The 72,089-nt window shown below is 40.0% G+C and overlaps 1 protein-coding gene, 1 non-coding gene and 1 pseudogene across 2 annotated transcripts; 1 reads left to right on the forward strand and 2 right to left on the reverse strand.

Moving 5' to 3' along the window:
- Positions 1-10,780: 10,780 nt before the first annotated feature.
- RHOU (ras homolog family member U) lies at positions 10,781-19,841 on the reverse strand. The gene is made up of 5 exons (XM_004384135.3): positions 19,827-19,841; positions 18,730-19,314; positions 18,346-18,667; positions 16,765-16,823; positions 10,781-11,755 (listed from the first exon to the last, which is right to left on the reverse strand). Exons 1-5 carry the CDS (start codon positions 19,839-19,841, stop codon positions 11,300-11,302), a joined length of 1,437 nt encoding a protein of 478 aa, XP_004384192.2. The 3' UTR covers positions 10,781-11,299.
- Positions 19,842-28,962: 9,121 nt separating this feature from the next.
- On the forward strand, positions 28,963-60,086 carry LOC101350085 (thyroid hormone receptor-associated protein 3 pseudogene; annotated as a pseudogene).
- Positions 53,599-53,741, reverse strand: LOC111821963 (small nucleolar RNA SNORA5). Its single transcript, XR_002825267.1, has one exon. It is a non-coding gene; the product is annotated as a small nucleolar RNA SNORA5 (small nucleolar RNA).
- Positions 60,087-72,089: the final 12,003 nt, after the last annotated feature.

Consider the following 72,089-nt stretch of genomic DNA (forward strand, 5'->3'; position numbering starts at 1 on the left):
TTGAGTCCACTGTTGCAGCTATTGTGTCAATTCATCTCACTGAAGGTTTTCCTCACTTTTGCTACCTTCTATTCACCAAACATGATGTCTTTTTCTAGTAATTGATCTTTCCTGATGACATGTCCAAAGTAAGCGAGTCAACATTTTGCCATTGTCACTTATAAGGAGAATTCTGGTTGCATTTCTTGTAAGACTATTTTGTCTGTTTTTCTGATGATTCTTGGTATATTTAATATTCTTTACCAACGCTACAGGTCAGATGCATCAATTCTTCTATCTTCATTTTTCATTGTCCAGCTTTCACATGTATATGAGGCAATTAAAAAACCATGGTTTGGGTCTGGTGCACCATAGTCATCAAAGTAACATCTTTATAAAACTTAAAAGAGGTCTTTTGCAGCACATTTACCCAATTCAATATATTGTTTGATTTCTTGACTGCTGCTTCCATTGGTGTTGATTGTTGACCCAAGTAGAAAGAAATCATCGAAAACTTCAATTTTTTCTCCATTTATCATGATGTTGTTTATTGGTCCAGTTGTGAGGATTTTCATTCTCTTCATGATCAGGTGTAATCCATACTGAAGACCTTCATCAGTAAGTGCTTCAAGTTGTCTTGAAGGGATGACTCCTCTACCAACACTTCTATGAGAAAATCTATAAATGTTTTACCTAAACAGTTAATTACCTAATTAATAATTAATCCCATTCTAACTTTGCTGTTTTGAAATAGAAACAGTTGGCTTTCAGCAGTACCTAATCAGTTTCATAAATGAGGGTAGGTGATTAAGATAAGAGAACCAGAGGAATGATCAGGAGATTTGGATCAATTAACTGTGTCACTGATGACATTGGTGACTGTCTAACTTTAAGTAGTTCACAGTGACACAGAGGTGAATCTTAAAAATTATTGCAGGTTGTTATAAAGCAATAACTACTCACATAACGGCCCTGCTGCCACCCCATCCCATAGGCCCTGAAATAAGGTGACAGAGCTTTCTGAAACATCACTTGCATCAATCACATTTTGTGTAGATAAATTATTAAGTGCATTGAAAATCTACTTAACAGTGACTGTGTCTGGTTTTAGATCATTAATGAGTAAATAACAGTTGTGCATATCCCCACTAGCTTTGTGGTATAGCCTGAGAATTCATTTCAGAATGAAAAAATTAGAGAACTGGGAGGATCCAGGAGAGAGAGGGACATGGAGGAAGAGAATCAGAATGGCAGTTTTGAGACTCTGGGTTATTTTACTTACTTTTTTGATGATTTTTCTGTATTTTTTTTAACCAATAAAACTTCTGATAAATAAATTAAATGAGTAATGCCAAACCAAGTATTTCAGTTGTTATTGTATGGTTGGTGATGTTGTAAATGTCACAGAATTCTAATTTCTTAGCGAATATTTCTTCAGGTACTTGAACAAATTCAAAATGAAATTTTGACCCAGCCATCTGGGTCTGGTATAGTCTAAACCCTTCACAAGTTGAAGTGAAAATGGTAGACAAGTTTTCAGATTTTCATGGTAAAATATCAATTTTGATATTAGCTCCTAAATCATACAACTCTCCCTTCCATCAGCCACATATAATCTTGGCATTTATCTTAAACTTAAACCTTGAATCAACTGTTATCCAGCATCTGTCAAGACATGATTGATGCAAGTGATATTTCAGAAAGCTTGGGTACTAACTTAGAATGTCTAAATTCTACTTTTCTACTTGTGTTTTAAATTTAAACACCATGAAGCAGTATGCTTGGATTACACCTCATTGTGGAAATGCTTTTCAGTAGTAACAATCAACATATGCTGAATTAATACTACACGTCTAGCCTTTTGATCAAAAATAAATACTTGAAACAGCCTATGGAAAATGTTTTACAAGATGTAAAATATTCATATCAGCATTTTTAGTGCATTTTCTCCTCAGTTTAAGCCTACCATAATTAGATGCCACTTTACTAATTTAACATAAAAAAGCACTGTCTTGGGAAAGGAAAATCAGGTAATTGGTATGATCAGTGCATTTTCTCCCTTTAGGGGACCTCCCTGAGATGTCAAATCATAATTAAAAAGTTGTTTGTGCTGTCTTAAAGAATAAGGAAAGATAGACAATTTGAATGTTTAATGATATCAAGATAAGGTAATCTGATTCATCTCCTCAGAATACAAATATGTTTGCTGATGGGACTAGAAATATTCAAAGTCCATTGACTTCTACCCCCAACATCCCTTACCTCACTAGCGATGACATAGGCAAGTCTATCCCTATTCATGTGGGCACTGCCAACATTTGCCCAGAGACTCTCTTTTTCTGTATTTCTATGCCTTACCCTTACCACTGCTAATTGCTGCATAGTCTTCTCTTGATATGGCCATCCACTCAGGTCAATTGTAATCAAATCCTGTTGGCCTTGTAGCCATTCTATCTCTTTAAGATGGCTTTGCCTAGCTCTACTCTGTGTTCACTGAATAATTTACCCTGGGGGTGAAGGGGACACCCTTAATTCCCTGATTTTCAAATTCTCAGAGACCATTTTCACCTTAGGCCTCAACTACCAATAACAGAAGGACACCATCATCTCTCATGCATGCATGCACACACACATACACACACACACACTTAGGACTGTCCTTTATTGGTTTTTGGCTTTGTTTTGCTCTAGCTAACTACGTGTGACAGAAAAAAAATAAGTTTTTCTCCATGCACAAAACGATGGAAAGAACAGGTCAAAGGAGAAGGAAGAGGCCATGTGCAATGGCTCCCAGTGGTGCCCTGAGAAGTAGAAGCAGTGGGAATGGAACCTTTCTAAGTTAGGTGGGCAGGGAAGGTTGAAATAAGTTGTAAGTGATGGCTATAGAAAAAGTACGTTCAATCTGAGAGAGAGACTATAAGAAGCACCAAAGTTTATTTGGGGAGTCAGGGAACACTTCTCAGAGAAGGTGACATTAACGCTGACCTGAAGTCGGAGTTTATTCTACCAACAGGTCAGAGGAAGGGCTTTCAGACTGAGGGACTAAAGTATACGAAAGCCCAGAGTGCAGGGTATATCTGGGAGAACTGTATTACTGGAGTGTAAACCGTGTACAACAGTGGTAGAACATTTGTTATGGATTGAATTGTGTCCCCCCAGAATGTGTGTTGTAAATCTTAACTCCTATACCTGTGGATGTAATCCCATTCAGGAATAGGGTTTTTTATTATATTAATGAGGCCATATCAGTGTAGAGTGTGTTTTAGGCCAATCACTTTTGAGATATAAAAGGAGCAGATTAGGCACAGAAGCAAAGAAGCGCACATGGGGGAAGATAGATGCCCGGCCACGTGAAGGTTTCCAAGGAATGAGAAACAGAAGCTGACAAGAGACAAGGACCTTCTCCCAGAGCTGAAAGAGAGCAAAAGCCTTCCCCTAGAGCCAGTGCCCCGAATTAGGACCTCTGGCCTCATAAACTGTGAGAAAATAAATTTCTGTTCATTAAAGCCACCCATTTGTATTTCTGTTATAACAGCACTAAGAAACTAAGACAAAGTTAGACAGGCAGTAACAACCAGACCAAGAGAATCCTTGCAGGCTTTGCAAAAGGAATTTGGACTTTATTCTACCAGCCAGTGGTTCCCTAACTACAGGTCAAAAACCCTGGGGAGCTATGGAGTTAGTGAAAGGAGATGGATGAATCTGCGGGAGCATCAAGCATAGTTTATAGAATAATGTCATACATACAAGTGCTCTTATTTTTTAATTATATGTAGAAGCTTTTGTGATTAACTTAATATAAACTGAAAGCATTATTGAACATAAACTGAAAATCATTTTTAGTTCATAAAACTATTATTAAGCATTATTTCAATCAATGTGAAAGTGCAATTACATATTGCTTATCATAAACTTTTACAAAAATAGTAAAAGAGTAGTTGTTATGTGGGTTCTGTAAAATTTGCAAGCTTTATAAAATAATTAGTAATCTTATAAGTAAAGTGACATGAAAAGATTTGCTAGTTTAAAAAAAAAAAAAATGACCTTGGCTGCAATGCAGAGGGTGGAGTGGAGAGGAGCCAGGCTGGCCAGACAGAAGGTAAAAGACGTGAGAAGGGCACAAGAGAGATGGAGTGTGCTTCAATCGTGCCATTGTGGTGGGAAGGGAGAAAAAGACGACGAGGAAGCCAAACCAGGAGGACATGGTAGTCAATAAGATGTGAGCAATGCAGGAAAGGGATACGGGCTGATGCCCAGGGTTCTGGGGTGGATAACTGGACAGCTGTGCTGATGCATAGTCCGCATTCCCTAAGAAGAAGAACTCAGGGGAACACACAAGGAAGGGCAAGCTCGTGGGGAAAGATAAGCTGAATTTTGGAAGATGAGTATGGTAGACAGAATAATGACCCCCAAAAATGTCCACGTCCTAATTCCCAGAACCTGTGAATATGTAGTTTATATGGCAAAGAGGAATTAATGTTGCAGATCTAATTTAGGTTGCTAGGGTTGCTATGAGTCGGAATTGACTCCACGGCAACGGGTTTAATAAGCTAACCACGACCAAAGCCAAAAATCAAACCCATTGCCATCGTCAATTCTGACTCACAGTGATGTTATAGGGCAGAGTAGAACTGCCTCATAGGGTTTCCAAGGCTGTAATCTTTATGGAAGCAGACTGCCACATCTTTCTCCCACAAGGCAGCTGGTGGGTTCCAACTGCCGACCTTCTGGTTAGCAGCCAAGCACTTAACTACTGCACCACCAGGGCTCTTATCTAACTGTGAGATGGCAATATTATCCTGGATTATCTTTGGGTGGGCCCCAAGTAATTACAAAACCAGTCAATTGTCGTTGAGTGTATTCTGACTCATGGCAACCCCACGTGTGCAGAATAGAACTGTGTTCTATATGGTTTTCAAGGCTGTGAACTTTTGGAAGCAGAGCTCCAGGACTTTCTTTGGAGGAGCCTCTGGGTAGGTTTGAACTGCCAACCTTTTGGTTAGTAGTCAAGCACTTAACTGACTGTGCCACCAAGAGATTCCTAATGTAATCACAAGGGTCCTTAATGTGGAAGACGGAGGCAGAAGAGTCAGTGTGAGAGTGATGTGATGTCAGAGAGACTCAATTAGCAATTGCTGGCTTCGAATAAGCCAAGGAGTGCAGGCAGCCTCCAGAAGCTGGAAAAGGCAAGGAAACAGATTCTCCTCTAGAGCTTCCAGAAAGGAACTGCTATGGATTGAACATGTCCCCCACACTATCCCCCGCTCTCCCCTCCAAAAACAAAAAATCCTGAAGTCCTAATCTCTGATAGCCGTGAACTTGTTTGGAAATAGGATCTTTGATGATGTTGTCAGTTAACATGAGGTCCATACCAGACTAGGGTGGATTCTAATCCCATCTGAGTGGCATCTTTACAAAAGAGAACAGACACAGAGGGACAGAGAGGAAAGAATCCATGTGACCCTGCAGCTGCAAGCCAGGCAATGCCTGGAGCTACCAGAATTTAGGAAAGAGGTATAGAACAAATCCTCCCGCAGGGCCCCAGAAGGAATCAACACAACTGACACCTTGTTCTTGGTCTCTCAGCCTCCAGAACTGTGAGACAATAAATGTATATTCTTTAAAGCCAGCCACTTGGCAGTATTGTTTCCAGCAGCCCTAGACAGCTAACACGAGAACACAGCTCTGCCAACACTTAACTTGATTTTAGGTCTCACCGGCATCCTTTCAGAACTCTGGTCTCCAGAATTATAAGATAGTAAGTTTGTGTTATTTTAAGTCATTAAATTTGTGGTAATTTGTTACAGGAGCAATCAGAAATTGATACAATAAGTTAAGTTTGAAATATATGTGGGCTATTCAGGAGGAGGTTACCAAAGAGAAATGGGATATTCTGCTCTGGAATATGTCCATTTTTAGAGACAAATGTCAGGTTTCCAACCATAGGCCTCTTTCATGGCAAATTGCATCTCTTCAAGACTTAGTTTTATTCTTTGAATTCACATCATACCAGACAACAGGAGACACTGTAGTCCAGTGATTTGGACATATAAACTGTGATCGTAAAAATGGTTTTAGATTCACAAAACCAAGAATGTGGTCATCTAGAGCAAGACCTTTTTGCATGAAAGGGATCAAGCAACAATCCAGCAGAGGGCTGGGAAGCGCAAGAGGTCCTTGAATCCACACAACTCCCACTGTGCTACTTTACCCACAGACCCTCTAAGCCACCTTTTGTACACTGAATTCAGACTTCAGTGCATCATCATCTGCTGTAAAAATTTTCAGTTGTCACAAGGTGGGGCTGCCTGCCCTCCAGCAGTGCCACCTTGTTAGCAGCAGCATCTTTGTTCCACAGAATCTGCCTGTGCAACTATGGGAGCCATTTATACTATTTTGTTCTTATTTTATAAAAACGAGTGGAAATAAAAAATGAGTGTGTTATTATCTGTAAAAGACACAAGCTTAATAAAATTTAATAGAGATGAAAATGGAAATCATCGGGGTCACTCATTGTCACAGCAGGATGGTCACTGGACTTGAGTTTATCCACTGTGCATCCTACTATGAAGAAAATTAACAAAAGTATTGAACATGTCTACTAATAATACCAATAACAGTTGACACTGAGCACTTATTATGGACAAGGCACTATGCTAGCACTTCATATTCATAACCCCATTTGTTCCTCACAACAATCTATTGGGGTAGGCATTATTATTATTCCCTTTACAGTTTATAAAGTTTAGATACAGAAAGTTTACGTAGATTAAGGAAGAGAGGTGAGGGGGCTAAAGTGCTTAAGGAATCACAAATAGAAAGTGGCAGAGCAGGGATTCAAAGCCAAGCAGTCCAACTCCAAAGCCCAGCACTCTACACCATCTCCCTCCCCATCGCCGCCATCACATCCCTGACATCATCTCCTACTACTCTCCCTGCGCCCCTCTGTCCCACCCATACTGGGACATCCCAGGCACTCCTGTGCCTCTGGGCCTTTTCTGTTCCCATTGGAAAAGTTTTCTTACAGATATTTCTCATTCCCTAATCTCCTTCAAGTCATGTAAACAAACATCTTAGTGAAGGATTCCCTGACTTCTTCAGGAGGAACCGAACATTCTATCCATGCATCGTGGGAAAACCTTAGACTGAGTGAGGAAAAACTCCCAAGTTCCTCTGGGGCTTGGGATCAGCTGGCCTCATGGAGACAGGTGCAGGACTGGCAGTAGAGCCTGCTGTAGGCTCCTTAGGACCTGTTTAGGATTCTGCAGTCGTTTCTGTTGCTTTCTGTGCAGTATTTATGTCAAGTGATCCTGAAGGTTCAGTGAATTTTCATGAAAGTTGTAGCCTGGCCTCCTTGGTGAGAATTAAGTGGATGGACCTACACTTCACTACATGACGGGAAGTGGAGTGTCTGCTCCCTCGAGACCGGAGGTGGCAGCAGGACTTCTGGCCCCCAGGTCACATTCCATGAGTCACTCCCGTAAAGGCTGCATCCTGCAGCGTGATGAGAAGGCTGACTGCTAGAACCTGCAGAATTCACACAGAGCACACTGGCAGCTCCTGGCCCCCTCCGTAGGTGGAAAACTATAAGCCATGGTGAATTTCAGCTATAAAGCTGGTGGTGGGGGTGGGGGTGTCACTGTGCCATTGTGACTGGGCTTCCTCTGACTTCTAATTCTTCTCATAGTTATTTATCCATCTTGAGAGTTCACCTTACAGGTGCACATGAATTCTCACATGGGACTCAACAATAGCCTGGTGAGAAAGGCGGTACTATTTACATGTGAGGAAACTGAGGCTCAGATCAAGTGACATCTCCATTTCATTACAACTCAAAGCCTGGACTTCTTGCTCCAAGAACAGTGTCCCTTTCAATACATTGGGACATCAATATACGGTCCATTACTAATGCATACTCAGGTGATTCTCAGCAGACCACAACCTCAGGATTCTCAAAATCCCATATTAAATAAGCTTTTAGTATGTGTTGGGGATGCATTCCCAACACACCTCTGGGTATGTGCTCATGATGCCTCTATACCAGTGGTGTTTCCAGATGTGGTTAGATTTTTACTCACTTCCAGGGAAATTCTTGGGTAGAAAAAGAAAAAGCAGGTTATATACATTGATGATAATTTATTTCATAGCACCTCATTCACAGCATTTTCAGTACAACATTCTGCTCAACATTATGTATACTTCAAAACACACACAACTTGGTAAGGCACCACAGGATACAAGAGCCTGGGAGGAGACCTTGCTCTCATTTTGGCTTGTGTAATACATGTGTAGTTTCTCTTAAGTAGGTCAAGAACACAGAACAGTATTATAAAATGTTCATCTATATAGACACGGTAAGAAGAGACAGCAAAACAGTTTCAGAGTATATCATATTTTTTAAATTACGACATTGGCCTACACTTTGGAAGTTAAGCTAAAGTAGCATTCTCTAAAGCACAACTCTTACAAAAATTCCCCTGCATACCAAGCTGCAAGTGTAATGATTTTTGAACTTTGAAGTGAATCAATTTGATAGTTAACTTAAACACATATTTTAAAAATGTTTTCAACCCAAATCCCTACTTTCACAAAGAACGGAAAGTGCAGGAAAATGCTAAGTATAACCACACTGTTCCTACTCTATAAAATGCAGCAACATATTTAAAACTGCTGTACTTAAACATCAACCCATTAGATTTTTAGCACTAACAGTCCAGATGGTATCAATTCTTCATTTTCTAAGTTTTTCAGTACAGCATCAGACACAACCTGCTATAAGATAACCTACTTAAGTGAAGCTTTCAGAACTGGATCACAAGGCTTTTCTTCACTAAATGCTTCACCCCAGTGCCCTTAAAGGCAGAGGATTCTGAAGGCCTACCCAAGGGCCTACAAAGTACAGCCCAATACTTACATAAAATTGCTTTCAAGTTTTGTGTTCTATCTTAAAAATTGGTTTGCATTGTACTCCATGATATTTGCTTTAATATAAAAATAATATTTAAAATTACTTACCAGTTAAATAACTCCCCACCCCAATTTCCCTCCCCTCACCATCTAGGAAGATGCACCACCTTTCTTTGTGGTCTCTATCTTTGCACATCAAGGCAGGTAAATCCCATGTGGAATGACTTTCCACAAACAGGTAAGCTAGGCATGGCAAGATTAAAATGCATTTAATTAGCTTTATTTTAAGCATTTCCACAAATCATTCAGGTTGTAACTAAATGTTTCGGAAAACAATGACAATCAATTTCAACGTATTGAAAAATAAACAGTCTGTGTATTTTAGTGATTTAAGATTAACCTTTGTTAAGCAAAGAAATTCTTTAATTTTACTTACTAACAGGAATAAAAGAGGCCGCAGCCTAAAGCATAATATGATCTTTTACTTTTTCTATAGAAAAACACAAACCGGATTTTTTTTTTAGATAAAAAACACAACAAAACGGCCCACAAAAAGATAAAACTCTTCTATCTACTGGCTTTGCAAAGATTTTCCTAAGCTGGTTAGTTATTGCATTGATTTTGATAAACCTGTTTAACCCACTGCAAGCTCAGCGTTACAACTCAATACATTTATACTATCTTTTGGTATGCCAGAAACATACCTATTACACGGTAAAAAGTATTCTCCTGATAAAGCCCTTTATTTCTCACAAAGATGAAGCTGTAGAAACTGCAACCCCAGAGGACACAATGTTTCACAAATAGGTGGTTTTCTTAGTGTCCTGCGTGAGGAAGTGGTAGAACTTGTGGGAGGTGGTCCCAGCACCCACCCTGCTTTTGGTCAGGCCACAGCGGATACAACCCTCCACGATCATTCAGAAAAGTCATCCGGGGATTTAATGCACTGTCTGACCAGGTTTTAAGATTATTTTATTTTTTGCTTTGTTTTTAGATGGTTAAAAATGTGTAAATCAAGATATGCTTAAAATTATATGTAGGGTAGAATAAAAAAGATGTCTGTTAAAAAGTTTTAACTTCCTCTGAAGCCAATCTTTCATAAAATCTGTTTTGTGTGGCCATGCTTTTTTTCCATTAACTTTTTAAAAGACTGAATATCAGCAGCAAATACAACCATCTATACATACGTATGTGTGAGTGTGTGTGGGTGTACACACTGAAGTACATTTTGGCTGACAATGATAGAAAGGTCCATCTTGTGTTCCATAAGCATTTGCTGTAGGCCTTTCAAGAATATTTACTTTCTTGCAGATGGCCCAGGTTAAGTACAAAACTTTAAAAAAACTCAGATAATGCTTCCTATTCCTCTAACGATCTAGGATTTAGGCAGTCTGGTGCACACACTACAGTACCTAGCAGAGAACACTCCAAACTAAACAATACTAAGAGCTACTGACGGACACCTGCTTTGCTCCACATGGCATTCTGGCTGTGTTTACACAGGGTAACACAACTGGTCTAAGAATAAAAAATCCCAATACAAGTTTCCTTTTTGGTCTAAACTGTGCCAGAGTCAGTAGGTTGCTTGTTGGTTGGTTGTTTTTAAATCTTAATCAACCAGGTTTGACAAAGACTAAATTAGTGAGTGTTTTGCAGACAGAGGTCTCCTTTTTCTCAGATTTTTGCTCTTGAAAAAATAAAATAAAATAAAGCATGGTTTACATGGAGTTTCAAAGCTAAGTTCTTACCATGGTTGACCTGTGTACTATAATGTACTATGCATTAAACCAAAAAAAAAAAACCAAACCCCTTGCCATCGAGTCAATTCCGACCCAGAGCAACCCTACAGGACAGAGAAGAACTGCCCCACAGGGTTCCCAAGGCTAAAATCTTTACTGGAGCAGACTGCCACATCTTTCTCCCACAAAGCAGCTAGGGGGTTCAAACTGCCAACCTTAATAGCTGAGTTAGTAGCTGAGTGCTTAACACTGCACCACCAAGGCTCCTTCACTACGCATTAAGTAGCCTTTAATGAAGGGAGGGTTAATCACAACATTCCCCCTTTTGTTCTTTTGTACATAATAATGTAGCAAAATTTCATTCCTCACATCCAGATTTGAGGTGTCTTTTTCATTTGAGATGTAAATTAATTCAGAGGTGTGAAATTCTAAATTTCCAGAGTTGTGAAAATTTCTTAACTTACTTCAAAAATATTTTGCATAAGTATCTCATCCCTAGCTCAAACAAACAACAAGAAAATCAAAGGCAAGAAAGAACACAGAAATTGTGAACTCCTCCTATAACACACGCATTCTCCACACAGGTTCTACACAGTAAAAGGAATTAGTTCAGCTAATATAGCTTCTAATATTGATTTCATCTGGAAATTGCTTTTCTGAGTTTCTTGCCAGCATTAGACAAAACAGCAATATTTCTTCCACCAGGACTTGGAGAGGTTTTTCATCTTATCTGGAGTCCTACTCTTCGACTTCTTTGGCTGTTGCTGAGTGTCTGAGTATTGAATGCCAGCAACAATGGCTGCGTCAAAGACTTCTTTGAGGTTCTTCTGAGTCAAGGCTGAACATTCTATGTAAGAGGAGGCTTTGATTCCTTCGGCACATAACTTTGCCGCCTCTTCAGGCACTGGCTTCTCTTTGCATTTGTCCAGCTCAATCAGGACTTTGACATCTTCTCTGAGATCTGACTGAGTCCCGACTAGGATGATGGGGGCTTTGGGGCAATGGCACCGGATCTCTGGTACCCACTTCTCACTCACATTCTGGAAGGATGAAGGGCTCACGACGCTGAAGCACAGCAGGAAGACGTCTGTGTTTGTGTAGCAGAGAGGCCTGAGCTTGTCGAACTCATCCTGCAACCAACGGAAGTATCCAGAAATTACTTTTCTAATCAATTTTTGTCAGCAAAAACAGCAGTCTTAACATTAGTCTTAAAAAGGTTCTGGCAGGTAACAAAAACCCAACTGATTATGGAAGCAAGAGACAATGTTTGTAAGACACAATCCTGCTATCTAAGTGGGGTCTATGCTCCCAATGCAGACATAACAGCTGTCTTCTTCAAGGGTCAGCTAGGACACTAAACCAAACTCAAACTCATTGCCATCAAGTTGATTCCAACTCATAGTGACCTTATAGGACAGAGTAGAACTGCCCCATAGCGTTTCCAAGGAGCAGCTGGTGGATTCCAACTGCCGACTTTTGGTTAGCAGCCAAGCTCTTAACCACTGCGCCACCAGGGCTCCATGCTATGTTGACATTTAATTTACATCAGGACCTACTTACAACGTATAGAAAAAGTACTTAAAGTAGATGAATTTTATAAATAAAAATTTAGCCTTCCACAGTAATCCAGATTTATTCTCTCCACTCTTGGTACTTAGCTACTCTTGTAAAATTTAGACCACATCTATACTAGTCTCCAAGACATCAGTGAATCCCGGTATATTACCACAGTTCCTTTCTTTAAGTCTCCAGCCCTATGATAGCTGTGAAGTATGAAGCATGCAAATAACCATCTCATCTACACTGTACACACACAGTACAGAGAATAATGTCAACCAGATGATCTGGCCAACCCAGAAATGGAGTTGATAGCCTTGGTTACATCAGACTTTCAGTGGCAACTGAGAGAATGTGTGCCTCTCTGTGCCACTTAAGACATTGTTTAGTGCATTCTCTTTCTTGTTTAATATACTTCTTTCTTCTTGCTTCATCTTCTTTTTCTGGTACATGTGTAATATTACTGATAATTTCCCAATGGCAAGAAAAAGTTAAACAGTATCCAAGTTTTTTGTTATTCAATTTGCATTACTTATAAATTAATATTTATATATGCATTATTCTCTGTCCATGGCTTTTTCTCTAGGTATGAAGAAAACCTGTATCTGTTTTATCTGAATGTACTTTCTTCATCTGAGACTCCATATTACAATTGTGGGGTAACAACCAACAAAATAAATATTAAAGTCTACCAGCCAAAATTACCAGAAATGAAGATGGCATTTCAGAATACTACAGCCATTTGCCAGTCTTCTAGAAGTGAAGGTAAAAAGAACAACTTAAGTTTCTTCGTGCCACTTTTGCACTGAAAGGATAAATATAGAAACTCAATCAGATAGACTATAACTCAGCTCTGAATATATTTTAATTAAATGTTCCCTCTGTTATCAGAGGATCTCAAAGTAAGAAGTACAAAAAAAAGAGATCAGCATTAAAGCAATTCCTCAGGTTGCTACACTTCACCACTGGAAGACCAGTCATCTTGGCTATGCCCTGGACTCTGGGATTGCAGTGCCAATAAAAAGAAAGGCAAGCACAAGAAAGCCTGGGTTTGTGACAGGGGTTTAGAAATCTGACTTTACCAGACCTCCTGAGAGTCTGTCTAAAGGGCTCAGGAAGCAGAACAGAAATTAAACACTGCTGCTCGAAGCCTCAGATATTTGCTAAAATAAATGCAATATACCTAAGCACAATGGGGCCAGCTGGAATGCACCACTCAGTGAACCGTGTTCTGGGGCCAAGTGATTTGCGTGTGCTTGCCAGGCCTGCGTCAATGAAAACTGTACAAGATTACGCTGGGTGGCTGGGTGCAGGTGGGCAGGGCACTGGAGAGACAGGCAGCTCAATAGTACACACCCTTCTGGTCAAGCAGCAACCTGATTTTTTTTTTCCCCTGAGTATAAAAATTTTTCCAAAAACCTCACAGGTCAGAAGGTTGAAGAATTTTCAGCTCCTGTTGGCAGCCTGCAGAGAACTACTCCCATTTCAACCATACTCCTTTGTCTTATGCCAAAGGTAGTTTCTTAAAGTTCTCAGTCTCCAGTCTATTTTCACTTGGGTAAAACTATGAGTCCAGTGCTAAAAACTCCTTTTAACATCTTATATACTCACATACCCTCGGTAACAAGAAAACTCAAAGGCACACGACTAATTACTAGTTACTGATTCAGGAAGTAGAACTATCCTCTTCTCTTTCACTTCATCCGCTTCAATGTGAAACCTGCCTTTTAGTCTGCCTTTATGGACTATCTGTGCTCAGTGAAGTGGAGGTAGTTAGAGTCACTTCATCAACTCTATGAGGTTATCAAGAGGATTGCCTAGAGCAGGGAAGACTTCCATTGGCTGGGTCAACACTAAGAAAATACTGCAGGTGTCAATTCAAGTCTGTTAAAAAGTAATTTATCTGGAGAGTAGAAAAGATTACCACCTTGGCCAGCTTAATAATAGTTAAAGCAAATGCTAATATATATTATGTAATATATATTTGTATATATTATAGCAGAAAAAAATAACTGATTTTATTTTACCATCTGTGTATTATCCCCCAGAAAAGTACTTTATCATAAATAGTTTTTGAAGTTGTTTTTCTACAAATTTTTACATGTTGGTCTTATTACATAATAGGTATATTTTACTAACCAGTACATCAGTTAAGAAATACAGTAAATCTCATAAAAACATTGCTGGGAGACCACAAGAATAATTTCCAATGAACTGAAGCTTAACAACCTAGCACCAAAATCTTTTTTTGTAAAATATTTACAAAAATATTATAAACTTTTTTGTAAAATATTTCTAAAATGATTTTCATGCCTCCCTGACTTTTAAACATACAGTACTAAGGATGACTGAGCTCTTCCTTGGTAACTCAGGATCATCTTTACAGTTTTTCTGGTAAAATCCTATTCCTCTTTCAAAACTCTGATGAGGCCTCTTTACCTCTGTGAATCCGCCCTTAGCCTCAGAGCTACTGCCTTCCTCTCTCTTTTGTATCCTTCACAAGCTTCTATTAACCTGATTGTCTTAACTCTAGCCTCAGTTTCAGGAAGGACAGGCCTATGACTTATCTTTGCATCCCCCAAAACCTAGTACTTCATTCTTCATCCATTCCACGAAACTTTATTAAGCCCCTACTGTGTGTGCACAGTGGTTAGGAGCTCGGCTGCTAACCAAAAGGTCGGCAGTTTGAATCCACCAGCCACTCCCTGGAAACTCTACTGGGCAGTTCTACTCTGTCCTATAGGGTTGCTATAAGTGGAATCGACTTGAAGGCAATGGGTTTTTTTTTTTTTTTTTTTTTTGATGTGCCAGATACTGAGCTGGGCTCTAGAAATCGAGCCCCCAACCTGAGGAAGCTGAGTACCTGAGGAAGCTGAGTACTGTGTGGAGAACCCACATCTGACAGGAGAATGTCCACAGGGCAGTGGGATGTGCTGAGCTGCCTGCTCCTCCCTAAAGGCCCGATAGCCATGCCTTTTGATTTCCTGAGTTTTTCTGTCTTCTGTCTTATTCTCAGGGTGTGAGCTGTCACTTCTTACTTTAGTGGGGATGCCTGTATTGAGTGAGGTATTACTCTGCCCACATTGTAATGGTCAGACAGCCTACCCGTAATAGGAAAAATTCCCCACTTTATTCAAAGTAATTAAGCTTTAATTATAAATACCAGTATGGCATTCAGAAAGATTAAATACTAGAAGAGACTGTGTTCTCTGATTTTTCTTTCCCTAAGCATTGGCATACAGATTGTTCTTACTTTTTCTTGCTTATGGTGAAGGGGAAGCTGAGGCGTTCCCATGGTTAGGGTAAGGGGAAGACAGATGAAGCTGGGGTACAACCGTTGTGGCCACCACCAAACTGGTGTTCAGCTGGGACCTCCAAGGCTGCCAAGGTTGTCTTACCTTTACATTAAAAAGAACACCTGTTCTCAGCTCCTAATTTACTGTCTCAGGTAAACCACTTGGCTGCCCTGTTTTGAGTAAGGGGCTTGGCGACCCTACAAAACCAACTTCTTAAACCCATATGGTCATATGCCAGCACCAGAAAGTGAAGTTACCTGTCTACAAAGTCCCCATTCCACTCTCCCTAACCCTAGCAAGTACTAGAGAGACACCTATCACTAAAACCTGCCACTTCAGGAAACTCAGGAGGCACACCTCACATCTTTGGGTTCGATGAGGCACAGGATAATGCCAATGACTTCAACATTTGTGCTAAGGGTGTTTTATGAGATGCTGAGCACCCTGGAATTTCCTCAGGGAACACCCCAAGGGGGAGTCACCCAGACCAGTCCCATATCTGTACCTTTCCTATCACTCCCTGATGGTCTCATCTAAGTGGCTAACCCTCACGAAAAAGAATAAATATTCACAATGATTTTGAAAGAATAAGTCCTAGTTTATTCTTTTTTTCAGCTTAGGACATATCCAACATCAAGAGACGGGGTGGTCTTCAGTGAGTAAAATCATAAATCAGGAAGGGAAAGACTAACACTTATTGACTTAACCAAAACCAAACCAAATCTGTTATCACTGAGTTGGTCCCGACTCATGGTGACCCTGCAGGACAGAGTAGAAATGCCCAATAGGGTGTCCAAGAAGCAGCTGGCAGATTCAACCTGCTGACCTTTTGGTTAGCACCTGAGCTCTTAACCACTGTACCACCGTTTTTTTTCTTGAGTAGATTTCTTAAGCATTTAGTTCATTGACCTTCAATAAAATTATTATAAGATATTTACCACTTATTTTCAGAAACAAGTACAAAGCATTACTGATAAATTTTGATAAAACCCAAAATTAAATGATATTAGAAGTTTCTGTAAGATAAGAGGTGTTCTTGGCCCTGCTTTCCCCCTTTCCTGCCCCCACAGAGTTGGGCCAGATCCTGTTTGATGAGTGAGTGCTAAGGTGCTCTGCTTCCTTCCCCCATCCTCTTTGAGGAGCTGCCAGCCAGGGTGAGTTTACTTCATGAAGCTTTAGAATGACCCAGTTATTGAAGAAATCATTTGGAAACTCATAAAAAGTTATTTGGAAACCTTTAAAAGGCTATTTCCTCTCCCAGCACTGAGCAGTAAAATGATACTGACCTGGCCAGCTGTGTCACAGAGCTGGAGCTGCACAGGCCGCCCATCCACAGACACCACAGCTTGAAAACAAGAACAAAATGACTGTCAGAAGGTGGCTTTTAACCCCTTTCAGAAAAGTAATACTTTCAGCTTGTCCTACCACTCTTGCTCTAAACCCTTCAACTCCTATTTTGGGTCCTTTAATGAATTAAAGACTTGCCTAAAACAAAGAAACCCGATCCAAGGCAAACATTTTTGTATACAAACCCTTCAGGGCTCCACAAGTCACGCCACTGAAACAGATGAGGCAGCAAATCACTGAACTCTTTGATGGCAACACCAGACGGGCCTTCGCTTTCCTTCCAGCCCAAGGAGATTTATTTTCCTGTCACACTTGTTTCAAAGGACCTAAAAACAACACTGGGGGTAAGTGGGAACTAACCTTGCCTTTTTAAATCAGTGCAAAACCTTGCAAATAATTCTGTTTTCCTTGGGAAACTTTCCCGAGTTCAGGGTTTATCATAAAATCCTAGCTTGTTTTGAGAACATGGGCAAACACAGGCTGTCCTCACTGTCCTGTTTATGAAGCAGGTTACTGCTTATCTCCCCATGCCAGTTCAAAGAGAGAATTAAAAAAAGAAAAGAAAGAACACCAGGGTGCTGGTATTTGATGAAGAGGAAAGGGGTCAGGCACTTCATTAGGGAGGACTTAGAGGTTTCTATTTGAATTAAGCAAACAGTTTTGTCTTAAAACAACTTTCTAGATTGTTCATAAGTGTTTATACTGGTCAGTAGGGAAAAAAGAAAATAAAAAGTAAAATACTATTTAGGCTGGGAAACTCACTAGCACAGTACAGCTTTATCGGGGCTGCCTTTGAGATGGAAAACATCATGGCCCATCATGCATTAGGAAGCCCCAAAGAGATCAGTGAAGTTTGTTTTTTTAAAAGGGGGCAAGAGAATGTTTCACACTAGCTTCTGTGGATTTTAACTTTTTTCTTAATATTCAAAAAGACCTAAAATATTAAAAATCAGGCTGTAATTAAAAGGATTCCTTTAGCTTAGTACTTACCAACGCATGTGACATTACATCCCATATATGAGAGCTTTAAGTAGCTTAAAGAGACACTGACAAGACTTGTTGTGTGCCATGGAGTCGATTCCAACTCACAGCGACCCAATAAGGACAAAGTAAAACTGCCCACAGGATTTCCTAGGCTGTAATTTTACAGGAGCAGATCTTCAGGTCTTTCCTCCTGTGGGTGAGTTGGAAAGGCTGACCTTTTGATTAGCAGCCTAGTGCTTAACCACTGAGCCACCAGGGCTCCTTCCCAATTCCCTAGACTCAGGAAATCTACTGAACCCTGAACTTCATCCATTTCCCAGCTAGAGCCTAGCACGGTGCCCTGCCAAAACCCTCAGAAACCCTCGAACATCGTCATGTCTTCCGGTCCACAGTCCCTTCATCCTCTCAAAAGCCCGGTTAACACCACTGTCGTGGGCAGCTGCTAATGTAACTCCCGGGGTGCCTCGAAGCCAAAGTGCTTGACAGCCCCGGAGCCTGCGCCGCGCCACCCCCACCCCGGCCGCCAGCTCCCTCACCCGAGAAGTTGTCGAAGGCGGTGGGGATGTACTCGGTGGGATAGCCGTTGGTGGTATAGCTCACCACCAGGCTCGTTTTCCCCACGGCGCCGTCTCCGACCAGCACGCACTTGATGCTGCGCCTCTCCGCGCCGCCTGCCAGACAGCGGGTCGCTAGCGCTGCGGTCCGGCCGCTGCGCACCCGGCGCGGGGGCACCGGCGGCACCTCGCAGCCGCAGCAGCCCGCCACCGGCTTGCTGATGTACTCTGGATTCCCCTGCTGCGGCGGCATCGGTCGCTTGCTCTCGAACGTGGAGGCGAAAGGGTTGGGGGGAAGCAGAGGCTGGGGGTGGGGGAACAGGAGGAACCCAGGGTCTCCGAGTGCCAACAGCTCTGTCCCTTCACCGCAGCGGCCGCCGAAAGCCCGGAGAGTCCTGGGATCCGGCTCGCACCCACGCTGCGAGCCGCGGAGAGAGAGGTGAGCCGGGACGGTCCGGCCAAAGGCTCCGTGTCCTCCTTCCTCCCGAACAGGCGTGCTGGCGAGCGCAGGGCATCCGCCGGGGACCCGGGAAGTACCCGCGGCCACTCTCTCCTCCGCCCGAAGGTTCGCGCGCTTGAAGACCAGGGCTCAGGGAGGCCAGGCTCTGTCATGGGCCGTGGGCTGTGGCCCTGGGATCTCCCAGAAAGCGGCGAGTCCAGACGCCGCGGCTCCGAGACAAAGGCGATACGGAGGAGGGTCACGGACAGCGCGCTCGGGCGGCAGCACCACCGGCTCCGCTCGTGCGGCGCAGAGAATTGAAGTCGAGGACCGAAGCCGAGCACCGTCTCTCCGGCCGGCTCCGCGGTGACACGACTCGTGGGGTGCAGACGGGGCGGGGGGAGAAAGAGGCGGCCCTGCAGGCGCGGCGGTGGCAGCGGCTCCCTCCTTGCGCCGGGGCCACAGCGCTCTCTGCCTGCGCGCCGCGCCCCTGCACCTCTTGCCCGAGCCCACTAGCAGCCGAGCGCGCCGAAGAAGACCTGAAAGCCGGCTCCCGGTGGGCGCGGCCCGCGCCCTGGGCGGCTTCCTCCGGGTCCAGAGCTGCCTGCGCTGATTGGCCAGGGCGGTTCTCCGCCCCTCGCCACTGCGCTGGTCGGGAAACGTGAGACACCGCCTTTTTTCTCTGCCGGCTCCGTCCTCCCTCGCCGGTTTCAGCTCTCAAGAGTCCTTCAACCACTTTCCCCAGCCCCCCGCGGGGACTGCCTCTGTCCCCCAACCCCCACCCTTCTGTCCGTCTCGGTTGGAAGCTGGGGTGTGAAGCTGCCTTCCGCTGCTGCTCACAGCTCTCCACCAAAGGGAGGGGCAATGAAGTGTCTTGGGGGCCTGTCGTCTGAATGAGACTGAATTAACACACTCAACTTTTTTTTTTTTTAAGTTTAGCTACAGGCCCACAGTGTGAGTTTTCTTCTAAAATATAACATTTTATAGCAAAAGAATGCCAGCTCTATTTTTAGAGCTGATTTACCTTTCTCTTTGGCATGCTATAAACCTTTACACTTTCATGATCCAGCAAATTTCTTTACAGCTCCAATTTCTTCATTTACTTAAATGTAATTTGGGGACATTAATAGTCCCTGAAAACAATATTACTTGTATCTTTGATTCCTTCCTCTGTGCCTGCCTCCCACAAGATAAATGTACCATACATTTTTTAGGGGACTGACATGAAATAGAACTGATCTGAATTCCTTTGTGTGGAAGGACACAAACCTGTAGTAGTATCACAAATAGCAAGTTTGTCTCTGTGTGAATTGTCTTTCAATTCTTCCTATAAAAACTATGTTAGTTACAAAATGGAAGAGATCAAAGAGTATGAAGCTAAAAAGCGTAGAAAAAAATAGTATTATAGAGGGGTGTGAGGCAGTAAATTTAAATATTATGTTTTCCTCCGAACTTTTTTGAAGTTTACGATGTTTGTCAGTCTTTTAAAATGTGTAATTTATTAGGATGCATTTCTCACTTTAATTATTCATTTTTGTACTAATTTTCCATTCATAATTTTTTTATTTCTTAACCCTTTCATGAATGATTTTATGCTTGTAATTTTTGGTGATACAATGTTTTTTCACTAATGGACTGCATGCTGAATCACAGAGTGTTAGTAATCTTTTATGTAATACGGTTTTTTATTAATATTGTGTGGTACACATATATACCGGTGAACCCTGGAGGTAAAATAGGTGGAATGCAGCAAGGAAACATTTTTTTTAATCAATTTTTTCCTTGTTGTTGAGTGAAACTTCTGAAAACATGGGGTAACACATAAAGGCACCCTACATCACTGCATAACTGCCCTGACAACTGATTGGCTGGCTGATCACATTAGATGTGGAGGATGATTACGTGGTTACGTAACTGCCAAACCACTGTGAATCATGGCCCAGCAAAGTGGACACACAACCTGACCCATCACAACAGAATAATAAAAATACCATACCTGGAAACCAATATGAGAATACATAAGGTGAGACATTGCATAATTGCAGCCTCCTGTAAAGCTAAAGCTCCAAAAGGAAGTGCTGTCGTGGGATCATTTCCACTGCAATAAATTATCTCTTATTACAAAACACGTACTTATAGCTCAGAAACCAGAAGATAGGTCCTTGGTGATTGCACTGCATGAAACATACATGTAGTACCTCAAGGACACTACAGTGTGTATTTCTCCTAAAAATAATTTTTTCACATGGATATTACCTAATTCCAAAAACAACTACCCAGTAACACAAAGAAAACTGTAAATATCCTTACAAGGCTTATCTCACTGTTCAGAATTCCAAACTACCCAGAAACGTAATTGGTACTTACTTGTTCCCCCGTACATCAAGCATGCTTGTTTACAGTGCATTTTCCTAAAAATAACTTATGCACTTGAATATTGCCTAATGCCGAAAACCACACCCTGCCAATAACACAAAGGAAACAATAAATGTACTTACAGGCCTTATCTCGCTGTACAAAGGGAAAAAGAGACAAGTCATTCACAGTCACTCCTCCCTGCTGCAGCACCTCCTGCAATAACCTCTCTGCACAATAGGGCACCATGAACTTCCTTCCGGGTTACACAGTTACAGAAGTCTCTGCTGCATACCAGCACATTATTAATAATGTCACAAAAGCATGCCTATAAACCTCAGAGAGAAAATATGAGGAGCCTCTGGATGGGTTCAAAACTTGGCTATGCCCCTACTTTTGGCCCTATGTCAGTTCTGGTATCCTGTAGCTTCTGACTCTTGCTCCGTCTTTGTTTATGCTTTTCCTTTTATGTAGAATATTGTCCCATACCCCGCTCAAAAATTTTGCCCCATTTTTCTAGACTCAGTCAACTCCCTCCAGCATTATCTGAAATACCTGGAACTAATTCTTCCCCTAGAAGCCCCTGGGTGTCAGAAAACCATTAAGCACTCAACTACTAGCCGAAAGGTTGGCAGTTTGAAACCACCCAGAGGCTCCTCGGAAGACAGGCCTGGAGATCTGTTCCTGAAAAGTCACAGCCTTGAAAGTCCTATGGAGCAGTTCTGCTCTGAACACATAGGGTCGCCATGAGTCCACTTGATGTTAACTAACAGCAGCAATTCCTCCCCTATTTATAAGAACCCTTTGCAGGCAACGGAGGAAACCAGATCCCATGTCCCATCCAAGTCCTAAAGTAGAGAGATGATTTGGGAGGGGCAGAGCACTAACCAAGACAGAGAAAGAAGATGCTGACTAGGGACATGCCTCTGAGGCTTGTGTCCCCAGATTATACTATATATATTTCTTTGGTTTATTTGTTTATTGTCTGTCTCCCCTTACAAATTCCATGAGGTGAGGGACTATTTTATTCATTACCATATCCCAGAACTTAGAATAGAGTGGGGCAAATAGTAGGTCCTCAATAAATATTTATTAAAGGACATGCCCACTGAGACGGAAAAAAAAGGAAAACAACAGGTGTTGGCAAGGATGTAGAGAAATAGGAATCCTCATCCATTACTGGTAGAATTGTAAAATGGTACAACCACTGTGGAAAACAGTCTGGAGGCTGCTCAAAAAGTTAAAAGTAGAATTACCATATGATCCAGCAATTTCACTTCTACCTATGCACCCAAAAGAATTGAATGCAGGAACACAAACAGGTACATGTACACCAATGTTCATTGCAGCACTATTCACAATAACTAAAAGATGGAAAGAACCAGCAGATGAATGGGTAAACAAAATGTGGTACATATATACAATGGAATATTATTCAGCCACAAAGAGAAATGAAGTCCTGATATGTGCTGCAACATGGCTGAGCCTTGAAAACATTATGCTGAGTGAAATAAGTCAGTCACAAAAGGACAATTATTGTATGATTTCACTTATATGAAATACCTAGAATAGGCAAGTGTATACAGACCTAAGGTTATTAGTGGTTACTAGGGGCAGGTAGAAAAGACGGGGGAAGGGATACTCATTGTTTCAGGAACACTGAGCTTCTGTTAAGGGTGATGAAAAAATTTGGAAAAGGATAATGGTGATGGTTGCACAATATGATGAACATAATTAATGTCACTCAATTGTACATGTGAAGAATGTCGAAATGGCAAATGTTTTGTTACATATATATTTAGTACAATAAAAAATATTTATAAGGAAGGAGTAAAACATTTACTATTTCCTCTTTCATGCTATTGTAAAATATTTTAGAATATGTGAATCAAATTTGGCTACTTCTTTTTTTTTTCCCATACAAAAATTTATACATACATTATTATGAGACTCTAATTGCTCTCCCTATACTGTGACAGCACGCTCCCCCTTTCCGCCCCATAATTCCCCATGTCCATTCAACCAGCTCTTAACCCTCTCTGCCTTCCCATCTCACCTCCAGACAGAAGCTGCCTGTTTAGTCTCTTGTATCTACTTGAGCTAAGAGGCACACTCCTGATGAGTATCAATCCCGGTCTGAAGAATTGGCCTCGGAAATTGTTTTAGTTCTGGGCTGATAGAAAATCCAGGGGCCATGCTTTCTGGGGTTCCTCCAGTCTCAGTCAGACCATTAAGTCTGGTCTTCTTACTAGAATTTGAGTTCTGCACCCTACCTTTCTCCTACTCCATCCGGGACTCTCTGTTGTGTTCCTTCCCTGTCAGGGCAGTCATTGGTGGTAGCCAGGCACCATCTAGCTCTTCTGATCTCAGGCTGATGAAGTCTCTGGTTTATGTGGCCCTTTTTGTCTCTTGGGCTACTACCTGCCTTGTGTCTTTGGTGTTCTTCATTCTCCTTTACTCCAGGTGGTTGGGACCAATTGAAGCATCTTAGATGGCCGCTTGCAAGATTTTAAGACCCCAGACACCACTCACCGAAGTAGGATGCAGAACATTTTCTTAATAAGCTTTGTTATGAAATTTGGCTACTTCTTGCAGTAATTAATATGAGACCATTTTTTGGCTCTCTTTTAAGACAGGAATGCATTATATTGTATGTACTCCTGTTTGTATTCGATCAGCACAGCGTAATGTTTTAACTGTGCCATGGGTCTAATAAATTTAGGAAACACTGGGCAATTGCTTGAACACAGAGTTTACATCCCTTCATGATCTGGTCCCTGGGTGGCCTTCAAGCCTCAGCTTTAAACATTTCCTTCCCCATCACCATTCATCTCATCTAGGCTTTTCAACATCCTACCCACTGACTTAACTGCAGCCAGACAAATTCATTATGCTCTCTCTTGTCCCTCCTCCACCTTGACAGAACTCAGTCAGGACTCTACAACCCGTTTGCTTCTTCTTCCTCTGATTTGATCCTAGTTGTCACACAGGTCTCAGTTTAGATGTTCCCTCCTCCAGGAAGTTTTCCCTGACCACTTACCTTGGGTTTTATATCCCTTTTATGTACCTGTACTCATCCCTATCATTGTTGTTATTGTTGTTAGGTTCCATCGAATCAGTTACCACTCATAGTGACCCTACGCACAACAGAAAGAAATACTGCCAGGTCCTGTGCCATCCTCACAATCATTGTTATGCTTGAACCCATTGTTGCAGCCACTGTGTCAGTTCGTCTTGTTGAGGGTCTTTCTCTTTTTCACTGACTCCTCTACTTTACCGAGCAGGATGTCCTTCTTCAGGGACTGATCCCCCCTGATAATATGTCTAAAGTATGTGAGACGTAGTCTCACCATCTTCACTTCTAAGGAGCATTCTGGTTGTACTTCTTCCAAGACAGATGTGCTCGTTCTTTTGGCAGTCCATGGTATATTCAATATTCTTTGCCAACACCACAATTCGAAAGCATCAATTCTTTAGTATTCCTTATTCATTGTTCAGCTTTTGCATGCATATGAGGCAATTGAAAACACCATGGCTTGGGTCAGGTGCACCTTAGTCCTTAAAGTGACATCTTGGCTTTTCAACACTTTAAACCGATCTTTTGCAGCAGATTTGCCCAATGCAATGCATCATTTGATTTCCTGACTGCTGCTTCCATGGGCATTGATTGTGGATCCAAGTAAAATGAAATCCTTGACAACTTCAATCTTTTCTACATTTATCATGATGTTGCTTAGTGGGCCAGTTGTGAGGATTTTTGTTTTCTTTATGTTGAGATGTAATCCTTACTGAAGGATCTTCATGAGTAAGTGCTTCAAGTCCTCTTAGATTTCAGAAAGCAAGTTTGGGTTATCTGCATAATGCAGGTTGTTAATGAGTCTTCCTCCAATCCTGATGCCCCATTCTTCTCCATGTAGTCCAGCTTCTCAGATTATTTGCTCAGCATACAGATTGAATAAGTATGGTGAAAAGATACAACCCTGATATACACCTTTCCTGACTTTAAACCACACAGTATCCCCTGGTTGTATTCAAACGATTGCCTCTTAATCTATGTACAGGTTCCTCATGAGCATGATTGAGTGTTCTGGAATTCCCATTCTTTGCAATGTTATCCATAGTTTGTTATGATCCTCACAAATGCCTTTGCATAGTCAATAAAATACAGGTAAACTTCTTTCTGGTATTATCTGCTTTCAGCCAGGATCATCTGACATCAGCTGTGATATCCCTACTTCCACGTCGTCTTCTGAATCCAGCTTGACTTTCTGGCAGTTCCCTGTTGATGTACTGCTGCAGCCACTTTTGAATAGTCTTCAGCAAAATTTTACTTGCTGAAAATTTTATGTGTTTATCACTTTATCATACCTTGGGGTCTTGTGTGTTGCTGTGATGCTGGAAGCTGTGCTATAGGTATTCAAATACTAGCAGTGTAACCCATGACGGACAGGTCTCAGATGAGCTTCCAGGCTAAGACAGACTAGGAAGAAGGACCTGGCTGTCTACTTCTGAAAAGAATTAACCAGTGAAAACCTTATGAATAGCAGTGGAACGTTGTCTGATATAGTGCCTGAAGATGATCCCCTCAGGTTGGTAGGCACTCAAAAGACAACTAGGGAAGAGCTGCCTCCTCAAAGTACAGTCGACTTTAATGATATGGATGGAGTCAAGCTTTTGGGACCTTCATTTGCTGATGTGGCATGACTCAAAATAAGAAGAAACAGCTGTAAACATCCATGAATAATCGGAACGTGGAATGTACGAAGTATGAATCTAGGAAAATTGGAAATCATCAAAAATGAAATGGAACGCATAAACAATGATATCCCAGGCATTACTGAGCTGAAATGGACTGGCGTCCGCCATTTTGAATCAGACAACCATATTGTGTACTATGCCAGGAATGACAACTTGAAGAAGAATGGCATTGCATTCATTATCAAAAAGAACATTTCAAGATCTATCCTGAAGTGCAACGCTGTCAGGGATAGGATACTATCCATATGCCTGCAAGGAAGACTAGTTAATATGACTATTATTCAAATTTACTCAGCAACCACTAAGGTCAAGAATGAAGAAATTGAAAATTTTACCAACTTGTGCAGTTTGAAATTGATAGAATATGCAATCAGGATGCATTGACAATTACTGGTGATTGGAATGTAAAAGTTGGAAGCAAAGGAGAAGGATTGGTAGTTGGAAAATATGGCCTTGTTGATAGAAATGATGCCAGAGATCACATGATAGAATTTTGCAAGATCAACAACTTCTTCATTGCAAATACCTTTTTCCAACAACATAAACAGCAACTATGCACATGGACCTCACCAGATGGAATACACAGGAATCAAATCAACTACATCTGAGGAAAGAGTCAATGGAAAAGCTCAATATCATCAGTCAGAACAAGGCCAGGGGCTGACTGTGAACAGACCATCAATTGCTCATATGCAAGTTCAAGTTGAAACTAAAGCAAATGAGAGCAAGTTCACGAGAGCCAAAGTACAACCTTGAGTATATCCCACCTGAATTTAGAGACCATCTCAAGAATAGATTTGACGCATTGAACACTAAAGACCAAAGACCAGGGAGTTGTAGAATGACATCAAGGACATCACACATGAAGAAAGCAAAAGGTCATTAAAAGACAGGAAAGAAAGAAAAGACCAAAATGGATGTCAGAAGAGACTCTGAAACTTGCTCTTTAATGTCAAGTAGCTAAAGCAGAAGGAAGAAATAATGAAGTAAAAGAGCTGAACAGAAGATTTCAAACGGTGGCTCGAGAAGACAAAGTAAAATATTAGAATGACATGTGCAAAGACCTGGAGGTAGAAAACCAAAAGGGAAGAACACACTCAGCATTTCTCAAGCTGAAAGAGCTGAAGAAACAATTCAAGCCTCGAGTTGCAATATTGAAGGATTCTATGGGGAAAATATTAAATAACACAAGAAGTATCAAAAGCAGATGGAAGGAATACACAGTCACTATAACAAAAAGAATTGGTCGATGTTCAACCATTTCAGGAGATAGCATATGATCAGGAACTGATGGTACTGAAGGATGAAGTCCAAGCTGCACTGAAGACATTGGCAAATAAACAAAGCTCCAGAAATTGGCAGAATATCAACTGAGATGTTTCAACAAATAGATGCAGTGCTGGAAGTGCTCATTCGTCTATGCCAAGAAATTTGGAAGACAGCCAACTGGAAGAGATCCACATTTATGCCTATTCCCAAGAAAGCTGATCCAATGGAATGCAGAAATTATCAAACAGTTTCATTAATATCACACGCAATATCATTAATATCCCTAGTATAGTACTTATCTGCCGAAACAACCTATTGACTTGTGCGACTCCTACACTTGATCATAATTTCCTAGAGGGCAGGTTCCCTTGCTTTGCTGAACTCTTTATCCCCAACACCGCACTAGCACATTTTCTAGGATGTTTTTTCCATAAAGTACTTTTATCTGTTCCACTAGAAAAGACTAATTTTCAAACTTACTAATTTCAGTGAATTTATAGTTTTTTACTAATATAGTAAAAAATTGTCCTAATAGGCTTTCTGCTGTGTACCTCTCACCTTTGTATCATTTGGCATACTCAAGAAATGTTGTTGTTGTGTGTTGTCAACTTGAGTCCTACTCATAGCTACCCTATAGGACAGAGTAGAACTGCTCTATAGAGTTTCCAAAGCTGTAATCTTTAAGGTAACAGATTGCCACATCTTTCTCCCATGGAGCAGCTGGTGGGTTTAAACCACCAACCTTTCATAATCAGCTAAGTGTTTAACCACTATGTTACCAGGGCTTCTTGTAATAAAGCTTAGGGCAGAGAGAAGAGTAAAGACATGGGGATTGCAACAGTAAACTTAAGTAAAAATTGTTCAGCTTTCACATGCATATGATGTGATTGAAAAGACCATGGTTTGGGTCAGATGTACTTTAGTGATCAAAATGACATCTTTGCTTTTTAAGATTTTAAAGAGATCTTTCGCAGCAGATTTTCCCAATGCACTATGTAATTTGATTTTTTGACTACTGCTTCCATGGGCATTGATCGTGGATCCAAGTGAAAGGAATTCCTTGACAATTTCAATATTTTCATGATGTTGTTTATTGTTCTAGTTGTAAGGATTTTTGTTTTCTTTATGTTGAGGTGTAATCCATACTGAAGGTTGTAATCTTTGATCTATATCAGTAAGTGCTTTATGTCCTCTTCACTTTTGGCAAGCAAGGTTGTGTCATTTGCATATCGCAGGTTGTCAGTAAGTCTTCCTGCAATCCTGATGTTGCATTCTTCTTCATATAGTCCAGTTTCTCAGATTATTTGCTCAGCATACAGATTGAATAAATGTAGTGACATGATACAACTCTGGACACACTTTTGCTGATTTTAAACCACGTGGTATTCCCTTGTTCTTTTCCAGTGAGTGCCTCTTGGTCTACATACAGGTTCTGCGTGAGCACAATTAAGTGAACTGTAATTCCCATTCTTCTCAGTGTTATCCATATCTTGTTGTGATCCACACAGTCCAATGCCTTTGCATAGTCCAGTGGCATCACTAGTTTTGGTGTCACCCAGTGCAATAACTCATAGTGTCACTCCCCTACTCCATTGGTGGGACCAGCTGGGAACCCACCCCTGGGGGGCAGAGTGGCCAGGCCCTGCCCCGCCCCTGTGCAGGGCCCAGCATTACTGGTGGCCTTGCCCTTTCTGGCCTGCCCCTCCTGCCCCCGCCCCCGCCCCCTGCAGCTCCTCCCCTCTCCCATTGACCAAGGCAAAGACCCTCCTCTCTGCCCAATGGTGGGCACTTCGGTAGGCAGCCTGCACCCTGACTGGCGTGTGAGGGGTGGTGGTAACACGCTACTGCACTGGGTGACAGATGACACCAACCCTAGTGACTGCACTGCCTTGGTGGCCCCTCCCACTGGCAACACCGACTCACCCACCACCACCACCTCCGCAGCTGCAGACCCTGAGGTCATTTTGGTGTCGCACCTCCCCAGTGATGCCACTGGCATAGTCAATAAAACAAAGATAACCATCTTTCTGGTATTCTCTGCTTTCCACCAAGATCCATCTGATATCAGCAATGATATTCCTCATTCTACGTCCTCTTCTGAATTCAGCTTGAGTTTCTGGCAGTTGTCCTGTACCTATCCCTGGTAGTCTAGTGACTAGGATTTGGTGATTTCACCTCCATGGCCTGGGTTTGATTCTGGTCAGGAAAACCTAGAAAGTTAATTTTTTAGTAGTTAATTTTTTGGTCATGCAAAATCCACTGCAGACCTAGTGGCTCTCCAAGGTAGCTCCTTTCCGAGTGGTTGCATCTTGTAGCTATGCCATCTGGGACATATGGTTTCCAGGAAAGAGAGGGTGGAGGGTCATGTACCAACTATTAAATGTTTCATCTTGGAAAAGATGTCTTACAGCTTATTGGCCAGAGAACATGTCACATGTCCCTATCTAATGGCAAGACAGATGGGAGACACTGAGGAAGCACATAAGTATTCACTGATCAGTAAATGTCTTTGCCATACCTTTCACACTATAATTGAATTCTTTCCCCTAGAGTAAAGTAGGAACACCAACAACAAAAATCTCTTAATTTTTCATTAATTATTTTGTAAGTATTGGATTTTCTGATGATTGAAGACAAAATACACCAAAACACAGATTAGGCAAGTTTTCCTTTAGGGAGGATTGTGTTGTAGGCCTCCAAACACATGACTTTCCCAATGATACCCCTAGATGTTAGTTAACCCGTGTGTCGAAGGAACCTTTGTCTCTGCACTGAGTGGCAAAAAAAGCTTTCTTAGTTTTAGGTAAACTGAAATTTATAGCATTTTTAGTACCATTTTAAGAGAAGAATGGGAAAGTTACGTGTGTCTTGGTGTTCAAATGTCACTCCCTGAGTGAGCATTGCAGAGCAAAACCCAACACAGGATCAGATGCTTGTTAGATGAATATGCTGTTGTCCTCTGATAAGAGTTCAGGGATGTTACCTACTCACCCCCATACCTCTCTATCCTTAAAATTTATACCCTCTATGTGCTAGGTTAACAGTACTGGGTGGTACAAGGGGTTTGTGATAGGCTGCTAACCTAAAGGTTGGTGGATCAAACCCACCATAGCTCCATGGAAGAAAGGCCTGGCAACCTGCTGCTGTAAAGATTACAATCAAAAAACCCTATGGAGCAATTCTTCTCTGTAACACATGGGGTCACCATGAGTCCCAATCAACTGTATGAGAATGAGTTTGGTTTTTGGCTTATGTGCCAGGCCAAGGTCTCAAATTATACAATTAGCAAATTATTCTTTTAATTTAAAAGTTTTGTTCTCTATAGAGATTTAAAAAAAAAAAAAAACTTTGAGTCAGGAATAAAGAATTTCCTTTCTTTGAAGAAAATGCTGCTGTATGGAAGTGAATTTATTTTCAGATATAATTTATTTTTATTGGGATAAGTACACATCTGGATTAAAAAGGTTAGTAAAGTCCTATCTTGAGCAAAAACTTAGAACTTTTGATTGAACATTGTAACTAAAGCCTATTTAAATTTTTAAATAGTATTTTAAAATTCAAACCTTTACAATAAGATAGTGTAAAGAAAGAAGACATTTTCAACAGACATTTGGAACTACAAAGGTATTTTATCCAGAATAGATAAAGAAATACTACAAGTTGATAAGAAAAAGACAGAAAATGCTGGAAAAAAATAAGCAAGACACTTGAATAAACAATTTACAGAAGTCTTCTAAATGACTAAACAACATGAAGAAATGTTCAACCTTATTACTATCAGGGAAATGAAATTAAAACCGCAATACATACTACTACATACCTACCAGAAAAAGTAAAATTAAAAAGACTCAAAATACCAAGTCTTAGCAAAGATTTAGAGCAACAGAAACCCTTACACATTGCTAACTAAAATGTAAATTGGTAGAACCAGTTTGGAAAAGCGTTTAGTATTATCTACCAATGTTAAAGAAACACACTCTTTCAATTATGTACTGCTGCATAACAAACTACCCCAAATCTTACTTGCCTAAAACAACAATACTTATTGTTTCTCATGATCCTGTGGTCAGTTGGGCAGTTTTTCAGCTGATCTCACCTGGGCTCATGCATATGGCTACGTTTGCCTGGTGGGTTCATTGGGGCTGAGCTTAGCCTGTATGGTGGAACACTGGGCCTCTCTTTCCGTGTGGTCTAGTATAGGCCTCACATGGAGATATGAAAGTGTTCTAAGATACCGAAAACACAAACTATAAGGATTCATAAGGCCCAGGCCCAGAAATCACATAGCATCCATTTCCCTACATTCTGACCAGTCAAAGCAAGTCATATGGCCAGCCATGATTCAAGGGAAGATGAAAAGACTCATCTTGAACCTTTCATGGATGAAATTTTTTTTGGAAGTTTTTGGTGATGCCATGTTTTTTCACTAATGGAATGGATGCTGAATCATTCTTCATTGGCAGTTTTTTATTATGTGAAAAAATGAGGTGCTAATTGCAAGCAGGCCATATCAGCACCATGTTCTATGAAGTACATCGCAAACATGGTACATATCAATACCACGGCCCAGGAATTGCATCACATTTCTGGTTACGTTTGAACCATAAAATATCTTACTCAACTTTCCAAAAATATCTTACTCAACTTTCCAAAAATACACACGAAATACTAAATAAACATTGCACTTGCTGCACATAATTGTTATCATTTTGATTTAGAGAGGGCCATATTGGTACCATGTTCTATGAAGCATGTCACACACGCAGTACATATCAGTACCATGGTCCAGAAAGTGCATCACAAATTGTTTTCACCCCAAAAATAACTCATTTACTTGAATACTTCCAAACGTTGGTAACCGTACCTTCCCAATAACACAAAGGAAATATAAACATACTTGCAAGTCTTAGCTCACTGTACAGAAGCCAAAAGACATTAAAGTTTCACACAATCACTGCTCCAGGAAGTATCCTCTCATACAAATAGTTCTCAACACTAAAATGTGGTACAGACCAACTTCCTTGTTTTTTAGGCAGTTGCACCAGTATCTGTCACAACACCAGAGCATACTAAAGTGGTTCAAATGCCTGCCAATACACTTCCAGGGGCAGAAAATGTGAGTGGTAGGTTTATCTACCTGTAACCATCATGAATTCAGGATCCATGGGATACTTGGTTGCCCACCCACTTTTTCTATCTCTCAGGTTTTTTGGGAAGCTGCTTTCCCAATAACAGTGCATAATGCCACAAGGTAGGGGTCTTTATGACTGCTTGAAACTGAAAAAATGGGTGTGTGCTGAAAATTACTGTTTCTGCAGGATATTGTATGAGGTGTGTGCATTTTTGGTAGGAAAAATAAAAAAACTTTTATATGGGAACCCGTATGTCCCAGCGGACATTGGTGGAACTCTGTGATTTTCAGGGTTTGGATTAGTGGGACAATGTATTGTCCTACTAATCTCTGAGGGTAGGCTTGTGGGAGGAAGCAAGAAAAAAAATTCATACTGTCTCCCAAAAATTCAGACACACTCAATGATTCAGCATGCTTCCATTAATGAAAACACATGGTATCAATAAAAAATTCATAGCAGAAAATAACAGGGTCTTAAAAGAGTTAATGGGAAAAGTGGAATTCACATTCAAGGACAGGAGGAATTGCTGACAATCAACTTGGCAGACAATCTACTTTATGCACCCCTTGAACCAGCAATTTACCTTCCTTAGGTATATACTTAGGTCCCTGAGTGGCACAGTTTGCGCTTGACCTGGTGGTGCAGTAGTTAAGAGCTCAGGCTGCTAACCAAAAGGTCAACAGTTCGAATCCACCAGGCACTCCTTGGAAACCCTTTGGGGAAGTTCTACTCTCTCCTAGAGGCTAGCTATGAGTTGGAACCAACTCGATGGCAATGTGTTTGGTTATTTGGTACTAACCAAAAGTTGGTGATTCAATTTCACTCAGACACTGAGCAAAAAAGAACTGGTGATTTACTTCTGAAAAATCAGCCATCGAAAACTCTATGGAGCATAGTTCTACTCTAACATACATGTGGTCACCAAAAGTTGAAATTGACTTGACAGCAATGGGTTTGGTTTTTTGGTTTAGGTATACACTCAACAGAAATGTGTGTACACATGGATTTCTATGCATGTAAACATGCATTTCTGTATGGGTATACATGCATTTTCTTCATGAATACATGCATGAAACAACAATTTTTTATAAAAGCTCAAAACTGTGAACTATATGAAGTGTCCAGAATAGTAAAATGGATGAGTTCTTTTTGGAATATATGTAGTACTATTCAGTCGAGACAATGAGTGAACAAGAGACACAAACAACAAGAATGAAACTCACCAACATAAAGAGGAGAGAAAGAAACTAAATGCAAAAAGAAGACATACTCAACAAGACCAGAAGTTGATTCTTTGAAAGGATCAACAAAATCAACAAGCGAATGGCCAGACTGACAAAAGAAAAGCAGGAGAGGGAGAAAATAACTCAAATAAGAAATGAGATAAGTGACATTATAACAGAACTGACTGAAATAAAAAGAATCATAACTGAATACTATGAAAAATTGTACTACAACAAATTTGAAAATGTAGAGGAAATGGACAAATTTCTAGAAACACACTGCCTACCTAAACTAACACAAAGTGAGGTAGAAAAACTGAACAGACCTATAACAAAAGAAGAGATTGAAGAGATGATTTTTAAAAAGCGCTGACCCAGATGGCTTCTCCAGAGATTTCTAACAAACATTCAGAGAAGAGGTCATATCAATACTATTCAAATTATTTCAGAGCATAGAAAAGGAAGGAATATTTCCAGATTCATTCTATGGAGCCAACATAACCCTGATACCAAAGCCAGGCAAAGACACCACAAAAAAGAAAATTAAAGACCAATATCTCCCATGAATATAGATGCAAAAATTCTCAACAAAACTATAGCCAATAGAATTCAGCATCATATAAAAAAAAAATTATACACCACAACCAAAGTGGGATTCATATCAAGTATCAAGGATGGTACAACATTAGAAAATCAATCAACGTAATCTACTACATAAATAGAACAAAAGAAAAGAATCATATCATCATCTCAGTCGATGCAGAAAAGGCATTTGATAAAGTCTGACACCCATTCCTGATAAAAACTCTCAGCAAAATAAGAATAGAAGAGAAATTCCTCAGCATAATAAAGGGCATTTATACAAAATGAATAGCCAACACTATTGTCAATGAGAGAGACTGAAAACATTCCCTCTGAGAACGGGAACCAGACTAGGATGCCCTTTATCACCACTCTTATTCAATATTGTACAGGAAGTCATAGCTAGAGCAATAAGGCAAGAAAAGGAAATAAAGTGCCTCCAGATTGGTAAGGAAGAAGTAAAACTATCCCTATTCATGGATTTTATGATTCTGTACACAGAAAACACCAAAGAGTCCACAAGAAAGCTACCAGAACTAATAGAAAGATTCAGAAAAATAATGGGATACAGGATTAACATACAAAAATCAGTTGGATTCCTATACATCAACAAAGAGAATGTAGAAAAGGAACTAAGGAAAGCAATGCCATTTATTATACCCTCCCCTACAAAAGATAAAATACTTAGGAATAAATCTAACTAGAGACATGAAACACCTATACAAAGAAAACTACAAACCACTACTGCAAGACACCAAAAGAGACCTCCATAAATGGAAAAACATACCATGCTCATGGATAGGAAGACTCAACATTGTGAAAATGTCAATTCTACCCATAGCTATCTACAGATATAATTTAATCCTGATCCAAATTCCAATAGCATTCTTTAATGAGATGGAAAAACTAATCACCAACTTTATATGGAAAGGAAAGAGGCTCTGGGTAAGCAAAGCATTACTGAAGAAGAACAAAGTAGGAGGCCTCACATTACCTGATCTCGGAACATACTATACAGCCATGGTAGTCAAAACAGCCTGGTACTGGCACAACAACAGACACATAGATCAATGGAACAGAATTGAGAACCCAGACACAAATCCATTCACCTATGGACAGCTGATCATTGACAAAGAGCCAAAATCCATTACATGAGGAAAAGACATCTTTTTAACAAATGATGCTAGCAAAACTGGATGTCCATTTGTAAAGAAAAAATGAAACAGGACCCATGCCTGACACCATACACAAAACCAACTCAAAATGGATCAAAGACCTAAAGATAAAACCTAAAACAATAATAATTGTGGAAGAAAAAATAGGGAAAACGCTAGGGGTTCTAATATATGGTATAAATAGGATACCAAACATAACTGAAAATGTACAAACAGCAGAAGATGAACTGGATAAAAGGGGACCTCCTAAAAATCAAACACTTACACTTATCAAAAGACTTCTCCAAAACAGTAAAAAGAGAACCTGCAGATTGGGAAAAAAATTTTGACTACGACATATCCGACAAGGGTCTAATCTCTAAAATTTATAGAAAACTCCAACATTTCAACAACAAAAAGACAAACAATCAAATTAGAAAATGAGCAAAGTATATGGACAGACACTTCACCAAAGAAGACGTTTAGACAGCTAACAAACAAATGAAGACATGCTCACGATCATTAGCCTTTAGAGAGATGCAAATCAAAACTAAAATGAGATACCATCTCACCCTGAGATTACCGGCACTAATTTAAAAAAAAAAAAAAAAAACAGAAAATAACAAATGCTGGAGAAATTGTGGGGACACTGGAACTCTCATACACTGCTGGTGGGATTGTAAAATGGTACAACCACATGGAAAATGGTATAGCGCTTCTTTAAAAAGCTAGAAATAGAAATACCATAAGCCCCAGCAATCCTACTCCTAAGTATATACCCTAAAGACATAAAAACTGTGACACGAATAGACATGCACACCCATGGTCATTGCAGCATTATTCACAATATCAAAAAGATGGAAACAACCTAAGTGCCCATCAACAGATGAATGGATTAACAAAATGTGATACATAGGACACAATGGAATATTACCCAATGATAAAGAATAAAGAATAATCCATGAAACATCTTACGACATGGATGAATTTGGAGGACATTATGCTGAGTGAAATAAATCAATCACAAAAGGACAAATATTGTATGAGATCACTATTATAAAGAAACAAGAAAAGATTTACACACAGAAAAAAAAATTCTTTGATGGTCACCAGGGATGGGAGGGGAAGGGAGGGCAAATTACCAAATAGATAGAAGATACAGGTTAATGTTGGTGAAGGGAAAAGCAATACACAATATGGGGGAAGTCAGGAAACATGACCAAGGCATGGGAGGACACTGAGAGGAATGCAAGAACAAAGGGCAACAACAGTAACTACTGTGGCATAGGCAATCCTGCAACTCTAGTATTAACAAACACTAATTTACAAATGGATACATAGGTAGGTAGGTATGCCAAGAGGTGTAAGAGGATGTAAGGAAATACACCCACCTGCAGATATAGACTTGGTGATGGATATTTCTACATACGTAACTGTAGGTGCTGCTTATATGTTAATATAGACGATAGAGAACACAAGGGCCACAGTCAGGGCAACTTCTTAGACATAACCAAACACTTTGCGAGACAAAGTTCCTAGGCTCGAAGGTGACGGACCATAGACTCGGGAGACATCTACATCATCTGGCGCAACATAGTTCATAAAGACAAAGTTCTCCATACTACTAGTGCCTGGGTCTTAAAAGCTTGTGAGCAGCCATCTAAGATACAACTATTGGTCTCTTACCATCTGGAGCAAAGGAGAGTGAAGAAAACCAAAGATTCAAGGGAGCAATTAGTCCAAACGACTGATAGACCACATGAACTGTAAGCTACACGACCTCAAGACCAGAAGAACTAGATGGTGCCTAGCTACCAATACTGACTGCTCTGGCTGGGATCACAACAGAGGGTCCTGGACAGAGCTGAAGAAAAGCTGTAGAACAAAAAATCAAATTTACAAAAAAAGACCAGACTTACTGGTCCAACAGAGACTGGAGGAACCTCCAAGACTATAACCCTAAGACATCCTTCTGAACTGGAACTGAAGCCATTCCCGGAGACCACCTTTCAGCCAAACCATAGACAGGCCCATAAAATAATAACACCTGAGAAGAACGTGCTTCTTAGAACTATCAATTATATGAGGTCAAAAGAGCAACATTTGCCCAAAAGCAAAGATGAGAAGGCAGGAAGAGGCAGAGAATCAGGACGAAAAGAAACGAGGAACCTAGGACAGAAATGAGGAGAGTGCTGACACATTGTGGGGAATGAAACCAATGTGGTGGAACACTTCATGTACAAACTATCAAATGAGCAACTAATTTGTTCTGTAAACTTTCACCTACTGCACAATCGAAATAAAAAAAAAAAGACATATTATGTGATTTGATATAAAGTTTAGAAATGTGCAAAACTAAACAACTGTGTTAGATGTCAAGATAATTGTTACCTTTAAGGATAGGGGACTTAGGGGGCTTCTGATGTTCCAGTGTTCTATTTCTTGATCTGAGTGGTGGTTACATAGGTATTCACTTTACACTAATTAATTATGCTGTACACTTGTTTTATTCACTTCTATGGATTGCCTTATATTTCAAAATTATAATGGTTAAAAATATTCAAATCTATAAATCTTATTAAATAGGACTGATGGCTATTTGTATTTCAAAGAACTATTTGCTTTGTAGCCTAGCACAGTGCTAACTACATATCGCATACTTTTTAAATGAAATAACAAACTCAAATACCAAAAACCAAACCCATTGTCATCGAGTTGATTCCAACTCATAGCGACCCTATTAAAAAAAAAACCCGTTAGTAAAATTTAAATATGAAACTTTTCCAGGAACCCATATCACAAAGTACTATTATACATTATTTACACCTTTAATATTTGTTTTTAATATGGGTATCACATTCCGCGAGTGCTATTTATAGGTTTTTAAATATTTTTAATAAGCTGAACTGGTTTTGCAGGATTGTGCATATAAATGTCAATTTATATACATTAGTTCCTGGAAAAAAATGAAAGCACCAGGGAGACCCCTTGGAGGGATGGCACGTAAATTTGCACTGTGCGCTCCCTAGAAGGAAAGGCTAGAATCACTTCTAATTTTGAAAACAGATGCTGTGCAAGGCAGTCTGAGCTCCACTGGAGGCACCTTTCTCCCTAGGTCTTTGTTTATTTTCCTCTTTAGAATCTCCCATCCTGGGTCTTCCCAGCTGTTGCAGCTCTGCCCGCCCCCTTGGCGAGAATTGCCTTTTCCGTCCCTGCAGAACTGGCTGCTGTAACATTCCCGATTTGACCTCCCAGCTGTTCTGACCCTACTTATATGAAAAACTCCTCCCTCCTTCCCTGACCTTTTTAGCAACTGATAAGCTCACAACTTTCCTCCCCAAACACATATCATAGAAACTTCCCAGGACAAACATTTTCCAGCTGCCCAAATTCTCGAAGATGAAAAGACCTATTTAGAAACCCCTCTTAGCTATTGCAAAACCTCGACCTCCTCTAACTTTTCAGCCATCCTGAAAATAAGAACTGACCACGTAATCATTTCATAACAACCCTAATCACCCTGGCCAGCAATTCTGAAATGATGAGGCTGTCCTACTCCCTTCCAGAAACTGTAATCCTCTCTCTTTTCTAGGTCTTCCAAGTTGAGGGGACGGAAGCACCCACAATCTTACAAAGGCATTTTAATATATTCCAATAGTTGTAAAAATTCACTGCTAAATTTGCATTAACAGTATAAGACTTAGAATAAATGTGTGAATATTCAAATGCATACAAACACAGTTGCTGTAGCAGGAGGTCTGTTTTCTCTTTATATGCATCCTAGAAGAATGTGTTAGAAGATAAATACTGCCTCTACACATTAATATCACGAAATAATCTTATTTTAGGGGTACAGGGTTATGATCTTTAGCTATGTGACTGATCAGTGGGCATCCAACTCATTCACTTTGTATGAAAAACTAAGTGCGAGAAATGGTGATTGATACAAACATTTTTAAGGAGGCTCTTGACTGCGAAAAGTTTACAATCCTAATAAGAGAGAAGATACCTGTAAAATAATTGTAGTGCACAACAGTGTATGGTTAGCATAATGGGACATGAAAAGTGCAATAGAAATTCAGAAGATGCTGCAAACAGACAGACTACCGGGTGGGAAAATACAGACAACCTTCCTGTGCCTGCAGGAGAGAAGACTGCTCAGACAGCCACCTCTCCCACCCCCATATTCTGGTTAATTATAAATATTAAACACATTATAGCCACGTTGATTAAGCTCATGGTGTCCTAAGTATTTTACATGCATTTTCATATTTAATCCTTTCGAAATCTAAACATGTACTACTAGTTCCCCAGTTTTATAGATGAGAAAATAGTAGCTTATAGAGATTAAATCTTCCAAGGTTGCCCAGCTAGTCACAGTCAGGACTCAGTTCCAGTTCTGTCTGATCTCAAAGCCAGCAGTTTTTACCATGTCTATAATCTCTTCATCAAACCACCTGACATGCACAAGACAACAGAGCGGTGAAGTGCTCTTCATAACAATAACTTTTATGAAACTTCAGCAGCATGGTCACAGTACAGTGCATCTGATCGAATCGTGCATTTGATCATGAATTCAGTATGAGAAATACTCTGTACTTGAGGAAGTGCTGATCTGCAGGGAAAGAGAAAGGAAACAGGCCTCAAATGTTTGCAGTAGATACTAGGGGAGGGGAGAAAATTAGAAATGTACATAAAATAGTAAAACCTAAGAACTACGGAGAAAAAAAAGAGAAAACCCACAATCATTTGGAAGTTTTAAAAATTCTAACAAGAGTTTGGGGGAGGGGTAATGTTTGACCTTTTAATAGCTATTTTTTTATGTTTAAGATACTAAGAGGATTGTAGACAGAATTCTTAAGTAGTTTAAGGAGTAGAATATGTATTATGCTTTACTGAAACATCACTTCATACATGTGCATTGCCAAGTTAAAATAGTGTTTATTTATTTAATTAATTTCATAAGCATTTATTGAGTCCCTTTGTTAACTTTGTGGGTATCCTGGTGGCACCATGTTATTAAGCGCTCAGCTGCTAACCTAAAGGTCGGCGGTTCGAACTCACCAGCCACTCCACAGGAGAAAGATGTGACAGTCTGCTTCAGTAAAGATTATGAAAAGAAAACAACTTTGCTTCAAATCGTTTCCAGCTCATAATGACCCTATAGGACAGAGTAGATCTACCCCATAGGGTTTCCAAGGAGCAGGTGGTGTCAATCTTTTAGTTGGCAGCTGAGCTCTTAACCACTGTGCCACCAGGGTTTGGCCTACAAAACTCTATGGGGCAGTTCTACTCTGTCCTATAGGGTCCTATGAGTTGGAATCAACTTGTCGACAATGAATTTGGTTTTTTATTTTTTGGTTAACTTAATTGGGGAGACTCCATTTAAAATGATCAAATATTTTATGTTTTAATTTTCTTCCATAATTCTAAAATTTTATTAATTCAGATAGCTTTCTAATCAATAAGTTAGCATTAGAATGTTTCAAGTTGCATTAAAAATATTTTATAGGATTATTACCATCTGAAAAGATCTCTCCATGGTCTTTTCCTATGAAAGCATAAAGGTCTCTCCAGGACCAGTTGAAGGCTTTGCCATCATTCCCCTCTCCATGCTCCCCACTCTGGGGGATGTCCTGTCCCTTCTTGGCAATCCCATGACATTCAGATGGTGCCCCCCTCCCATGTCAGTTTTCATGGCTCCAGGGCTATGTGGGGATGGAGAATGAAGAGAGATGGTTAGCTTTGCCAATTGTTGGTCCCATAGGGAGGCTAAAGAAGGTCAGGTGGAGGGACTCTGTGGTAGTGAGCCTCTTTAAATTACTGTTACCACACAGCCATCAGAATTCTGGGACTGAAATCCTAGACGTTTTTTACCTGCCAAGCATGGCAGAGAACCAGATTTGGAAACCACTGGATGAAAAATTCTTCCTAGGCTATTCCTCCATAGGAATGTAGTCATAACCTGATTGTTATTGGGCTCAAGATCTTATAAATTTTGAAACTCTGCCCTTCGGGACTTGAGTCTATAGAATGAATTTCTGCAGCATATTGCAAAGTGAATGCTTTCAATTTAGTTAATCTTGAAGTAACCCACAAAACAAATATGAATAACAGGAAGGCTTAACACCATTGAGTAAAAAAAAAAATATCAGTTTTCTTTTCCTTCTATCCCTGTAGCCATAGAACTGAGATGATAAAAAAGAAAGAAAGAAAGAAAAAGGCAGAGAATGACTGCCAGGCAAAAGGATTCAAGGGCAACCAACAAAAATGGATGATTCTGCTCCTGGGAAGAAAATGAAGCTGGTCAATTCAATTTTGCTCACTTCAGCCCTTATCAGTTGAATGCCTTCTGTGTGTCAGGGGGTGTATTTAATATATAAGGGGATAGAGAATGACATAATGAAAGAGGAAGAGTCTGCAAATTATACATATTTAATAAGTAAAAACTATACCTTGCCTTAGGAGACAACTTCAAAAGCAACACATGTTGGCTTTAAATTAACTCAAAGGGAGCTTTTTCAAGCCACCATAGATTTAACCTTTCTTCTGAGACTGAGGTACTTTCCATTGTAAATAGCGGATATTGTATAGAAGGAATTCTATTAATTCACTCATTCAACAAATGTTTATTAAGCACCTACCATATACTAGTCACTGTATAGTTGAGAATACATCAGTGAACACAACAAAAATCTCTTGCCCTCATGGAGCTTACATTTTAGTGGGGGAAACAGACTGCAAGCAAAATAAATAAGTTACATAAAATGTTAGAAGTGCAATAGAGGAGAAAAAAGCAAGAAGGACAATAGGAAGTAGGGAGAGGAGATTATAGTTTAATCAGGTTGTTGGGAAAGACCTCCCAGAGGCCGCATTTGAGCTAAGACTTTGAAGGAAGTATGGGAGCAATTGATGTGGGTATCTAGGGAAAGAGTGTTCTAGACAACAGACACAGCAAGAGCAAAAACTCTGCTAGGACAGATCGTGGAGCATGTTAGAGGAACAGCAAGGGAGCCAGTGTGGCTAGGACGGAGTTAGCAAGGGATCACAGACGCAATTTTAAAAAGAAAATAAATGTAGGTCATGGTAAAGATTTTAGTGATTCTGCATGAGACTGGAGCCATTGGGATTGAGCAGAGTGGTGACATTGTATGACTTAGGTTCTAACAAGATCACTCAGGCTGCTGGACTGAAAATAGACTACCAGGGATAAGGAGAGCAGGGAGACCAGTTAGAGGACTAAGGTTCCAGGCTGCAGATAGTGGAAGCTTGGAGCAGGAATAGCAGTGGATGCGGTGAGAGGAGGTTGGGTTCTGGGTATGCTTTGAAGGTAGAGCCAGAATGATTTTCTGAGGCATTGGATCCTGGGTTTAAGCACATAAGAGAAGTCAAGGATAACTACAAAAATTGTGGCCTAACAAACTGAAGTTGCTATTAAACGAGATAAGAAAGATTTCAGTAACAGCTTAGGGGAGAAAGATTAGGAATTTAGTTTTGTACATGTGAAGTTAGAGTTGCCTATTAGATGCCCAAGAGGAAACATTGACTAGGCCATTGAACCTGTAAGTCTGGAGTTCAGAGAGAGGTCCTGGGTAGAGATACAAGCTGAAGTTTCATCAGTATATGGACCAAGCCCTGAGAGGGTACTAGATTTCCAAGAGGGGCTGTGTAGACAGAGAGAAGTCCGAGGATGGAACTTGGAACTCCAATATTAAAATGAAAAGGACAAATATTTTAAAAGCTAAAAATATTAAGGCCAAATAGCAGAAGTTGAGAAGGGAGAAACAGAAAAATATCTTCTATGTCACCAGGTACCTTTCCTGGATGAGTAGAGTTTATTGACACAGGTGCTCAGTACCTGATTTCACAGTTAGCAGATTAGTTCCATTTGGATTTGAAATATTCATCTGTTATCCATTTACATTGTTTCCAATCATAAATCTGATACTGTCTTGTGGCCACCCTATTTTAAGGGCACCAGTCTCTGGCTATTTACAAACTGCTTGCTTCATTGGTTTCTAGTATTGGGTTAAATTTCAGTGAAGGACAGGACAGCAGCGGTAGAAAAACAAAAATTTCTGAGCAGTCATGGTGGGTGTGCCCTCAGCACCCAGCCTAAAACAAAACAGTCCGATTTCTCTTTGTTCAGCATCTCTACTGGAATTGGAGATTAGATCTGTTTATGTTGGTAAATAGACTCACCCGGAGTTATTTTTGCCTGATAACACCCATGTGTGTTCCAAGCTTACTAGAACTGAAGGAAGAACCATAGAGGTTTTCTGGCTCAGCTTTGACAAATAATGAAACTGCAGCCATCAACTACACTTTAGAAAGTATTAAAATATATAGTTTATCACAAGTATGCCTGAGGAAAAGAAATATTGATCCTCTGAATTATGTGTGAAGCTTTTATGGTTACTGTTTTAAAAGACAAGGCGACAATTAAATTGTAAACTCATAGTGGGAGTCAGAAGGCCAGGATAACATGTAAGGCTTTTAGTAATCTGCTCTGCAAACCAGAAAAAGGCTGTAAGGAGGATTGAGGGGGAAAAGAAGAATATGAGTAAAATGACTTCATTAAAGAAAAGTGCTAGTTAATATACGAGAAAAAAATATTTCCATGGAGTATGTTCTGTTGGCGGGCTAAAGGGTAGAAGATGACCGTGTAGTCAGATGAGTGTAAATTTGAATCAATTGCTCATGTGCAAGTTGAAGTTGAAGAAAATTAGAACAAGTCCACGAGAGCCAAAGTATGACCTTGACTGTATTCCACCTGAATTTAGAGACTATCTCAAGAATAGTTTTGATGCATTGAACACTAATGATCAAAGACCAGATGAGTTGTGGAATGACATCAAGGACATCATACATGAAGAAAGTAAGAGGTCATTAAAAAGACAGGAAAGAAAGAATGGATGTCAGAAGAGACTCAAATCTTGTTCTTGAATGTAGACAAGCTAAAGCAAAAGAAAGAAATGATGAAGTAAAAATGCTGAACAAAAGATTTCAAAGGGCCGTTCGAGAAGACAAAGTAAAGGATTAAAATGACATGTGCAAAGACCTGGAGGTAGAAAACCAAAAGGGAAGAACATGCTCAGCATTTCTCAAGCTGAAAGAACTGAAGAAACAATTCAAGCCTCGAGCTGCAATATTGAAGGATTCTACAGGGAAAATATTAAATGATGCAGGGAGCATCAAAAGAAGATGGAAGGAATACACAGAGTCATTATACCAAAAAGAATTAGTCGATGTTCAACCATTTCAGGAGGTAGCATATGATCAAGAACTAATGGGTACTGAAGGAAGAAGTTCAAGCTGCATTGAAGGCTCCAGGAACTGATGGAATACCAACTGAGATGTTTCAACAAATGTATGCAGCACTGGAAGCACTCACTTCTCTATGCCAAGAAATTTGAAGATAGCTACCTGGCCAACCAACTGGAAGAAATCCATATTTGTACCCATTCCAAAGAAAGGAGATCCAACAGAATGCAGAAATTATCAAACAATATCATTAATATCACACACAAGTAAAATTTTGCTGAAGATCATTCAAAAGCAGTTGCAGCAGTACATTGATAGGGAACTGCCAGAAATTCAAGCTGGTTTCAGAAGAGGACATGGAACCAGGGATATCATTGCTGATGTCAGATGGATCATGACTAAAAGCAAAGAATACCAGAAATATGTTTACCTGTGTTTTTTGATTATGCAAAGGCATTTGACTGTGTGGATCATAACAAATTATGGATAACATTGCAAAGAATGGGAATTCCAGAACACTTAATTGTGCTCATGAGGAACTTGTACTTAGACCAATAGGCAGTCATTTTAACAGAACAAGGGGATACTGCGTGGTTTAAAGTCAGGAAAGTTGTGCATCAGGGTTGTATCCTTTCACCATACGTATTCAGTCTGTATGCTGAGCAAATAATCTGAGAAGCTGGACTATATGAAGAAGAACGGGGCATCAGGATTGGAGGAAGACTCATTAACAACCTGTGATATGCAGATGACACAATCTTGCTTGCTGAAAGTGAAGAAGACTTGAAGCACTTATTGACGAAGATGAAAGACCACAGCCTTCAGTATGGATTACATCTCAACAGAAAGAAAACAAAAATCCTTACAACTGGACCAATAAGCAACATCATGATAAATGGAGAAAAGATTGAAGTTGTCAAGGATTTTGTTTTACCTGGATTCACAATCAATGCCCATGGAAGCAGCAGTCAAAAATCAAATGGTGCATTTCATCGGGCAAATCTCCTGCAAAAGATCTCTTTAAAGTGTTAAAAAGCGAAGATGTCACTTTAAGGACTAAGGTGCACCTGACCCAAGACATGGTGTTTTCAATCACCTCATATACATGGGAAAGCTTGACAATGAATAAGGAAGTCTCAAGAAGAACTGATGCCTTTGAATTATGGTGGTGACTCAACCTTTAGAAACTCCAGAGACCATGGCTCCATCCTTTGAGACCCCAGAGGTCGTGGCCATACCCTTTGACACTGGGGCAGCTCTGCTTCCTAGTTCCTTGGCCTTTTGGCCCTACAGACCTCACTACCCGCATCTGCCTGGTTGGGGCAAGTGTTCCAAAGCTCTGTAGCTCCACTGATAAGTACCTGGAGGTACCTCACTCCGCCAGTAAACTTTTACCAAAAGGCAACCAGCTCTCTTGCTCTGTGGATCAGCAAGCCTAGCTCCACCAATATGTGCCTAGAGGCATCCCACTCCACCAGGAAGCCTCCTGCACAAAGGCACTCAGCTCCAGCACCATCTTGAGCTGGTCTCCTGGTTCTGCCACTCCGGGTTCTCTGCCACTGCTTCTCAAGGTCTGCACCATCTTCAGTGTAACAGCTCTCCTCACTTCCTTCTGAGTCCTCTATCCATTCACACTTTCAAAACTGCTTCCATATTTTAGGTATTAGAGCAGCACCTCACTCCTGGTACCAAATTCTTTCTTAGTCATCTAGTGCTGCTATAACAGAAATACCACAAGTGGATGGCTTTCACAAACAGAAATTTATTCTCTCACAGTCTAGTAGGCTAGAAGTCCAAATTCAGGGCATCAGCTCCAGGGGAAGGCTTTCTTTCTCTGTTGGCTCTAGAGGAAGGTCTTTGTCATCAACCTTCCCCTGGACTAGCAGCTTCTTTGTGCAGGAACCCCGGGTCCAAAGGACTCACTCTGCTCCCAGCACTGCTTTCTTGGTGGTATGAGGTCCCCCACTCTCTGCTCACTTCCTTTTCCTTTTATCTCTTGTAAGAAACAGGCCACACCCCAGGGAAACTCCCTTTACATTGGATCAGGGATGTGACCTGACTAAGGGTACTACATCCCACCCTAATCCTCTTTAACATAATCTAATCTTGCCTCATTAACCACAGGCAGAGATTAGGATTTACAACACATAGGAAAATTACATCAATCACAAAATGGAGGACAGCCGCACAATACTGGGAATCATGGCCTAACCAAGTTGACATATATTTTGGGGGGACGCAATTTAATCCATGACACACATCGTCTTCTGAATCCAGCTTGAACTTCTGGCAGTACCCTATCAATGTATTGCTGCAACCATTTTTGAATGATCTTCAGCAAAATTTTATTTGCAAGTGATATTAATGATATTGTTTGATAATTTCCACATTCTGTTGGATCACCTTTGTTTGGAATAGGCATAAATATGTATCTCTTCCAGTCAGTTGGCCAGGTAGCTGTCTTCCAGATTTCTTGGCTTAGATGAGTGAACACCTCCAGCACTGCATCTGTTTGTTGAAACATCTTAAATGGTATTCCGTCAATTTCTGGAGCTTTGTTTTTCACCAATGCCTTCAGCGCAGCTTGGACGTCTACCTTCAGTACCATTGGTTCTTGATCATATGCTACCTTCTGAAATGATTGCATGTTGACTGATTCTTTTTGGTACAGTGACTCTGTGCATCCTTTCCATTTTCTTTTGATGCTTCCTGCATCGTTCGGTATTTTGCCCATAGAATCCTTCAGTATTGCAACTTGAGGCTTGAATTTTTTCTACAGTTCTTTCAGCTTGAGAAATGCTGAAAGTATTCTTCCCATTTGGTTTTCTATCTCCAGGTCTATGCAAATTTCATTATAATACTTTACTTTGTCTTCTCGAGTCATCCTTTGAAATCTTCTGTTCAACTCTTTAACTTCATCATTTTTTCCTTTCGCTTTAGTTACACTACATTCAAGAGCAAGTTTCAGAGTCTCTTCTGACACCCATTTTCGTCTTTTCTTTCTTTCCTGTCTTTTTAATGACCTCTTGCTTTCTTCATGTATGATGTCCTGATGTCATTTCACAACTCATCTGGTCTTTGGTCATTAGTGTTCAATATGTCAAATCTATTCTTGAGATGGTCTCTAAATTCAGGTGGGATATACTCGAGGTCATACTTTGGCTCTCATGGACTTGTTCTAATTTTCTTCAGCTTCAACTTGAACTTGCATATGAGCAATTGATAGTCTGTTCTGAAGTTGGTCCCAGGCCTTGTTCTGACTGATGATATTGAGTTTTTCCATTGTCTCTTTCCACATGTTAGTCTCTAAATTTCTGGATGAGAAAGATCATTTTCTACCTTCCACAAGTATTCTGCATCTGGACTTTAAGCCACCTTGTGCTTACTTTGCATATTCTTCCTATTCCTCCTCTCTCAAATCTCCTTAAGACTCTTGGCTTCCTATTGTCCAATACTTGTCCCAGCCCATTTCTTTATCCAATTGATAAGGCAGTGCTGATCTTTGAAATAAAGCTCAGTTTTTCATGCACTCTTCTTGGCTGTCATTGGGCATAATTTCTTGTGGTAGCCAGCCTCCAGGAGGATCTCAATGATCTTACCTCTTATTATTCATACCCTTATGTAGTCCCCTCCCATAGTGAATAGGGATGGCTTATGTATCCAATAATGTATAGTGGAAATGATGGTGTGTGACTACTAGGGCTAAGAAGTAAAAACCATTGCAGCTTCCACCTTGTGCTTTTGGATTACTCTCTCTGGGGAGAGCCAGTAACCATGTTGTGAGGACATTCAGGCAGACCTATGGTGAGGTCCACATAGCAAAAAACTGAGGCCTCCTTCCAACATTCATGTGAGTGAGCCGTCTTGGAAGTGGATCCTCCAGCTCCAGTAAAGCTTTCAGATTACTGCCGGCCCAACTGACATCTTGGCTATGTGAGCCAGAGACACCCAACTAAGCTTCTCCTTAATTTCTCATCAACAGATACTGAGACAGTAAATATCTGTTGTTTTAAGTCAATATGTTCTGGGTTAATTTGTTATGTGACAGTAGATTACTAGTATACCTCCCAAGCTGCCCAAAACTTTAATAGTGGATTCCATTTGTCCCTGAAACTTATCTACCATCTTCCTCTCATGGCCAGAATCAAACTCCTTGACTTTGTCTGTTTCAAAGCTCTCCTTTTCTCGTAGCCCATATACTAGAAACCAAAAAATAGACAAATCTTTTTTTTTGGATGTGGGGGAGCTCAGCATATCACCTCTTCCTCTCACTTCCCCAGAATCTCATTATGACTAATTTAAGTTTTTCCGACACAAAGATATTTTGGAATTCTACTTTTTAATACTAAATGGTCTTTCCTATATAGAATAAGTACAGACATAATTTTCATGAAGGAAATTAACCCTCATTAAGTGATCTGTAGGTATACCCTATCCTTTATATTCAGACATAACACTATCCTGTTAGTCAAATTTATACACTGAGTAATTGTGCTAATGATGGGCATGGCATTATCCTGATCCACTCACTCTTATCCAGGTCTTCTTATGATCCTAAATACACTTTTTAAATGACTGACTAGATTCATGGGTGCTGTGTTCCGTCCAAAAACACAGAAGTGGATTATTTTGGAGAAAGGATTGGAACATTACTCTCATTAACTGAGATGATTGGTCACTAATAAATTTCTGTTTCTGTTAAGATCATTCTACTAAAACTGATTCTCAAACTTTTTCCTAAACCAGGATGCCTCTAGCATAACTCTTTAATGGGAGCTCACCTTGGCAATGAGTTTTTATAATGATCTGAGGTAGGGGTGTAAGTGGTAGATATGCCCTCTCCTCCCCAGTCTCCTCTATCCCCCTACAGGGTAAAACTAAATATACCCTAAGAGGGTGTGGATAGGTTGCATGTGATTTTGATATTCTCCCTGAGAATCTCTTCACTGAAGTGATACTAATGTACTATAGGATCTTCAGAAAAACCAAACCCATTGCCATCGTGTCGATTCTGACTCATAGAACTTTAGAGGACTGAAAAAGAATTTGTTGCTTATGGATAGTTTGTGTTCTAAAGCTTTCTGGTTCTATACTTGTAAAGTACTTTGTACTTCTTTGTAGTGTTAACACAAGGTATTATTACAGAAACAAATGGAGCAATTACATACATCTTTTCAAAGCAGATATATCAAACAGGCATTTTTAGATGGTTTTACAGATCTTAAGTTCTTTGTTCTTTTAAAATCCTCTCAGGGAAAGGGAAAGTTTTGTTTCAGTGGCACAAAAAAGCTAAATCTTTACCGCAGTTCCGCCCAGCTCTGTTATCCACACTGATATTGAGTGGGTCCTTGGTACAGGACTCCTGATGAACCACTGCGAGAACCATTTCAGGACTCCCCACAATAGCGCCAGCTGGTTCCAGGCTTCTTAATTACTGGGTAAGAAAATAAAAATAAACTCACTTTGTCAAATGAATGTTTGCCTAAATAGAAAATTAAGCTCTCTCTATCTCTCAATAATATTTCCTCATGATGGATTTCAGACTGTGCCTCGGTGAAAAAAAAAATCTTAGTTGAACTGAGAAAACAATTTTTTTTCATATTTCCTTCTTTTTTATTTTTTAGTTTGTGTGTGTGTGTGCTTTAGGTGAAAGTTTACAGAGCAAATTAGTTTCTCATTCAAAAATTTGTGCACCAATTGTTTTGTGACATTGGTTACAATCTCTGCAATGTGTCAGCACTCTCCCCCTTTCCCTTACCACCCCAGTTCTCCATGTCCATTCATTCAGTTTTCCTGTTCATTCCTGCCTCTTCATCTTTGCTTTTGTACAGGTATTTCCCATTTGGTCTCTTATACTTGATAGAACTAAGAAGCACATTCCTCACATGTGTTATTGTTTATTTTATAGGCTTGTCTAATCTTTGGCTGGAGCCTGGTGGCACAGTGGTTAAGAGCCACTAACCAAAAGGACAGCAGTTCGAATCCACCAGCCACTCCTTGGAAACATTTTGGGGCACTTCTACTCTGTCCTATAGGGTCGCTATGAGCCAGAATCGACTTGATGGCAACAGGTTAATCTTTAGCTGAATGGTAGACTTTGGGGGTGGCTTCAGTTCTGAGTTAGCAGGGTGTCTGGGGACATTGTCTCACGTTCCTCCACTCTCTGTCAGACCAGTAAATCTGGTCTATTTTTGTGAGTTTGAATTTTGTTCTACATTTTTCTCCCACTCTGTCTGGAATCCTTTATCGTGAACCCTGTTAGAGCAGTCAGTGTTATCCAGGCACCATCTAGTTCTTCTGGGCTCAGTCTGGTGAAGGCTGTGATGCATGTGGTCCAATAGCATTTGGACGATTATTTTCCTTGTGTCTTGTTTTCTTCATTCTCCTTTGCTCTGAACACGATGGGACCTATAGATGTATTTTAGATGGCCCCTCACAAGCTTTTACAACCCCAGACATTACTCACCAAAATAGGATGTAGAATATTTTCTTTATGAACTGCGTTATGCCAATTGACCTTGATGTCCCCTGAGACCATAATTCCCAGCCCTCAGCCCTAGTAAATCAGTCCCTCAGGATACTGGATGTGTCTAGGAAGCTTCTGTGACTTTGCTTTGGTCAAGTTGTGCTGATTTCCCCTATATTGTGTGTTGTGTTTCCTCTCACCAAAGTTAACATTTGTCTACTACCTAGTTAGTGATTTCCCCTCCCCACCCCTCCCCTCTCTTGTAACCATCAAAGATTGTCTTTTTCTGTGTGTAAACCCTTTCTTGGGTTTTTAATAATAGTGGCCTCATACAATATTTGTCCTTTTGTGATTGGCTTATTTCACTCAGCATAATGCCCTCCAGATTCATCCATGTTGTGAAATGTTTCCAGGATGCATCATTGTCTTTTATCGTTGCATAGTATTCCCTTGTGTGTATGTACCATAATTTGTTTATCCATTCATCTGTTGATGGACACTTAGGTTGTTTCCATCTTCTTGCTATTGTGAATAATGTTGAGTGTGCATATATCTATTCACGTGACAACTCTTACTTCTCTAGGATATATTACTAGGAGTAGGATTGCTGGATCGCATGGTATTTCTGTTTCTAGCTTTTTAAGGAGGTGCCATATCATTTTCGGTAGTGGTTGTACTGTTTTACATTGCCACCAGCAGTGTGTAAGGCTTCCAATCTCCCAGCAACCTCCAACATTTTTTATTTTCTGTTTTTTTGATTAGTGCCAGTAATGTCAGGTGAGATGGTATTTCATTGTAGTTTTGATCTGCATTTCTCTAATGGCTAATGTCTTAGGCTGAGTTCTCTAGAGAAGCAAAACCAGTGCAGCATATAAGTATATTGTTATAAATTGATTGTGTCCCCCCAAAAAGGTGTGTCAACTTGGCTAGGCCATGATTCCCAGTATTGTATAATTGTCCACAATTTTGTCATCTGATGTGATTTTCCTATGTGTTGTAAATCCTTCCTCTATGATGTTAGTGAGACAGGATTAGAAGCAGTTATGTTAATGAGACAGGACTCAAATTACAAGATAAGGTTGTATCTTGAGTCAATCTCTTTTGAGATATAAAATAGAGAAGGGAGCAGAGAGACAAGGGGCTTCGTATCACCAAGAAAGCAGCACCAGGAGCAGAGAGCATCCTTTGGATCTGGGGTTCCTGTGCTGAGAAGCTCCTAGACAAGGGGAAGAATGATGACAAGGACCTTTCCCCAGAGTCGACAAAGACAGAAAGTCTTCCCCTGGAGCTGACACCCTAAATTTGGACTTCTATCCTCCTAGACTGTGAGGGAATAAATTTCTGTTTGTTAAAGCCATCCACTTGTGGTATTTTTGTTATAGTAGCACTAGATAGCTAAGACATATATATAAAAAGAGATTTATCTAAAGGAAATGGCTCCAGCAGTTGTAGAGACTGGAAAGTCCCAAGTCCATGGGTCAGGCTGGAGGCTTCTCCTAACTCATGTAGCTGCAGGTGCTGGTAAATCCAAGATCAGAAGGTCAGCCAGCAGGCCTCTGGCTCACAGACTGTGAAGCCCAACAAATCCCAAGATAGGCAGGTAAGACAACAGGTAAGCTGCTAACTCAAGTTCGAAGAGCCGCGGGTCGGATGAACAGGAGCCAGCTACAGGATCCAGAGAGAGCAAAAGCCAGCAGGCCTTGCCAAAAAGTCTACCTATGTTAGATGCAGGCTACACCCCCAAGGGAAGTCCCTTTCAACTGGTTGGCTGCTCACAGCAGATCTCATCACAGAGGTGATCACAGTATATCAGATCTCATTATGGAGGTGATTATATCATTAAAAAGCTGCCAGACTACATCATAACTGCCAAAGTACTGAGGATCATGGCCCAGCCAAGCTGGTATACAACCTTAACCATCACAGCTAATGATCGTGAGCATTTCCTCATGTGTCTATTAGCTGCCTGAATGTCTTCTTTGGGGAAGTGTCTGTTCATATCCTTCGCCCATTTTTTAATTGGATTGCTTTTCTTTTCATTATTGAGGTTTTAAACTTCTCTATAGATTTTAGAGATTAAATCCTTATTGGATAAGTCATAGACAAAATTTTTTTCCCAGTCTGTAGGTTTTCTTTTTACTGTTTTGGTGAAGTCTTTTGATGAGCAGAAATGTTTGATTTTTAGGTGCTCCCAGTTATCTAGTTTATTTTCAGGGGTTTCTGCATTGTTAGTTATGGTTTGTATCATATTTATGCCATGTATTAGTGTCCCTAGCATTTTCCCTATTTTTTCTTCCATGATCTTTATCATTTTAGGTTTATATTTAGCTGTTTGATCCATTTTGAGTCAGTTTTTGTGTATGGGTCCTGTTTGATTTTTTTACAGATGGACATCAAGTTTTTTTTTTTTTAGATGCAGGGAGCTGGGATTCAGCTTTATGGCCTGAGATGCCAGGGAAGAGCTGGGGACAAGGGTCCCATCCAGTGTAGCCCCTGCGAGACAGCAACTGAGCCTGAGCTTACTCAACACAGGCCTTGTCTGTGCAAGGCCGGCCTCTTATCCACGTCCCAGGGAGCTCCTGTACCTGGGGCACAGTGTCTGTAACCAACTGATCCTCAGCTCCCAGTTCAGAGGACCAGGGGCCTATGAGCTACTATGGCAGAGTTTGCTGTGACAGCCATCTGAGCCAGCCCCCCACTATGATAGGAGTAGGTGCTGAATTTGACTTGACTGCAGTGAACATCCAGTTTTGGCAGCAGCATTTGTTTAAAAGACTATCTTTTCCCCATTTAATGGACTTTGTGCCTTTGTCAAAGATCGCTGACCATAGGTGGATGGATTTACTTCTGGGTTCTCAGTTCTGTTTCATTGGTCTATATGTCTGTTGTTGTACCAGTACCAGGCTATTTTGACTATTGTGGCCGTATAGTACGTTGTGAGATCAGGTAGTGTAAGGCCTCCTACTTTCTTTTTTTCTTCAATAATGCTTCGTTTATCCAGGACTTCTTTACTTTCCATATAAAGTTGGTAAATTAGTTTTTCTATCTCATTAAAGAATGCTGTTGGTATTTGGATCAGGATTGCATCATATCTGTAGATCACTTTAGTTAGTATCAACATTTTCACAATGCTGAGTCTTCTTATCCATGAACATGGTACATTTTTCCATTTATGTAGGTTTCTTGCAATAGTGTTTTGTAGTTTTCTTTATATAGGTCTTTTACGTCCTTAGTTAAATTTATTCCTAAGTATTTTACATTTTCTGGGCTATTATAAAAGGTATTGTTTTCCTGGTTTCCTTTGCAAAGTTCTCTTTGTTGATGTATAGGAATCCAACTTATTTTTTTATGTTGATCTTATATCCTGCTACCCTGCTTAATCTTGCTATTAGTTTTGGTAGTTTTTCTTGTGGAATCTTTGGGCCTCTCTATGCATAAGATCAGATCATCTGTGAATAGGAATAGTTTTAGTTCTGCCAATGGGAGGAATGTCAAAGCATTTGTGGCCATCTTTTATCTTCTTCTGATTCACAGAAGCCTGAATTGAATCACTACACAGTGGAGAATAATGGCCTCTCATACAATGTTAAGATCGAAGCTCTCCACAGACCTGAGGTGCCTTGATTGCATACTAGCCCAGATTCCCTTTAAGAAGTTTCTGATAACATTATATATGCTACAATCCTTTTCCAAATCTTCCTTAATGGGATCTGAGACCATTTACTTGGATAGCTTTCTGGGTGTTATTAGATACTGAGATCTGAGTTAATACGTAAACCTAGATACTCAAAATGTCATTTTCTTTACTGCTTAAAGTGGGGCCTTCTGGAGAATAGGTAATTAAAGAAGTTTTGGGCTGAACTATTCTCACAATGGGCTCAGTGAACCTGCAGACTCATATAGTGGTTATATTCCCAGTTCTTAAATATGAGTAAGCAAACCTTGAAACTGAGGCACTTTGGCATAACTACATAGCTGCCCCAGAACTAAAATTAAAAACTACATTTTAAATTAAGCTGTAGCTAGGCCTGGAATCTTTAATTCTATTCTTCTGACAAGACAATTTAGTTTGTTATAAAAGTTTAACTGTTTATAACATAAAAGAAGCAAGGGTCTGGGCTTTAGGTTGTATGAGGTGTTGACTGTTAAAAGATGGTTGTCAAGAATGTTTCTGAAGCTTGCCCTAGAGAAATTGTTTTAGTCAACATTTCCCAGGAGGTTAGGAAATAGAATTGATAATGTTAAGTAAAGATGAAGCCCTGCTATTGTCTTGTAACTCGTAACCAAGATTTAACCCTATAGTCCCTAAATTTCTACTTTGACTCCCTTAAATTAGAGTATTTTAAATTAGGCTTCATCCTAAATCACTCACTGAGGTCTTTGCTCTGTTTCTGCTGACTCCTTGTAAACCTGTAACTAAGATAGACTTTAAGATAAGAGGAAGAGGCAAACCTGTAGAGAGTTGACTCAATTGTTCTCCAGGATATTCACAAATAGACTTGCTGCTGTTAAGAAGTCTTGGTCAAACATGTTCCAGGAGGTAAGAGATTAATGTTAGGTTAGAGATTAATGTTAATGTAGTTTGACAAACCTCTTGTAACTTTTTTCCTTTCCTTGTACCCTCCTTGGTGCCTACAACCCCATGGTCTTTTGTTTGCTCTGCTTAATAAAAACCTCAATGTACTCCCTGCAATGGGGAACACACTATAGCATCCTGTCTGAATGCATGTCTGTTCCCCATTTCATGAAACATTTATTCTTCAATAAAAATCTTCATTTTTATTTCTAGCAAGAGTGTAAGTCTGCTGTTTTACTATGACAAATGCATAAATGGAATATACATGTTCAGCACTGTATTCGCTATGGCTCTCTGACTTGCAGAGTGAGTGCTATTATGGAAGAACAGTCCAAGGAGAAACTTCTTTATCAAATTAGTAACCCCAAAGCAACATCACATTCCTGAAGGGTTGAACGCCACCACCAATGACTTCAAAATGGAAGTAGTGGTGATTCTGATTATATCTTCCATTTAAATTTGCCTGGTTAGCCAGTGAAGGAAGTGAATAAATCTTGGAGAAATCACTGTGGGCGTACATTAATCAATTTGTGATTCCAATTGCAACTGCTGTCGTATCTTTACTGGAGCAACTGAACACAGTTTCTTGCACCTGGTATGCAACAATTTATCTAGAAAATGCTTTTTCTGTATGGTAATTTGTAAGGATCAGATATATGTCAGCGCTTTAGCGTTGTGCATGGCTTTGTGGAGAAATTCATCATCCTGACATCCTACAGAATTCCACACTGATCCTTTGCAGAGATGATATCATGCATATTAAACTAGATGAAAAGGAACACGTGCTTCAGTTACAAGGGAATATTTGGTCCGATTGTGATTGAACTTTAAAAACAAAACATGAACTTCAGAGAAATTTTGTACTCACAATAGAGTTTCTTAGTGGACCTCTCAACTGCATCTTAAACTCTTGACCAACTCTTGCTTTTTGAGGCATTTTCTTCCACTGCTTTCATCATAACTTGTCTGCTGCCTTGTTTCCTATGTTTCTGATTTCTCCTTTTTATTCTCATCTAAGGATTTGTTTATCTTCAATGTAGTTAGTAACTACATTGTGGAGTTCTTCAAGGCTTAGTCCCAAACCTCCCAATATTCTCTCCCTAGCTATTTTAACACACATATTATCCCATTAATGGACATGTTATTTTCACACTTTTTGCTGCTCAGTTTCAGAGCTCTCTTCCTATGTGTGTGGAATTTACCACCTTTGCCTTCATATCAGACAAAATAAACTTTACATCAGACAAAATAGACATTAAGTCAGAACCTGTTATAAGAGTTAAAGAACATCCAAGGCACAATAATTGGTCTCTATTCACATGGACCAACATAGAAAGAAGGAGAATCAGGAATTGGAGGAAAAAATGGAATGTGTGACTAATTGTCTCCATAAACAACTGCCTCCTTTGCCATGAGACCAGAAGAACTGGATAGTACCTGGCTACCGTTACTGAACCTTTTATTCAAAGATTTATAGAAGAATCCTGCTCCAAAGGAAGAAAATGCAGAACAGAATTTGAAATTCTCATGGAATCTAGACTTTCTGGAGACATGGAGACTGGATAGACCCAATACTACTTCCATAAGATAAGCTTTAAACCTTAAACCAAAAATATCTCCTGAAGTCTTCTTAAAACCAAACAGTAGTTTAGCTTAGCAAGTAAAGAATGTCTGCCTTGAGTATTATACTCTTTTAAGATTTATCTATATGGAATCAAATTGAAAACAGCAACTCAAAAGATTAGATAGGAACCTTAGAGGGCAGTGAGTTTATGCTAATGGGGCAGGAACAACTCAGAAAATGAGGGTGAGAATGGTTGCATAACTCAAAGAATGTAATCAGTGTCACTGAATTGTACATGTAGAAACTTGAATTGGTGTATCTTTTTGCTGTATATATTCTCAACAACAACAAAATAAAATAAATTATGAAAATAATTTAATTTAAAAGAAAAGAGGTAACTGAGGAGGCTATGGAAACTACCGCTCAAATGGCAGAATTACTGGCAAGCCTACGGTCCTTGTCCGGGCTGTTCCCGATCCTGGTCCCAAAAGAGAAGGTCCCCTTCACCAAGTTCCAAGAGCCATTCTAGAAACTCCGATAAGTATTCCTCTGACAGGTCAAGGCACTCGTCATCCTCTTGTTTTTCCTGCAACCACAGCCAAGTTGAATCTTCTAAGCACGAATCTGCAAAGGAGAAAAAGTTCACTTCCAAAGATAGTCAGCCATCTCAGGCTGCTGGGGATAACCAGGGTGATGAGGCCATGGAGCAGACATTCTCTGGAGGCATCTTCCAAGATACAAAATCATCTGACAGCTCGAAGCCATGGTCAGATGCCACCACCTATGGCACTGGTTCTACATCAAGGGCCTCAGCTTCTTCCTACCTGAGTCTCCTAGGGTGAAGCCTTGCTCTCAAAAGCCCTCTCCAGTCTGTGGTGGTGAAGCGGTGATCACCCTATCCTAGCCCTGTGCCAAAGCCTAGCCCTCCACTCTCCAATGCATCCCAGATGGGCTCAACTCTGTCAAGTGGTGCTGGATATCAGGCTGGGACACACCAAGGTCAGTATGACCATGGCTCTGGGTCCTTGAGTCGATCCAAAAAGAGCCCTATGGGTAAGAGTCTGCCAGCCACTGGCTCCATGTATGGCTCATCTCAGAAGGAGGAGACTGCTGCTTCAGGAGGAGCGGCCTATACAAAAAGGTATCTAGATGAGCAGAAGACAGGGAATGGAAAAGATAAGGAACAGAAACAAACAAATACTGATAAAGAGAAAATGAAAGAAAAAGCAAGCCTCTCTGACACAGGCTTGGGTGATACAAAAATGAAATCTGATCCGTTTGCTCCCAAAACTGATGCTGAGAAGTCTTTCCCGGGCAGTCAATCCCCCAAAAGGTATAAGCTGCCAGATAACTTTGAGAAGAAGATGGCTGACTTCCACAAGGAGGAGATGGATGACCAAAATAAGGACAAAGCTAAGGGAAGAAAGAAATCTGAGTTTGATGATGAAGCCAAATTTATGTCAAAAGTCATAGCAAGTGTAAACAAAAACCAGGAGGAGGAGAAGTCAGGCAAATGGGAAGGCCTGGTATACGTACCTCCAGGAAAGAAAAAGCAGAGAAAAATGGAGGAAATGGAGGAGTCTTTCTCAGAGAGATGCAAACAGGAGGATCAGGGAGGGGTCAAGAGAACCCAGAGAGAGCACAGAGGATTTGTGCCTGAAAAGAATTTCCAAGTGACCTCATACAAAGCAGTCCAGGAGAAAAGCTCATCACCTTCCCTGAGAAAGACCTCTGAGAGCCGAAGCAAAGGAGACTTTTCCATGGGGAAGTCTTCCTTTTCCATTACTTGAGAGGCCCAGGTCAATGTCCAAATGGACTCTTGATGAGGACATTGCATGACCCAGTGGCTTATTGGCTCAAGAACTCAAGCCTTGTCAGGATTTAGTCGATAGCAACAGAAAGGAACAGGAATTTTGTTCCATTTTCCAGCATATACAATCAGCTCAGTCTCAGCATAACCCCTCAGAATTGTTTGCCCAGCATATAGTGACTATTGCTCACCATGTTAAAGAGCATCACTTTGAGTCCTCAGGAATGACATTGCATGAACGCTTTACTAAATACTAAAGAGAGGAACTGAGCGGGAGGCAGCTAAAAACAAGAAAAGCCCAGAGATACACAGGAGGATAGACATTCCCCCCAGTACATTCAGAAAACCTGGTTTGGCTTATGACAAGATGAAAACTCTTGACAATTTGGCTACAAGGCTGAGGGAAAATACAAACATGATCCCATTGATCTCTGCCTTGATATTGAAGGTCATAAAAAACATAAAGAGAGAGATCCTAAACAAGGTAAATCAAGAGAATCAGTGCATTCCCGAGATTCAAGCCACTCAAGGTAAAGATCAGGTGAGAAAACTCATAAAGGATCAAAGAAGCAGAAGTAGCACTGGAGAACGCGAGACCGGTCCTGGTCCTCATCCTCTTCCTCCCCGTCATCCCACTCCTACAAAGCTGAAGAGTACACTGAAGAGATGGAGGAGAGAGAGGAGAGCACCATAGGCTTTGACAAATCAAGACTGGGGATGAAAGATTTTGTGGGTCCAAGTGAAAAAGGAGGAGGCAGAGCTCAAGGGAATCTTTCAATTTGAGCCAGAGAGAGAGGCTGGGGCAGAGGCAACTACTCTGGTAAGAATAACAACAACAGCAACGATTTTTTAGAGAAACCGAGAAGAGGAGTGGGGCCCAGAGTACACATCCAGAAGCAATAAGTATTACTTGCATGACGACCTCGAAGGTGAAACAGGGAGAAGTGTGTGAGCCGTGGCCAGCGCCAAGGAGCCTTTTCTTGGGGTTTGGGCTGGTTTATGTTCCAGAAGTTCAGCACCAGCTCCAAATGGGCCCATGACAAGTTCAGTGGGGAGAAAGGGGAGATTGAAGATGACGAGAGTGGGACAGAGAACCAAGAAGAGGACAGTTTACAGCCCACAACTGAGTAGGGGTCACTCTGACAGGAGCCCATGCCCAGGGGAGAGAGGGCCCAGGAAGATGGCTGATGAGCTGAATAGGAGCTTCAAAAAGATTCTGAAAATACCTGCCCACCCACCAACCTACCACCAGCCTTGCAGAATCCCACTACAGCTGAAAGCATCCCTGGCACTGCATCCCACTGGACTGAGGAGGCTGGCTATGGAACCTAGTGTCAGGCCCAGCTCTTGAGCAGAACACAACACATTGGGCTTTAGCTGTGTTTCTCACTTGTTGTTGGTGTGTGGAGTGGGGGCTGGGGTGAGGAGGGGAGAGCAGTGCTCAGATTTTGGTTTGTTGCCTGTTAGAAACCAACAGTTTTATTTTCATTTCATTTGGAGCTAAGAGGAGTAATTTGATTATTTTCAATCTCTTCTCCCCCTTCCTGATTTTAAAAGCCCTTCTTTGTTTTGGGCATATGTAGTAACATTAGCAAAAAGATTTAATTTGGGCAACTTTGATTCTTAACACAGAAAACAAAGCATGCAAATAAACATTTCAGTGTTCACCTCAAAAAAAAAAAAAAAGAGAGATAAAGAAGAATGTATAGTGGTAACAGGGTTAATTTATCAGACATAATAATTATAAATATATATGTACCTAACATTGAATTACCCAAATTCATAAAGCAAATTCTAAAAGAATTGAAGACAGAAATATGTAGCTGTACAATAATAGTTAGAGACTTCAATATACCACTCTCAATAATGGACAGAACATATAGAAAGAAGATCAGTAAGGAAACAGAAGACCTGAATGACACTATACACCAACTAGACCTAATAGATATATAGAGAACACTCCACCCAATAAAATCCACAATATACATATACATTCTCTAGTATACAAGAATCATTTTCCAGGATATACCATATGTCACAAAGGAAGTTTCAATACATTTAAAAAGATTGAAATCATACAACATATTTTCTCCTACCACAATAGAATGCAACTAGAAATTAATAATAAAAATAAATAGGAAAATACATGAATATATGAAAATTCAACAGCACACCATTCAACAACTGACAGGCCAGGGAAGAAATCAAAAGAGAAATCAGAAAATATTCGGAGTCAAATAAAAATGAAAGCACAACACATCAAAATTTATGGGACATAGTGAAAACAATGCTCAGAGGAAATTTTATATCTGTATATGCCTATCTTAAAAAAGAATAAAGATCACAAATCAAAGGAACTTTTAACATAAGGAATTAGAAAAAGAAGAGCAAACCAAACTCAAAGCAATCAGAAGGAAGGAGATAACAAAGATCAGAATAGAGATAATTAAAATAGAAAATAGAAAGGCAATAGAGAAAATCATTGAAACCAGAAGTTGGTTTTTCAAAAGATTAACAAAATTACCAAACCTTTAGCTAAACTGACAGAAAGAGATATATAGATAGACAGACAGGCAGGCAGGCAGATAGATAGAAGATACACATATCTAAAATCAGAAATGAAAGTGGAGACATTACAACTGACCCCACAAAAATAAAAAAGGAGAATAGGAGAATACTAAGCACAATCGTTTGCCAACAAATCAGCTAATCTAGATGAAATGGAAAAATTCCCAGAATTGACTCAAGAAAAAAAATAGATGGGTGTAAAATAAGATTGTCTAAGAATATAGAGTAGGAAGCAAAAAGAGCCTGGGATACAACCTTGAAGAACTATAACAATTATTTGGCAAAGAGGAGGAGGTTACAAAGGAGAATGAAAGCAGAAAACAAATAAATAAATAAAAGAAACAGGAGGCAGACCAGGGAGTGTGGTGTGTTAAGGCAACAGGGGAAACTTTTTCAAAAATGAAAAAGGGAATTCAATAAGTATGGACAAATTTCAACTAAGATGAGGCCTGAAAAATATCCACAGGATTTAATGGCATGGATGTCACTGATGATGTTTTGGTGAAGTGATACAGCTGGAAGTCAGATATGTCTCAAATTTAAAACACCATTTTTAACTTATTACTAATCTTTTTGGCTTCCTTTTATATTTCCTTTCTGTTAAATATACCATGAACCTCTCTGTCACCGAAGCTGGTAATCTTGCTCTAATGCACCCCCTCTACCATCTCTTCCTGCAACAGACTGAAGGTGGTCTCTCCCACCCTGAACTCCCTTTCTCCTCTACCCAGATGAGCACATGACCTAATTTCACCCAAAGATGCATTCTGATTCCACCATTTTAGTTAACAACTTCACCTTCAATAAGTAATTTAACTTCTCTTAAACATAGCTTCCTTAGCTAAAAAGCATGAGTAAATCTTATTTTGTGGATTTCCATGAAAATTTAATGACACAATGAATCTTAAGTGCTCCTGACAGCTCCTGATACTGGTAGGTCTCAATGATTATCAGTTGAATTCGAACGCAACTCATCCATGCATAATGCCACATATCCAGTTTCGACTCAGAAAAAAAAAAAATTAATCTCAACAAAACCTATAACAAGTGAGGAGTTTGAGTCAGTAATCAAAAATCTCCCAAAAAAGAAAAGTCCTGGACCAGATGGCTTCACCGGGGACTTCTAACAAACATTTGTAGAAGAACTGACCCCAATTCTTCAAAAAATAGAAGCTGAGGGAACACTTTCTAACTCATTCTATAAGGCTAGCATTACTGTGATACCAAAATCAGATAAAGCCACCACAAAAAGCTACAGACCAATATTTCTTATGAATACAGATGCAAAGCTCCTCAAAAAAATACCTCCAAACTGAATACAAAAGCACATAAAAGGATTATACACCATGATCAAGTGAGATTTATCACAGGAATATAAGGGTAGTTCAACATTAGAAAATAATCTAATATACCACAGGAACAGAACAAAGGAAAAGAACTACATGATCATCTCAATCGACACAGAGAAGGCATTTGAAAAAGTCCAACAGCTGTTTAATACAAAAACACTAAACAAGCTACAAATATAGAGGAAATTTCTCAATATGATTGTAAAAATGGTGTGGGGGCACTGTCTGACCTCCTCTAACTTCATAAGGGGGAAGGAGAATCCAGATCAACAGCACAAGGCTGATTCCTATGAGGCAGAGGTCAGACATGCCTTTTCTCTCCGCCACCTTTACCTTCTCTGACACCAACCATCCCTCCCACAGCACTCTCTACAGAATTCGAGAATTCAGTGCAATGGCCACAAAAGTCACAGTCAATACTTGTGATTATGGGGTTTATTAGGAAAGTAACAGATTACAATTCAGGCTTAGGAACATTCATGGATACAGTTCTTCCATTAGGACAATGTCTTCAAAGCTATTCTCGCAGGTACGCCTCTCCCTGGCTCTAGGCCTCTGCCCAAAGGCACTCAGCTTTCTCTCTCTGTGGGCTGGGAAGTCCACCATGCCATCTCCTGCAGCCAGGTCTCTGCTGTCAGGTCTCTCCTGCCACTGCTTCTCAGTGTCTTCAGGATTATAGCTCTCTCTCTCCCTCCAACCACCCCCCCCCCATCCTCCTCAAATGACATGCTGGCTCCTGGCTGTTCTTCCTTGGTGGTAGTGGGATTCTCTCTTTCTAGCCTCTGGAGTGGCTCATTTCAAGCCCAGTAGGATGGCAAAACTGACCAATCCCCTTGGTGGGCCACAATTACCCTATCACACAGTCTCACCCAAGTAATTGTTACAAGACTATGGATAGAAAGGCCACACAAAAGTGATCCATCACACCACAGGGATGAAGGGCATTTATGAAAAAAAACACAGCTAACATCATACTCAATGGAAAAATACTGAGTGCTTTCCACTTGAAATTAAGAACAACTGCTATTAAATATTGTACTGGAAGTTCTAGCCAGAACAATTAGGCAAGAAAAAGAAATAAAAGGTATCCAAATCCAAATGTTGTTGTTGTTAGGAGCCATCAAGTCAACAGAACGAAACACTACCTGGTCTTGCACCATCCTCACAATCATGTTATGCTTGAGCTCATTGTTGCAGCCGCTGTGTCAATCCATCTCTTTGAGGGGCTTCCTCTTCTTTGCTTACCCTCTACTTTACCAAGCACAATGTCCTCCAGGGACTGATCCCTTCTGATAACATGTCCAAAGTGTATACGTGAGACCAAGTCTCACCATCCTTGCTTCTAAGAAGCATTCTGGCTATACTTCCTCCAAGACAGATAGGTTCATTCTTTTGACAGTCCATGGTATATTCAATATTCTTTGCCAACACATAATTTAAAGGCATCAATTCTTCTTCGGTCTTCCTTATTCATTGTCCAGCTTTCCCATACATATGAGGCGATTGAAAACACCATGGGTTGGGTCAGGCACACCTTAGTCTTCAAGGTGACATCTTTGCTTGTTAATACTTTAGAGAGGTCCTTTGCAGCAGATTTGCACAATGCAACGCATCTTTTGATTTCTTGACTTCTGCTTCCATGGGTGTTGATTGTGGATCCAAGTAAAATGAAATCCTTAACAACTTCAATTTTTTTCTCCGTTAATCTTGAAGTTGCTTATTAGTCCAGTTGTGAGAATTTTTGTTTCTTTTATGTTGAGGTGTAATCCATACTGAAGGCTGTGGTCTTTGATCTTCATCAGGAAATGCTTCAAGTTCTCTTCACCTTGAGCAAGCTAGGCTGTGTTATCTGCATATCGCAGGTTGTTAATGAGACTTCCTCCAATCCTGGTGCTCCATTCTTCTTCATATAATCCAGCTTCTTGGATAGTTTGCTCACATACAAATCGAATAAGTATGGTAAAAGGATACAATCCTGAAATGCACTTTTCCTGACTTTAAATAATGCAATATCCTCTTGTTCTGATCTAATGACTGCCTCTTGATCTATGTACAGGTTCCTCATGAGCACAATTAAGTGTTCTGGAATTCCCATTCTTTGCAATATATCCATAATTTGTTATGATCCACACAGGTGAATGCCTTTCCATAGCCAATAAAACACAGTTAAACATCTATCTGTTATTCTTTGCTTTCAGCCAGGATCCATCTGACATCAGCAATGATATCTCTGGTTCTAGGTCCTCTTCTGAATCTGGCTTGAATTTCTGGCAGTTCCCTGTTGAGGTACTGCTGTAACTACTTTTGAATGATCTTCAGCAAAATTTTACTTGTGTGTGATATTAATGATATTGTTCAGTAATTTCCACATTCGGTTGGATCACCTTTCTTGGTAATAGGCATAAATGTGCATCTCTTCCAGTCAGTTGGCCAGGTAGCTGTGTTCCAAATTTCTTGACATAGGCAAGTAAGTACTTCCAGTGCTGCATCTGTTTGTTGAAACATCTCAATTGATATTCAGTCAATTCCTGGAGACTTGTTTTTTCCAATCCCTTCAGTGCAGCTTGGACTTCTTCCTTCAGTACCATCAGTTCCTGATCATATGCTACCTTCTGAAATGGTTGAATGTCAACCAGTTCTTTTTAGCATACTAACTCTGTGTATTCTTTCCGTCTTCTTTTTATGTTTCCTAAGTCGTCTAATATTTTCCCCATAGAATCCTTCAATATTGTAACTCAAGGCTTGAATTTTTTCTTCAGTTCTTTCAGCTTGAAAATTGCCAAGCGTGTTCTTCTCTGTAGGTTTTCTATCTCCAGTGTTTGCAAATTTCATTATAATACTTTACTTTGTCTTCTTCAGCGGCCCTTTGAAATCTTCTGTTCAGCTCTTTTACTTCATCATTTCTTCCTTTTACTTTATCTACTCAACATTCAAGAGCAAGTTTCAGACTCTCTTCTGACATCCATTTTGGTCTTTTCTTTCTTTCCTGTCTTTTTAATCACAGCAAAGATTTTTAATGGTAAAAATCTTCAATTTCTTCATCTTTGGCCTTAGTGGTTGGTGCATAATTTGAATAATAGTCGTATTACCTAGTCTTCCTTGTAGGTATGTGGGTATTATCCTATCACCTAAAGCATTGTACTTCAGGATAGATCTTGAAATGTTCTTTGTGACAATGAATGCAACGCGATTCCTCTTCAAGTTGTTCATTCCCAGCATAGTAGATCATATGTTTGTCCGATTCAAAATGGCCATACTAGTCCATTTCTGCTCACTAATGCCTAGGATATCAATGTTTATGCATTCCATTTCATTTTTCCTAGATTCATACTTCGTACATTTCACCTTCTGATTATTAATGGATATTTACAGCTTCTTCTTCTTATTTTGAGTCATGCCACATCAGCAAATGAAGGTCCCAAAAGCTTGACTCTATCCGTATCATTAAGGTTGACTGTACTTCGAGGAGGCAGCTCTTCCCCAGTCGTCTTTTGAGTGCCTTCCAACCTGACGGGCTTATCTTCTGGCACTATATCAGAAAATGTTCCACTGCCATTCATAAGGTTTTCACTGGCTAATTCTTTTCAGAAGTAGATCACCAGGTCCTTCTTCCTAGTATGTCTTAGTCTGGAAGCTCAGCTGAAACCTGTCCACCATGGAGACCCTGCTGGTATTTGAATACCAGTGGCATAGCTTCCAGCATCACAGCAACATGCAAGCTTCCCCAGTAGGACAAACTGACAGATGCATTGGGGCCAAATACATATATATATATATATATAGATAGATATATATAGATATAGATATAGATATATTCGTGTCATCTGCAAAAATGGATAATTTTATTTCTTTCCTTACATATACATATATATATGTTTCATATATATGTTTCATATATATATGTTTCACATATATAACCCTAAAGAATCCACAAGAAAGTCACTAGAGCTAGTACAGGAATTCAGCAAAGTGGCAGGGTACAAAGTCAACACACAAAAAACATACATCATCATCAATGAGAAATTTGAAAAGGAAACTAAAGAAATAGTTCCACTTACAATAGCATCTAAAAGAATAAAATACCTAGGAACAAATATAACCAAGGAGGTGAAAGACTTGTACACTTAAAACTATTAATCATTATTCAAAAAAATTTTAAAAAGATCTAAACAAATAGATGGACACTCTGTGTTCATGGATTGGAAAATTTAATAATATTAAGACATGAAGTCTACCAAAAGCAATATGTAGATTCAACACAAAACCCATAAAATCTCCAACAGCCTTCTTTCCAGAAATGGTAATGCCAATCCTCAAATTTATATGGAACTGCAGAGAGCCCCAAATAGCCAGAGCAGTCTTGAAAAAGAACAAACTAAGGGGACTCATACTTCTTGATCTAAAAAAATATTATAAAACTACAATAATCAAAATAGCCTGATACTGGTATAATGACATGCAGACCAATGGAATATAATTGATAATACAGAAGTAAACCCACATATTTATGGTCAATTGATCTTCAACAAGGGTGCTAAATCCATCAAATGGGGCAAGATATTCTATTTAATAAACGGGACTGGAACAACTGGATTTCCACAAATGAAAGAAAGAACCTGGGGAAAAAACATTTCAAGCAAACAATAACCAAAAAATATCAGGTGTGGGAATATTAAAATCTTATGAAATAGAATTTAATTCAAAATATATTATAACAGACAAAGAAAGACACTATATAATGATAAAAGGGTAATTCACTAAGAAGATATAACAATTATAAATATCTATGCACCTAACAGCGGAGTCCCAAAATTTATAAAGCCAACTCTAAGAGAATGAAAGGGAGAAACAGACAAGTCTACAGTAATAGTAGGAGACTTTAACACACACTTTCTATGACAGATAGAACAACTAGAAAGAAGGTCAATAAAGTAATAGAAGACTTGAACAACACTATTAACAAATTGGACCTAACAGACATATATAGAACACTTCACCCAACAGCAGCACAATATACATTCTTCTCCAATGCACATGGATCATTCTCCAGAATACACCATATTTTCAGACACAAAGCATATCTCAATAAAGTTAAAAAGACTGAAATCATTCAAAGCATCTTTTCTGACTATAATGGAATGAAGCTACGAATCAATAACAGGAAGAAAAAGGGTTAAAAAAAAAAAACAACCCAAAGTCATGAAAACTACATAACACACTACTAAAAAAACAGCAAAAAGCAGCAAAAGCAGTACTCAGAGGGAAATTCATGCCAATAATGCCTACCTGTAAAAAGAAGAAAGATCACAAATCAAGAGCTTAACTCTACAACTTGAGGATATAGAAAAAGGAAGAACAAAAGAAGCCCAAAGCTACCCAAAGAAAGGAAATAATAAGGATCAGAGCAGAAACAAATGAAACAGAGAATAGAAAAACAATATAAAGAATCAACAAGACCAGAGTTGGTTGTTTGAGAGAATCAGTAAAATAGACAAACCACTGACTGACTAGACTGACAAAAGAAAAAAGTGAGAGAACGCAAATAACCAAAATAAGAAATGAAACAGGAGACATTATAACAGATCCAATTAAGATAAAGAGGATCACGAGAGAATACTATGAAAAATTGTACTCCAAAAAAAAAACTCGAAAACTTCGATGACATGGACAAATTCCTAGGAACACATCACCTACCTCAACTAAAACAAATAGAGGTAGAAAACCTCAACAAACCCATAACAAGAGAAGGGATTGAAATAAGTTTTTACAAAGTTTATTTTTGTGCCCAGATTTGAGAAAATCTGTATCTTTAAAAATAAAACACTTCAAAAGTTTTGTTGTGGGTGGTGGGGCCAAGATGGAGGAGTAGTCAGATGCTTCTGGTGTTCCCTCTTGCAACAAAGATTCAAAAAAACAAGTGAATTGATTATATATGACAATCTAGGAGCCCTGAGCATCAAAGGCAAAGTTGAGGAACCAGACTGAGTGGCAGGAGGAGGGAGAGGCTGTTGGGAGCAGCAAAGTGTTGCCAGACCTGACCCAGCAAAAGCCTGAGCCCTTCAGGCCAGATCAGCTTGGGGGTGAGCAGTGAGGCAGGCAAGCAGCAGCACTCGGGAGGCATTTTCCACATCAGGAGAGACCCAGCGACAAAGAGTCTACTTGGCCATCCAGAACGAGTGAGAAGCAGCCCTCGATTGGTGAAAGATAAGTACTTGCATCTCGCCAACCACACAGACCAAAAACACCCCCCTTGGGGAAAAACCTCTCTCCCATTTACCTCCCCACTCTCTGCTCTGCACTGGGTCCCAGACCAACTTCAGCAATTGCTGAGTCCCCTGGGCCGGAAGTAGAACCTGTCATGCGTCTTGAGCCATTCCCCCCACCTTGGCGAGTGAACAAATCAACAAACAGGGGAAAAATAATCTGCCAGCTCCCCTAAGCCAGGATTTCAGTGTAGGCATAGCTCTTTGCCTAGGCACAGCATAAGGGATCCATAGACTTTGAGTGCCTTTCCTCCTGCATAGACTTGTGTGAGCCCATTTTGACAGTGTAGGCCTTCATTACCACAGTAGAACACGGTATATACCCGAAGTCTAACATCAACTGTTTCAGCTATGAAGTGGCAGGTTTGTGACATTTGACACTACTCTGCCCATTAAGCAGGGTCTTCAACTATCCACATCAAGGGCCTGAAGACTGGTGGCTCCACCCATGCCCCCTAGCCACCTGCAACAGGAGCCCAAGAATAAGAGGTGCCCTCCAGTCCTTACAGCCAACAGCACTGGGTGCTCATAGTTTGGCTGCAAAACCCACCTAACTACTCGCTCTAGGGCACAGGGACATGTTTTCCTCTCAGACACTCGGGGGCAGCCATCAGCCCCTTGCCTTTCTCAGCACATGACCCTCTACTGCAGCCAGATACCTGTGCCTACACCAATCACCCATATCTGTCTAGGACTGAAGGTGAGAGCCTGCACCACACCTGGTGACTACCTGGACACCAGAGCTGAATCCATACAAGAAAAGTTAACAGAATCCTGAGCTCACATACTTAGTAACAGATTAAACTACCTGGTGACAGGATGTTAGAGCTTCAAAGGCACCAATAATCAAAGTAGCTCACATGAGCAGCCTATTTGGGCATATCAAAACAAAACAAACTAAGAAGCTAGGACACAGTAAACAAACATAAAATAAATAAATATAATAACCTATTGATGGCTCAGAGACAACAGTCAATATCAAATCACATAAAGAGGCAGACCATGATGGCTTCAGCAAGCTTCCCAAATAAAGAATCTAGAAATTTTCCAGAGAAAGAAAATTTCTTGGAATTACTAGAGGCAGAATACAAAAGATTAATATAAAGAACTCTTCAAGATATTAGGAAGGAAATTAAGCAAAAGACAGAGCATGCAGTAGAGGAAATTAAGAAGATAAAAGAAGAGCATAATGATAAATTTAACAAGCTGCAAGAATCCATAGAGAGACAGCAATCAGAAACCCAGAAGATTAACAATAAAATTTCAGAATTAGACAACGCAATATCATAGGAACAGAACTGAGGCGATAGAATTCAGAATTAGTGAGATTGAAGATAAAGCACTTGACGCCAAATTATTTGACGAAAAATCAGATAAAAGTTTTTAAAAACTGAAGAAACTCTAAGAATTATGTGGGATTCTATCAAGAGGAATAACCTACGAGTGATTGGAGTACCAGAATAGGGGAAGATAATAGAAAATGCAGAGAGAATTATTGAAGATTTGTTGGCAGAAAACTTCCCTGATATCATGAAAGATGAGAAGATATTTACCCAAGATGCTCATCGAACCCCACACAAGAGAGCCAAAAGAAAGTCATCAAGACATACTAGAATCAAACTTACCAAAACCAAAGATAAAGAGAGAATTTTAAGAGTGGCTAGGGATAAACAAAAAGTCATCTACAAAGGAGAGTCAATAAGAAGGAGCTCAGACTACTCAGCAGAAACCATGCATGGAAGAAGGCAATGGGATGACATATATAAAGCCTTGAAGGAAAAAAATTCCAGCCAAGAATTATATATCCAGCAAAACTGTCTCTCGAATATGATGGTGAAATTAGGGCATTTCCAGATAAACACAAGTTTAGGGAATTTGCAAAAACCAAACCAAAATTGCAAGAAATACTAAAGGGAGTCCTCCAGTTAAAAAATCAGTAACATCAGATAACAACCCAAGACTAGAACACAGGACAGAGCAAACAGATATCAACCCAGATAGGGAAGTCACAAAAATAAATCAAAGCTAGAACACTGAAAATAGGGAAACAGATGTCAAATGTAAAAGATGACAACATTAAAACAAAAAAGAGGGACAAAAAATGCAGATGTAGATTTTTCATATGGAGAGGATATCAAGGCGATATAAAGAAATAAAAGACTGGCATAAACTTAGAAAAATAGGGGTAAATATTAAGGTAACCACAAAGGAAACTAACAATCCTATAAGTCAAAATAAAAAACAAGAAAAATATAAAGACTGAGCAAATACAAAAACAACAACAACGAAAAAGATGAAAAGAAAATACATAAAGAAAAATGATTCAGCACAGAAAATTAAGTAGAACAAAGAAACTGTGAACAACACACAAAAAAGACATCAAAATGACAGCACTGAATTCATACCTATCAATAATCAGAATGTAAATGGACTAAATGCACCAATAAAGAGACAAAGAGTGATAGATTGGATAAAAAAAAAACAATCGGTCTATATGCTACCTACAAGAGACACATCTTAGACTTAAGGACACAAACAAACTAAAACTCAAATGATGAAAAAAAATGTCAAGCAAACAATACTCAAAAAAGAGCAGGAGTGGTAATATTAATCTCTGACAAAATAGACTTTAAAGTACAATCCACCACAAAGGATAAGGAAGGACACTATATAATAACTAAAGGGTCAATACACCAGGAGGACATAACTATGATAAATATTTACACACCCAACAACAGGGCTCCAAAATACATAAAACAAACTCTAACAGCATTGAAAAGAGAGATAGACCACTCCACAATAGTAGTAGGAGACTTCAACACACTACTTTCAGTAAGGACAGAACATCCAGAAAGAAGCTCAACAAAGACATGGAAGATCTAAATCCTACAATCAACTAACTTGATCTCATAGACACATACCAAACACTCCACCCAACAGCAGCCAATTAAACT

The sequence above is a fragment of the Trichechus manatus genome, unplaced genomic scaffold (genome assembly GCF_000243295.1).
Source record: "Trichechus manatus latirostris isolate Lorelei unplaced genomic scaffold, TriManLat1.0 scaffold00117, whole genome shotgun sequence".
Taxonomy (NCBI): Eukaryota; Metazoa; Chordata; class Mammalia; order Sirenia; family Trichechidae; genus Trichechus; species Trichechus manatus.

What these genes read in the sequence shown, in the direction of transcription:
- RHOU (XM_004384135.3), bottom strand. An exon ending in CGCCTTCGACAACTTCTCGG is followed by an intron (nt 16,824 to 18,345) that starts GTGAGGGAGCTG and finishes CTTGTTTTCAAG; the next exon opens with CTGTGGTGTCTGTGGATGGG. An exon ending in TCTGTGACACAGCTGGCCAG is followed by an intron (nt 11,756 to 16,764) that starts GTCAGTATCATT and finishes CGTTGGTTGCAG; the next exon opens with GATGAGTTCGACAAGCTCAG.